This window comes from Cupressus sempervirens, chromosome 3 (genome assembly GCF_028749045.1).
Source record: "Cupressus sempervirens isolate cs-2001-9-10 chromosome 3, ASM2874904v1, whole genome shotgun sequence".
In the NCBI taxonomy this organism is placed as follows: Eukaryota; Viridiplantae; Streptophyta; class Pinopsida; order Cupressales; family Cupressaceae; genus Cupressus; species Cupressus sempervirens.
Window position 1 is genome coordinate 655,753,897 of NC_143120.1, and position 72,089 is coordinate 655,825,985.

The 72,089-nt window shown below is 33.3% G+C and overlaps 2 pseudogenes across 1 annotated transcript; both read left to right on the forward strand.

The window, feature by feature from the left end:
* The first annotated feature begins 34,398 nt into the window (after positions 1 to 34,398).
* On the forward strand, positions 34,399 to 35,184 carry LOC149568403 (inactive LRR receptor-like serine/threonine-protein kinase BIR2 pseudogene; annotated as a pseudogene).
* A 72-nt stretch (positions 35,185 to 35,256) lies between these two features.
* On the forward strand, positions 35,257 to 36,764 carry LOC149568404 (putative inactive receptor kinase At1g27190 pseudogene; annotated as a pseudogene). The gene has a single exon (XR_016362556.1). The product of XR_016362556.1 is annotated as a putative inactive receptor kinase At1g27190 pseudogene (transcript).
* The last annotated feature ends 35,325 nt before the right edge of the window (positions 36,765 to 72,089 follow it).

The following is a 72,089-nucleotide window of genomic DNA, read 5'->3' on the forward strand; positions in this document are numbered from 1 at the left end:
TAAAAGAAAAGTGATTTAAGTGTGCATGAAAGGAATAATAAAATAATATTTTAATTTAAAAACAAATTAATTGTGCATGCAAGAAATAATTAAATAAAGTAATTATAATTTTAGAGTTGTGGAGACAAAAACCCTAAAAAGTACTTAGAGCTCTATATTAGAGGGTTTTTGGGTCATTATTGCACATGCAAGTTTTGGAGAGCAACTCAGGGGGTCTTGAAAAGAAGGGAATTTTTCATGGCTTGAAGGATTTTGCTTTCAGTAGGAATTTTCATCTAGCTATCAGAGTTTAGCATCAGTACGAGGTAGGGTTTTGAAATTTCAAGAATGTATTTTCAGTTGGAAAAGATCTGTTTGCTCTGTGTTTGATTAAGTGCTTAAATCTTGTTTGACATTCTATTTATTTTCTCAAATATGTGAGAACAAAATTCGATTCTTATTTATATTTACAGAAGAAAATTGTAGAGAAAATTAATTAGATCGGTTAGGGTTTTATATATATATACATAAATTTAATTTACAATTTGGATGCATCATTTCTTTAAGCTCTCTCTCTCTCTCTATATAATTACATTCACATATGCATTGTACATCTTTGTTAAAAAAAAAAAAAAAAAGGTTGCTAGAAAATTTCTATACTAGACCTGTACTGCACAGAAAACAAAAAAATAAATAAATATTTTATTTAGAAAGTCCTTTATAAATAAAAAAAATTTTAAAAATAATTTATTAAAGCAAACAATAAATAATAAACAAATTAAATCTCATTATCATCGAAACATAAAGGGCGATAATTTAAGGGAGACGAGCATATTCCTTTGTTTATTTTTTAATAAAAAAGTTATGTACTTCCTCTCCTCACGTGGGTAAGTGGGAATGAGAGGTGGGGCCTCCATATTCATTATTATTAAAATAAAAAAATACAAGAGAGGACACACATAATTTTAAAAAGGGAAACAGTATTAGTTATTTTTTAAAATAATTTTAGTATAGTTTAGTATTTGTTTAAGTAATTTAAGATTTAATTTAGTTTTGAATTAGTTTTTTTTATGGTATAAAGTGTTTTTTTTTTATTATCGGTAAATGGCCATGGCCTTGGGTCATTTTATTAAAAGTAAATTAAAGATACATAGCGTTACTCCATTCAAATGGGCATTGGTAGGAAAGAACGAAGAAGAAAACCTCCAGTCTTGCCTGGGACTTACATCCTATATTATTACATTTTCATAAGGAAATACCCCAGATCTTGTAAATTACAAAAAATTACACATGGGCATTCCCATGGAAAATTTGTCTAGCTAAAGACTCCTTCCATCTTATAAACAATAAGGTCAAATGCCTGATTTCATCAATATACCTATCTAAAAAACATCTATCTCCAAAATAACATGAATCATTAGTTGGGTTAGTTAATCCAATTCACAAAATTAAACAAGGAAAACCATTAATAAAATATACTTACATTACCTTATCTTGTAAGGGGGCAATATTAAATATTAAACTCCTAGTTAACCAATGACATATTAGTTAATCCTATTATCCTAATACTACGACTAGATTGAAATTTAAAGTTACTTAACTCAAAGAGTTATCTAAAACTGCCAAACTATCTTAGGAATGAAACCACTAATCCCTAAATAGATTGATGCTCAGGCATCAATTCCTTCTTTACAGAACTTCAAAATAGCAATTTCCATTTTTTACATACAGAGCTTTATGTAAGAAATAGAGGATATACCAATCCCTCAAATCTAAAAAAGATACTACTGTAATCAAATTCCAATCACTTTGTATGCTTACAATCCATACTCACGAGATTTATAAACTTAAATAATAAAGAAACATCCAGTGTTTAAATAAAGAAATTCCTACTGAGATATCCCCTGTTCCAAGTTATAAATTAAAAATTATAGTTGAGGAGCCCTATATGGAGCCCTAAATCATACTGATCAGAGATCCGATCATAAAAACTATATACCATAGGGAAGTAGCCAGATACTTACAATAATTGCTAACTACAAACCAAAATTATGCATCCAACCAGCCATGTGGATTAACATGCTTCAAAGTTAAAAACCCTAAGATCAATTATGTAAAACTCTTCATACCCTATTTAGACTTCATAAACTCCTCCCAATTATTTGAGAATTAACCACTACATGCTCATGAAATTTTTTGTAGAATGTTATTAAAACCCACCAATCTTGAAACAAGGAGAACCTACTACAAAATCTAATTTCATGGACTAAACTAAAGAAATGAATTGAGGTTCTCTGTATCCAACCCTCAATCATACTAATCTAGGAACATTTCAAGTTTTGGTATGTAGTCTATTTTAACAAACATAAGTTAACTATTAAGCACCCACCTATTAATAACAAAAATGAATCTCATGCTATCATTAGCCCATATAGATTTAAAACTCCATTGATAGATAATCTCAAATTCTTAAGAAAAAAACTTTATCCATATGCTTCATTTCCTAAGAATCAAAATTAATCGAGTTATTATGCTAAATACATACAGGGCTTGAAGAATCTGGTCCCTTAAAAGCACCCAGTAGAATTTGAAATATATTTAATATATTAACATTATAAAAGTCAAGTCTATACTATCAAAAATTTCACCACACCATTATACTATACTATATAACAGGCCATAGACACACCTAGTAACCTACTACATACTAACCTATGCATTTAGATACATATCAGCTATTTCTTATTACTAGATACAAAAAAGTAATTGAAGTCCTAAACTATTTTTTCAAAGTGACCATTATTACCTCTGGGACATTATCTGTATCATCCATGGTAATGTTTGGAGGAAATTCAAAATAAACTTTGGCTCTGCTGGTCTTTTTCGAGTTGAGGATGCTGAAATCCAAAGCATTGAGGTCGTTGAAATCTACACACGGCTGCACATATGCCTTGAACATGGTAAGATAATTGACAACCCATTCCATATTATCATCCACCCTAATCCTTCGCTAGCATAGGAGGAAGTTAGTGCTGGCTTCCATGCGTGATCATTCCTTATAAAAGGCCAGATTGTCCCTAACAATGAGGGACTAATAACGGGGAGCAGTTTGTAATTCTATCGCACCCAAAGGAAGGCCCATATATTTCTCTGGGAATGCGATTCTAAATTTTTCATCAATGCTAAAGACTTCTTTTTCTAACCCATACCCCCACATAGGGTTGAAGATATCCAAACAAAGCCTGACTATGTCTTCCCTTTCAATTTTTGCCCTAACCATGACACCTATGAAAGAGCCAATTATGGAGCTGTCGATTCTCCATGTTGCCTTATATTCAAATACATCTTCCCCTATCAACCTACTGATAGCAAAATGAGTCATATCATCTACAAATCTAAGGAGGCGACTCCACCTTTCAGGTTTAGCTTTCCCTAGAAAGGCCATAGTCCTGTTCTCCGTTGCATGATAAACATAAACATTTGACTCTATTGGTGCTAAAGGAAAATAACACTGTGAAAGAAAATCTTAAACCTTGTAGCCCAAGAAAACCTCCAAATACTTCACTACCAGTCACTAGTTGTATCCCATCATAGTCTGACCAAGGCTTGTGTGGCCCGTAAATTATAATGAATGCTTCAAATCAACAGTGATCTTAGACACTCATGTCAACTATTGATGACAACTCACATGCTTCAGACCCTTAACTCATTGTACTAAGACAGCATATGATAAATCCCTCAATACCTGACCTAGCTATGATAACTTTCCAAAATCCTAATGTTGGTTAATGGAGTGAATTTACATGATCTGAGCTGGAAGACAACAGGAAATCTCAGTCCAACTAGACCAATGATAGGAAGGACTTAAGACTTTGTGTATATACCAAAATTGAAGGTGATATAATATGCAAATTGATATTAGATATAGCCTTATTCATTTATAAATGTATAATTACCCGACTTATATACCATAACACAAACTGGTGGTAAGAGATTCGTGTAAAGGAATATCTAGATTTATTAATTTATATGTTTATTTATTTTGTTTTTTATAATTTTTTAATCCTTATTATTATAAATGTTATTTTGAGATTATTTCTATTTATTTATTTATTTTTAATTTTTAATTTTTTTAATTTATTTTTAAATATTTTTATGTCTTATTATCTATCTTAACAAATTATGCATCATGCCTTGTCCTAATAACAATATTACTGCAAAGGAGACGTAGCACTTATAAATACTATATAAACTTTATTTAATTTTTATTGATTAATTATAATTCTTATTTTTAATATTTTTATTTTTATTTTTAGAATTATTTTATTTGTTTATTTATTTTTATTTTTATTTATTATTATTTATTTTTAAATATTTTATGTCTATTTATCTATCTGAACAAATTATACATTATGGCTTGTCTTAATAACAATATTGCTACATAGATGAAAGTTAAGCTAAATTATACACCAAGAGTGATTCCCCATCCGCACCCCTTTTAGCAAGCCCATCAGCTAGCAAGTTGCCTTCTCAAAAAAATGTGAATAATTTGGATTTCCTCAAAATTTTCCAATAGTATTAGAACTTCTTGGAGCTTTGAGTTCAAGACCCAATTAGGGGTCTTTTTCTGTCTAATAGTGTTCAGGACTATCTAAGAGTCGCCTTCAATGAAAACTTTGGACAGGCCTAGTTTATAGTAGAGTTGTAAACCTCTCTCAAGAGCTTTTTAATTGTGCCACATTATTAGATGAGGGAGGAAGGGAGGAAGCTAGCTTTGCTATCCAGTGGTCACCCTCATCATTAATGATGCATCCTACACCAACTATTCTCGGGTTACCTCTTGTGGCACCATCAAAGTTTAATTTATGTCGTCCTGGAGAAGGAGGGGCCCATTTACAATTAGCCCTTGCCTCCTTATTACTTGTTGAGTATACCAGAGGTAGATTGATGAGGTTAGACCAATTCTTCTTCATGAGTCCATCCCAAAAGGAGAATGAACCTTCTACATTTAAAGTCTTCCTAAGTTTAGCATTTAGAACTTCCACTATTGATGCTTCAAGTAGAAGTAGAAATCTATCTATATTCAGCTCTTTGTCTTTAAAAATGTGACAATTTCTTTCCTTCCATAGTTCCCATACCACTATAGATGGGCAAATATTCCAGAGCTTGTTATAGACCCCACGGGCCAAATTCATAGGCTATGAGCAAAGAAGCCCTTTGAGGGAATTCTGAAAAGGGGTTGACCATTCAAGTCAAGTGTTGAGCCATTCCCAACAATATAGTACAAAAGGACAATTGAGGAAAAGATGATCTACATCTTCACTGCTTTGTTTACACAGGACACACCAATGAGGGCCGATAATGCCAAATCTCGATAATCTATCTGCAATCAGAACTCTATTTTGAAGGGCAAGCCATAAAAAGAAGCCAGCCTTAGGAAGACATGCCGCATCCCAACACAATTTTATAGGAATCTCTACCGAGTTCCATTGCTGAGAGTGGATGATGGCCTTATACCCTTGTTCCACACTATATATTCCATCCTTTCATCCAGCCCAGATAAGACTATCCGACCTTTTAGATTGTTTGATGTTTCTATTGGAGATAATCTTTTCAAAGGCTACAACTGAATCTGGATCAAAATCTAACCTATCCAAAGAGCGCCACCTCCATCGCAAAACCCCATCTGATACGTCCTTAATCTTATAATCCTCTACCTTACTTCCCCACAAAGATGTAGCCTAAGTTTAAGTTTATCAATGTTGGGGGAAGATTGAATTAGGGGAAGCCCATCCCAAGAGTCTTCACAAAACAGGGCTTTATCACCTACTGCCACATCCCAAGTTAGAAATTTACTAATAATTTTTTGGCATTTAGACATAAAATTCCAACACTCTAACCCTTTAGGCAATCTTTTCATCCTGAACAGTGACTTCAGATCTATCAGATTCAGATATTTATAATATAAGATCTTAGCCCATTTGTGATTATATTCTTGATATAACCTCCAAACAAGTTTAGCTCCCAAAGCCTCATTTTTCCACTGTGGCTTCTTAATCCCTAAACCCCCACACTCTTTTGGTTTACATAAATTGTCCCATTTAATAAGGGAAAGTTTCTTATCGTCTTCTTTATCTTTCCATAGAAAGTTCCTAAGTTTGGACACAAGTCTCTTGGACATCCAATTAGAGAGAGGTAGACAAGCCATAGGGAAAATTGGAATGGCCGAGAGGACCGATCTGATCTTAGTAATCTTACCAGCCTTAGAGAGCCATTTGTTTTTCTAGCTTCTAAACTGTTTATCCACCCTTCCAATCATATCTTGCCAAACTTTGCTATGTCTTGAGTTCTTTTCCAAGGAAATCCCCAAATACTTGCATGGGAACAATCCCTTTTTATATCCCATAATCCTACATATCTGATTCTACATCTTTAGGGAGGAATTCAAGAAGAATATCTTAGACTTTTCCTTCTTCACCTTCTATCCTGAAGCATCCATGTAAGATTGTAAAATGCTTTTAAAACCCAAAGCCTCTTGAACAGAGCTCTTGCCAGGTAAAATGCTATCATCTGCGTACTATTGATGGGTAATGTTAGGAAGATTTCTGGTTACAATTTTTTTGGAGATCTTCCATTTCAAATATGCATTAGAGACTGCTCTGCCAAAAGTTTCAGCCATTAGAATGAAAAGAGAGGGAGATAAGGGATCTCCTTGTCTAATACCCCTAGAGATTTCAAAAAAGCCTTCAGGCGTCCCATTTATAAGAACATAGATCTTAGAGGTGGAGATGAATTTGAAGATAAGGTTAACCCATTGATGTGAAAAATTGAAAGCTTCCAAAGCCTTGCAGAGAAAGTGCCAATCGACCATATCATATGCCTTTTTTATGTCTAGCTTCATAAACATACATGCTTCCTTATCTATGGAAGCCGAATGAATGGCTTCCTGAATTATAAGAATGCCGTCCAAGGTAGATCTCCTTGAAACAAAACCTGTCTATTCTTCAGAGATCAGTTTTGGCATGATTACCTTGAGCCTATTAGCCAAAAATTTTGAGAAAATTTTGTAAATGGTATTACACAAGACTATAGGATGGAATTCGCCAGGGTGTTCTGGCCCATCCTTCTTAGGGATCAAGGTAAAGAAAGAGTTGTTGATTTTTGCTCGCAAGGAACCACCATTCTGAGATGCTTCAATCTCTCTCCATAGGTCTTCCCCTAATATCTCCCAACATTTTTGGAAGAAGGCTTGGAAACCATCAAGCCCTGGAGATTTTTTCGGGTTCATACTAAAGACCACAGTCCGAACCTCCTCCAAAGTTATTGGTCTATTTAGATTTTTGTTGTCTTCAAGTGTAACCAATTTTGGAATGAATTTAAGCATTCAGGACTGGGCCTCCCTATTTGAACCTTCATATTTGTTAAGTAAACTTTTATAATGTGATACTAGTGTGTCTACTATTTCTTATAGGTTCTCTGTACGCAAACCCAGCGGTGTCCTGATACCGGTAATTTTCTTTAGGGATCGGTTATGAATAGTTGAATTATGAAAAAACTTTGTGTTACGGTCTCCCTCATCCAACCATTTATCCCTGGATTTTTGTCTCCAGAAGGTCTCTTATTTTGAAAGGATATCTTCCTGTTTCATGAGAAGTTCTTTTTCTAATATATATTTCCGATAATTCATGCCATTCCTAATTCAGATTTTTAAGTTTTTCTTCAGTCTCCAACTTTTCTTTGAAAATATTGTTGAAGTGTTCTCTGTTCCATCTTAAAATGTTTTCTTTCAACAGTTTGAGCTTAGAGATAAAAATGAGAATTTTAGACCCTTCAAAGCTCGCTTGAGTCCACCATTTCCTAATGAGTTCAAGAAATTTTGGATCTTGAACCTACATCTTTCACACTTGAAAGGGTTTTTAAGAGGTTTAGATAGTTCAGATATCTCCATACATACAAGGAAATGATCTAATCTTGCATAAGGCAGGATAGAGGATTGGAAATCCTTATTATAAGTAGTGAGGTTACCTACTATAAAAAATCTATCAAGCTTCTCTGCAATATAATAATTATCCTTTCTTTTATTATTCCACGTAAATATACCATTATTTAATGGGATTTCTAGCAAACTATGTTTATAATCCATAATTTGAAATCTATAGATGAAAGTGAAAGATGTTGTGAACCTCCTATTTTTTCATCCAAACTTAAAATTGTGTTGAAATCACCTCCTAAATAATTGAGCTATCTTTATGCTCTAATAAAATCATACTTAATTCATCCCAAATAGCTTTTTTCCTTGTTATATTGTTAGGACCATACACATTAATAAGAATAAATTTTGTATCAGATTTTAAGCTCTGTACACTAACACACAGCCAATTACTGCTACTCACTAGATGTCGAGTTCCAAATAATTCCTAAACCACCCAAAGCACCTACTGCCTCTAAGAAGACTGAGTCCCAAAAACCTAAAATCTTATTTAATTTAGTGCCTTCTAGCTTGTTTAATTTTGTTTCTTGTATTAAAATTATTTATGAGTTAAAACTCTTTAGGTATTGTTTGATTAGCCTCTTTTTGCTAGAGGCGTTTAGTCCCCTAGCATTCCAAGTTGTAATCCTCATGGTGCCTTGGGAAGGAAATTCCCCTTCCCCATATATAGAAGCTCATCAAGTTTCCTCTATTCCCTGGCTAGTCCTTTGGCCTTTCGTAACTCCTTCAGTGATTTCCTGCCCCTTTTTCCTTTAGGCTTACCATAAATTGGCGAGCTCAGGCCTTCCTAATTCATCTTTAATCTGAGCTCTTGTTGATATACATCCAAGTCCTATGCTATTGGAGAGATACAATCCTCTATTCTTTCAAACTCTTCAATTTCTACTTCCCTACATATCTTATCCTTGAGGCAATCCTTCTCCAGATCGCCATGCTTTAGTTCTGTATAATTCCCCATGCTTATCCTATCCTTTTCCTAACTTATTTTTGGCTTGGTCCCAATCTATTTGTCCTATTACATTAAAATGTCCTCCATCTCAATCTTAAATATATCCCTTTGGAGATCCTCAGCCATGTAATCTTCTCCTCCCAATTTGATAATCTTTTGTAGTAGCTTCTCTTTTTGAGAGCTATCTATGTTATCAAAATCAAAGACCTGTATAAGTTCCTCTGCTAGCTGCTCTTGACTATTATCATTAACCTCTGACACTCCCACCTCTAGAGTAGAATTTAGATCCTTGTTTAGAAAGTGCTGAAATTCTTTGATAATAGATCCTTCTGGATTTCTATTCTAGAACTATGTTCCTACCTTGTCCTCCACTGGAATAAAAGGTGAGGTGGGCTGATCATTGGGTGTCTACTAGAATCTAGAGGCTCTTCTGAAGCCTTTGATTCTTGGAGTGGATTGCTCTACCTCAGGGGTTATATCAATAGCCAACTATTGAACATCTTGTTTTCCTATCCTTGACGATAATTCTTCCATCCTAGCCTTGGGTGAGGAAAATAGAAGATCATTTTCTACCTCACCTAGATCATGGAACTCTATTGATTTTGAAGCTCTGATTTGTGACTATCCTTGCTTATCAGTTCCTTTTCTCCTTGTGGACTTTTTTGGATTTACCTGTGTTGAGGAAGCCTCTTTAATATTTATTTCCAAATGATTCCTCCCTCTTTCATCACTCATTCCATTGCAACCTTCTTCATGGTCTGAATGGGAATCATATATCACTATTTCTTCCTCTGAATTTTTACTTGTGATTCTTGTAAATGATGAAGCACGCTCCTTTGGGACATTAACTGCTATGTCCTTGATTATTTGTTGCTTTTGTGAGGTTTCAAGTTTTCCAATCTTATTTTTCTTTGCCTCCTTACCATGTTTATCTGCATCCTTTTTCTTATTTCCTTTCTACCTCTTTGAGGATATTCCATCCAAGCCCATCTCAATATACTCTTTAGGATTAGAAACTATTACAGATTTAAGCCTTCTTTTTCCTCGTGAAACCATATCTATGGCTTTGGACTTCGTCCCCTCTTTCTGATCATCATAAATTTGGTATTTTTTTGGGGAGTCCTGTTCTTCCAATGCTCTAATTCTTTTGTTCTTCATTGCTCTCATCCAAGGAAAATTGCTTCTAAAATCTGAGGTAAGGGGAAGGATTTTGGGCATGATTTTATGAAGTTCATCAAATCTTAATATATCCACTATTTTCCCTTTGTATTTATGAAAATTAATATCATATGATGTTTTTCTTGTTATAATTTTTTTCTTAAATTTAGTTGGATGGTTAAAACTAACATTGATTAGCACCTTGACATTATTACAGCAATAGAAAGATGCATCAATTCCTCTAACCTCTCCTACCATAAACCCTATAGATTTAATGATATCTTCATGACAAAGCTCCAGAAGGAGGGAAGGAAAAATAAACCAGGAAGGCAGAGAGCATTCTACTTGTTCTATATTAAAATTGTGTAACCAATCTATAAATTTAACACACTGACCATTAAAAAAACATTCAGATGCTAAGAGAAACTCTTTTTTAACAGACTCATCAGAACATTGTAAAAATAGAGTATTATTTGAGAAAGAGGAGATACTTACCTGATCCTTGCAATTCTCCTCTAGCCAGTCAAATAATAGAGGGAACTCTTTCCATGGTCCATTAAATATAGCAAAGATTCCTCCCTTTAGACATTTATTCCAGGTGGCTTTGATTTCTTTGTTTGAAATTTTGACAGCCTCATCCTCCGTTTTGCAAAGGGTTGATCTTGGAGGTGGGCTAGGGTTAACTATAGGTGGTCTGTTATTACATCTATGATGTGGGGGGATGTAAGAGCCTAGAGAATTTGACCTAGAAGGAAGCCTATCCACCTAAGGTGTTGTCAGGTGTAATGGTTCCAGTGAAATAGGCGAAGATTTACAATTCTCCAAATGGGCATTTCTTGTTAAATTAAAAATGCGGATTTGATTGTCTAATTTTTCTACAGTGAAGAACTGATGCTTTGGACTTTCAATTACCTCTATATGAGAGGAAGGGATCTTCAAAACGGGGTCCTGAGCAATGTTTTCTTTGCTAGCTACAAGGCTCTTTTGCGATATGATTAAAAATTTCAAACCTATTTCCTGTGTTTACTATGAATCTTCCATCTTGTGTGGTTTGGAATCCCTTCTGGTGCCATTTCTAGGCGTTGGCTTGAAAAGATTTCTGCCAATTGTTCCCCTGGCCACTGGAGTTCCCATTCCATCTTTTTTGCAGGAATTTCCTTTGTGAATTTTTTGCGGGCTGGAGAAAGATCGGCATTTCTGAAAATAAGTAGAGTAGAGCGATAACTATATCACTTTACAATTAACCTCAAAATTTACTTTTTTTATGGTATAAAGTTAGTTTTTTTAAAAAAAATATTAGTTTACTTAATTTAAATTTCTTTATATTAAATTAAAATTTATCTAATTTAAAGATAAATTTATGATAATAGAATTTTTAAATTGATCAAGCTAATTTGGATTTTCAAATGAGACTTATTGATAATTGATTTGTAAATTATTATTTTTAAGAATAATTAATAATTTAAATATAATTTAGCAAGATTTTTAATAAACTTTAATTATAATTAAATACTAATAATTGTATATGGTCATTTATTATTATTATTTTATCTATTCTTATGGTCAAATTAGACTATTGAAATATAATTTAGTTTATTTTGTAAATGAAACTTTGTATGTTTTATGTGTTTCATTTGAAGTGTTGTAGTTTAATTTCATGATGGTTTTTCCTATGAGTGTTTAGTTGGCCAACTAGGACGTACACCAGAGGTTTTCTTTTCATGATTTCTTCTATGATGTTTATTTGCTCTACATTTATGATGAACTTGTATTTTAATTTGAAAGTTGCATTTATGAGATTTGCTATGGGGTGCATCTATGTTTGCTTGGGTTGGGAGAACCAACATATTTTCAGGTTTCCCTGTAAAGGAACCAAGTTTGATCATTATGGGTGTTGTGGTATGAGACACAACTATGTTTTATGTACTTAGGAGAGGTTGTCTAAGTACATGTCCTTGGGAGTGGCTTGTAGTAGGGGTCTGAGACCCGAAGTCATCAGTGCCAGGGTAACCTATTGTAAGTTATGTAATAAGTGATAATCTAGTAATTAATATTTTGGGGAAACACACTAAAAAGATAAGTTAGAGATATTTTCCCCGCCCATTCCTTGAGTGCTTGTATAGACTAAGGATGGGAATGGGATGATAGTATAACTAGTTTTCCTCTTCTTCTTGAGAGGGTTTTCTAGTTTCGCATGTGTCACATTGAGGGTTCGAGGTTCAGAGTAACCAGTCTAGGGTAACTCAACGGTTAAGGGTCTAGGGTCTATTGAGAGCTCAGTCCAGGGTAACTCAAGTAGTTTGACCATGTGATGCCACTACCTAGTATGTAGCCTTAGTCTCCTCTATAGATTTTTTTTGTACCTCTGGTGGTGTACTTATTATTGATGTATTTAATGTGGTTATTCACTTTCATTGATGGATTGGTGATTTATGGTACAGACATAATTTTGACATGGGGCTTTTGTCTTGAGGTGGATATCTTTAATTGACTTTATCTTATGATCTTGGTATTTGATTTATACTTGGTTCATGTATGATGTTTTGTTATGTGGTGTTGGTATTGGATTGAGTCTTCTTTCTTTTTGGATTATCTTATCTTCTTGAGTAGTATGTGTTACCTTTGAGGTAGTTTTAGCTTTTAGGAATTCCTTGCCTAGGAATGTTTTATGATTGGTTAATTGTATGTGGATCATTCATTATCTTCCTTGCATGGTGGGAGTGGAAGCTTGATTAGGTAACCACACAGTCAGGAGGTAGTGTTGTCTTACCATTTGGGTCCCAGTCACATTGCCACTTGTTGGTTGTTCATTGTAGGAGATGTACCTTTATCATTCTTATTTCTTATCTGAGAGACTTCTTTTTAGTTGATGTATATATGTTATCATGTATTCTGATGTATTGTATCTATTCTCACATACCCTGAGACATGTGCAGTGGATGTTATTTATTGGAGGTACTTTCATTGTATTAATTATACTCATGCATTTTCTTATGTGATTATGTATCTTTTATTTCATTATGATCATGAGACATTGTACTTGAGACTTAAACTAATTAATATAACTTATTAACATGACTCAATGCAAAGGAACCCTTGAGGAATTGAAACTGTATCTGTAATTGCTTATGTGTATTTGATGTGTATGGTCATATTGCTTTCGCATTAATGTTATCTTGATGTTGTCAAACTTTTGAAAAAAAATTTCATTAAACATTGTAACACAATAGGTTTATTTATCTTGGGTTCCTAAGCAAGGCATTGCATCTGGTATTAGAGTCGAGTTTCAACACTAGGAACTCTGGGCATAATGTGTGCCATCACTTGAGAAATTAGTAAACTTGCAACTTACTTAAATGAAAAACTTATATTGACATCTAACTTGAAACCAATCTATTGAACAACAAAGTTTGAAGTGATACAAATTCTGAACATGGAACTAGAAAACTTATAACACTTTCTAGATTCTTGCTTTATGTTGGTATGTTATGGCCTTATCATTTATGATGAATTCTGAGATGTCGTTCTTGTGTTTCGGTGTTGTAGGAGAGATGACTTTTGGTTCTAGATCCATTGCTAGGGGTCATAGCTTAGGACATGGTAGAAGTCATGGGAGAGCTAGTCATTGTAGCCCCTCCTTGGTCCATTTAGGGGACCCTATTCAGGAAGATGCTAGAGGGGACGATAGTGTTAAGCAACATGTTGAGACAAAAGAACTGATCACTAGAGACTTGGTCAAGGAGATCCTAGCATGCCTACCCTTGCAAGATAGAGATCGTCATTTAGAGCATGGAGATAGAGATAGGTCCAAGAGTCCTAGAGGGAGGAACCTTGAGAGCAAAAGGCAATCTAGCTAGTCAATCCAAATGAAGGACCTACTATAGGTAAAGTCAAACCTTTCAATAGAGAAGGTACTAGATATGGTGTTGAGAATTGGTCGATCGCACTAGATAGATGTTTTTCCATGTAGGACTTTGACTCCAACATCAAACCAAGATATGCCATCACCCACTTAGAGCTCTTCTCAATAGTTTGGTGGAATATAGAAGAGAAGAATCTTGGGATAAATATGCAGGCTGTCATGTGGGAGTTGTTCCTCAAACACCTTCGTGAACTATTTCTATCAAAACAATGGCAACAATAGAGGGAAAATGAGTTTCATAACTTGAGACAGGGTACCAAGACTGTGGTCGGGTATGAGCATAAGTTCTTTGAGCTTATGTCTTATGTAGGAATCAGTGATAGCTCACCATTGATGGTCCAACATTTCTACCAGGTGTTCAGGCTAGAGCGTCACCTTATTCAAGAGCATTTAGAGATAACTAGTCTTAGGGAGCTAGAAGTTCTAAGAATTCTTCTAACTTCTCCAAGGGTAACGAGGAGCAGCTGGGAAGAACATTCTTCCATGGTAATAGTGGTGGTTCACAGTCAAGGAACTATCATAATTAGAAGTGTAGTATGTGCAATAGGCTGGATTGAGCTACTCAGGGTCATAGTCAGGATGCTAGTGTTGGTAATTTTCATCAATTGCATACACCTAGAGCTCATGAAGGCTTTAGTGGAGATTTCTACTCTTGTGGACAACATGGTCATAGAGCAACCAATTGCCTTCAGTGTGCACCTCAATTTTTGAGTCACAGGCCTAGAGCCTTAGAGCATACTATAAGGAACTGTTCAAGAGGACCCGCACATTGAATTTTGATTTATTTTTTTAGTTTGATTCATGTGTCTTTGTAGTGGGCTTCCAAGAGTAAGCCTAATTTTTTAGGGGGGGTGGATGTAATGCTCACCCATAGTTGGCTTTTATGTTCTAATTGCCAAACTCTTTTAGGCCTATTACCATGCTTTTGTTAGTTTTTGAGATATTTGATTTCAGCTATATGACATCATTTTATAACTTGGATTACAAATATATCGGTTATAATTGCTTAGTTGATTTCATTTCATGTGTATTTAATGATGTTTTGATGATTCCTAGTTAGTAAATGTGGTTTCTTTCATAACAATGTTAATGTGATGTCTTTAATGATGATTGTGTTTGCATTGATATAGATGCATTGTTATATCTACGTATTTGATAAGTTGGCTCGTGATTTATTAGGGTACTTACTCCATACTTGCATGTGTATGGTGTGCATGTCTATTTTATCTTCTGTCTGATGTGTTTGATGTGGTTAAGGGAGGGAGTTGTAGTCACCTACTAGTCGAGATCTACACGATGTACCACTCCTTTCCATTTCTTATTTAGTTAAGATATATTTATATACATGTACATGCTCATCTTTTATGCAGGATGCAAGTATCGGACATCGACTTCCCTGAATTGCCAAGATGAGCATGCCCTATTACAAATACTCAAATGGTGAGAATGGGAAGATAATGATCAGATCCAATCCCAGCCATAGCCTAAAATACTTTTCCTTCAGGGAGGACTCGTAACAAACTATCTACCCTTTTTTAAAACCCATAAGTCTTTTGTGCATATGTGGTTTGATTCTTGCTTTGGTTGATTTTCCTTATGCATTTCTTGAGGTTTGACTTGGTGATTTGCCTGATAGACTAGTTATTTATTATTCTTGGATTGACAGTTGATATTGATTTATCAAATGTTAATTAATTTAAAGGTGAAAAAAAAATGTTAAAATAGGATAATCTTGCATTTTTTGGAATTAAATGGATTTTTAGTTAAATTAAAAGATTTAATTTAAAAGTCCCAATTTTAGAAAACCACGTTAAAAAGATTTGAAAATTAAATATTATATATATTAAGCTTTGATTTTGGTGTAGCATTATTATTTAATTAACAAAGGTTTAAAATTAGTGACATTTAAATAATGCACTTAAGTTATCTTTATTAATTAAATAATAAATAAATATTGTTTTATGAAATTACTTTAAATAATAAAGTTGATGAATAAATAAATTATAATAAAAGAAAAGTGATTTAAGTGTGCATTAAAGGAATAATAAAATAATATTTTAATTAAAAAACAAATTAATTGTGCATGCAAGAAATAATTAGATAAAGTAATTATAATTTTAGACTTGTGGAGACAAAAACCCTAAAAGATAATTAGAGCTCTATATTAGAGGGTTTTCAGGTCATTATTCCACACACGGGTTTTGGAGAGCAACTCAGGGGGTTTGGAAAAGAATGGAACTTTTCATGGCTTGAAATATTTTTCTTGTAGTAGGAAATTTCATCTAGCTATCAAAGTTTAGCATCAATATGAGGCAGGGTTTTGAAATTCCAAGAATGTATTTTCAGTTGGAAAATATATTTTTGCTTCGTGTTTGATTGGGTGCTTAAACCTTGTTTGACATTCTATTTATTTTCTCAGATATGTGAGAAAAAAATTCTATTCTTATTTATATTTACAAAAGAAAATTGTAGAGAAAATTAATTAGATCGATTAGGGTTTGATAAAAAATATGTATACATAAATTTAATTTACAATTTGTATGCATCATTTTTCTCTCTCTCTCTCTCTCTCTCTCTCTCTCTCTCTCTCTCTCTCTCTCTCTCTCTCTCTCTCTCTCTCTCTCTCTCTCTCTCTCTCTCTCTCTCTCTCTCTCTCTCTCTCTCTCTCTCTCTCTCTCTCTCTATCTATCTATCTATCTATCTATCTATCTATCTATCTATATATATATATATATATATAATTATAATTAGATTCACATATGCATTGTACATCTTTGTAAAAAAATTTTAAAAATAGGTTGCTGAAAAAAATTTGTACCAAACCTGTACTGCACAGAAAATGAAAAAATAAATAAATATTTTATTTAGAAAGTCCTTTATAAATTTTTAAAAAAAATTAAAATTTTACTAAAACAAACTCACAATAAATAATAAACAAATTAAATCTCATTATCTTTTTTTTTTTTACTCGATAAATGGCTGAGGCCATAATAATTGATTAAAATTTAAATTTAAATACAATAGCATTCCACCATTCAAACGAGCACTGGTAGGAAAAAACGGGGAAAGAAAACCTCCAGTCTAGCCCAAGACCATGGTCCTTAATTATTACAAAATAAAAGGGGCATACCCCAGTCAAAATATCCTTATTACAAACATTACAATATAAGATCTAATGAGCAAAAATAATTAAGAACACAACTCCTTGAAGCTTCTAGTGACCTATTGGCGAGGATACAATACTTCTCTTTCTTTCACAAACAAAAGCCAAATGTGTTTGTCCCTGTCTATCTACTTCCAATTAAACTGGTTAATGATATAACATAATTTAAAGCTACATGCCTATTAATTTCTAATTAACATTGGTAGAATCCTTATGCATAGAATGTCTATTGGAGAATCCAAGAAATGAGTTAACATTCACCTAAATAAAACAAAGACATAATTTGGCCTAACACATAAAAAGGGGGAAAATGAAAACCTACCCGAATAGCCTCAAATTGAAATTCAGAATAAAGCTAGCACGACAATCTAAACTAAACCTTAATACCTAAATATCACTAATTAACAAAATCTATCACTCAAAGAACATGATAAACCTCCCAAACAGAAGGAGCACCAAAAAATTAAATGGGGATGCTCATAGCCATCACCCATCTATAGCTTTCCATACTCAGACCATCACATTGAATTAAATACAAACTCTTAAGCTAACCAACACATAAAGAAGCAAACCATAATATGCAATTATACAGCATTATCAGCTATTTGTAATTTAGGATTTATAAGTAAGGTAGAATAGAAAATAGCCAAATGATCATTTAAAGCTCAAGCCATATCACAAAGTCCAATGCTAATCTATTGACTACAATTAATAAAAGCGAAAGTACTGTCAATACCCTCAAAATCATTGTTCATATTACAGAATACCATAGATTGAGTGAGTGTGGTTTGCCATATCCTCTCTGTATATCTACCAGAACAATGACCACCTGTAAAATAATATCATTCAAAAATGGAATACCCCCCTCTAAACAAAGCAAATAAACTAACTATGAATTGGCTCAGAATTTTCAATTAAAATTCTGAAGCAAAGCACCATGAATCAAGCAAAACCACAAATAGCCATAATTTTGACTAAACAAGTGAATTACCAAATTCTATTCATTCAAGTAGAGCCCCATTAATACCAAGTACCCAAATCATATGAGAGCAAACCACAAACCAGAAGCTACTTATACAATAAATCAAAACAAGCTCCATGATTTGAACAATACATCTCAACCGAGATAAGTCAAACATACATAACATGCACCATGAAAATCTTCTAAATCAAAGACATTTAATAGAAAGTTATTTTAGATATTATTACCATTATAATTCATCTATATCATATACAAATTAAAGTAGTTATCAAAATACTCCATGCAGCAATGTAACAGTATTACATACAAACCAGAGTTTGATATTACTCCTATAGATAACAAAAATAATAAATTCTATAGTACAATATGCAAACCCATTACATGATTTCAAAATTACCAAACTGGAAAACAAAAACCATTACATAACAGCCAACCGATTACTAGAAACAGTACATACTATCCAGCTAAGCACCTAAAATCACTTATTTCCAATATACCATAATGACTTCAAAGACTTCATTTGGATTTTCGACATGAAAATTTGGAGGAAATTCAAAATCAAACTTAGCCATACTTGTCTTCTCCACATTGGCATACATAATTTTAGGGCATCCAAATTATCAAAGGTTACCCTAGGTTGAATGTATGCATTAAAATCGTTGAGGTAATTGGTTAACCATTATTTATTCTCCTCCTCCACAATACCCTTCCATCGGAGCAAGAAGTGGATACTAGCCTCCATCTTTGGCCATTCCCTGTAGAAAGCATAGTTTTCGTGAAAGATCAGAGAGGGGCGGCGATAAGAAACCTCCAAATCTAGAGACCCCAGTGGAAGCTCCATATATTTCTCTGGCAGTGAAATGCGTAACTTATCATCGATGCTCCTAACTGCCTACTTGAGCCCCTTCCTCTAGGTAGTATTAAAAATGTTGCAACAGAGTTTGATGATCGCACCCAGTTCCACCCTTGCTCTTGCCATGCATCCAATGAAAGAACTGATTATATCACTATTCGTCCTCCATGTAAAGCTATAATCAAAGACTCATTCTCCAATAACTCTGCTCATAGCAATCCTGGTCATGTCATCCACCAGGTTTAGTATTCTGCTCCACCGCTCTAGTTTGACATTGCCATAGAATGCCATAGTGTGAGACTCCATTGTGTGGAAGACATAGACATTGGAATCCATTGCAAAAAAATCAAAACAAATCAAGGTCATGGAAAATGGCATAGAAGAATAAAACAATACAAATTGAAGGGTTTAGAAGCCTACTCTGGCATGACCTCATGTTATGGTGATGCCAACAGGCCGAAACACAGGTAAAATGCAAAGAGGCACAATGAGTAAGCCAAAACCAAAAAATATAATAACAAAGCCAAGTCAACAAAAAAGAAAAATGTCTCCACCTTTCACAATGATATGCAGAAGTGGAGGGTTATCAATGAAAACCCTATACGAAAATCTATAATCATACTACTAACAACTACTAACATATAAAAGACAACTCCACGAGAGTAGAACGATCCACAAGACTATAACCTAAGAGGATAGAAAACCTAAAAAATAAAATTAAATAGAATAAACAAAAAAGGGGTGGAGAATTTAAGATGAAAACCTAGGGATATGATAAAATCTAAAAATGTATAAACTATGAACCATTAAGGACTTGGAAATTAACACCATCAGCTCCTTTGTTTGCTAAATAATCTGCCTTCTAGTTACCTTCTTAGAATATATGGCATATTCGACAATCAATGAACCGGTCGAGGAGATTAAGGACTTCGCTAAGTTTCGAATTTAGGACCCAATTAGGGGTAGCACATTTCATTATTGCGTTTAGGATTATTTGAGAGTCACGTTCTATGATAACTCTTGTCAACCCTACCTTGAGACATAGAAGTAGACTTTTTTCCAAAGCTTCTAATTCTGCCAAATTGTTGGACATAGGCCGAATCGACATGGCTTTTTTAGTATCCATTTTCCTGTATCATCATTAATGATGCAACCAATCCCTACCATACCTAGATTGCCTCTAGCTGCTCTATCAAAATTGAGTTTATACCATCCATTCGGGGGGGGTGGCATTTATAGCTTTCTCCAACCTCCTTATTTTTCTTGAAGTATACTAGAGGCAAATTAATCAGGTTGATCCAATTCTTCTTCATGAGACCATCCCAAGTAGAGAAAGATCCTTCTTTCCTAGACTTCCTAAGATGTGAATTACTCACTTTCACAATGCTAGCCTCTATTTTTAATAATAACTCTTCTAGTTTTAACTCAATGTCTCAAAAAAAATGTTTGTTTCTCTCCTTCTAGATTTCCCATGACACAATAGACAGGCGTATGTTCCAGAGTTTTTTGTAAATACCCTTAACCATGTTTGTGGGCCATCCTTTGAGGAGATCAAAAAAGGATATCGGCAAAGGGGTTTACCACCCTAACTTGAGTCTAAGCCATTCATGGTAGGCTTGGGAAAATAGACAGCTATATAATAAGTGGTCCAAATCCTCACTATTGTGTTTACATAACACCAACCCGGATGGGCCTTGAAAGCCAAATTTGTGTAACCTGTCTACTATCAAAATTCTATTATGAAAAGCCAGCCATAAAAGGAAACCTGCCTTGGGTAGACAAGTAGCATCCAAATAGAGATTGAGTAGAATTTCTACATTATCCCATCTTTGTGAGTGTAATAGGATGTTGTATCCATTTCTAACGTTGTATTTCCTGTCATTCAAAGCTGCCCAAATAAGATCATCTTTCCTCTAGGTTTAATTAACTTTCCTATCTAACAAATTATTTTCATAGGCCTCTCTTGCCAGAGGATCTACCCCCATCCCATCCAAAGATTTCCAAACCCATTTGGATGTTCCCTTCAAATAGATTTTTATCTTGTAGTTACTAATTTTGACTCCTCAAAGAGAAACTAATTTATCTTTGAGGTCCTTAGGGAAGGGCCTAGAGACAATTGGAGGGAATCTATCCCAAGAGTCCTCCCAGAATAAGGCCTCATCACCCCTGTTGACATCCTAGGTTAGAAATTTGTAAATCAAATGATGACACTTTATCAAGAAATTCCAACTTTCAGATCCTCTGGGAAGGTTCTTCATTCTAAAAATCGACAAAGCATCATCTGCATTAAGATCTTTATTGTATAATATGTTAGCCCACTTATGGTCTCTTTCTTTAAATAGACACCAAATTAGTTTTGCACCTAAGGCTTTGTTTTGCCATTGTAAATTTTTAATCCCAAGACCACCCATATCCTTCAGTTTGCATATATTTTCCCATTTAATAAGCGCCAATTTTTTTTCTTCACAATCCTTCCAAAGAAAATTCCTAAGCATAGCTTCAAATTTAATCAAAGAACTCTTAGAGAGAGGGAGACAGGAAAGAGGAAAGGTAGGAATGGCTGATAAAATAGATCTAATTTTTGTACTTTTTCTAGCCTTTGAGAGCCATTTATCTTTCCAACTTCCAATCTCAGCGTGCAATTTTTCAAAGGTATTATGCCAGACCTTGTTGGATTTTGAACCCTTCTCTAGAGAAATTCCCACATATTTACAAGGAAACTGACCTTTTTTGTAACCCATTACCTTACAAATCTGATTTTCTACATCTTTTTTAGTATTTAAGAAATAGATCTCAGATTTGAACTTGTTTACTTTTTGACCTAATGCAACCATATATGATTTAATGATGGTTTTTAGACTCAATGCTTCTGTGATCGTGTTTTTGCCAGGAAAAATAGTATCAGATCAACATATTGTTGATGCATGATATTGGGCATATTTTTAGCTACAGTAATACCAGAGATTTTATGCTTATTGTAGGCATCTACCACGGCTCTCCTAAAGGCCTCTCCATAATGATGAAGAGGGAAGGGGATAAAAGATCTCCTTGTCTGATGCCCCTTGATATTTCAAGAAAACCTTCAGGTATCCCATTAATAAGAACTGAAATTTTGGGAGTAGATATAAATTTGAAAATAAGGTTAATCCATTGATGCGAGAATCCAAAAGTTTCAAGTACCTTACAAAGGAACCTCCAATCAACCATGTCATAGGCTTTTTGAATATCTAGTTTCATGAACATGCTTGGCTCTTTTCTCTTGCAAGAAGAATGAAATTTTCTTGAATAGTAAGGATACCATCGAGAATGGATCTTCCTGGGATAAAACCTGTTTGTTCCTTAGAGATTATTTTCGAGAGGAAAACCTTAAGTCTATTTGCTAAAATATTAGAAAAAATCTTATAAATCGTGTTGCATAGATCAATAGGTCAGAAATCCCCAGTGGTTTCAAGTGCAGACTTTTTGGGGATCAAGGTAAGAAAGGAGTAGTTAATTTTTGATAACAGAGCTCCACATTCCTTGAGGCTTCAACGGCTTTCCAAAGGTCTTCTCTAATTATATCCTAGCATTTCTAAAAAAAGAAGGCCTGAAAACCATTTGGACCAGGGGATTTATCAAGATTCATATTAAAAACTACCTTTCTAACTTCTTCCAAAGTAATAGGCTTATTTGAGATCTTGTTATCCTCGAGTGTAATTAATTTTGGGATAAATTTGAGTAATTTAGCTCGCCCCTCTCTATTAGACCCTTCGTAATTATTTAAAATATATTGAAAGTATGTTACAAAGGTATCTGCAATTTTGCTTGAATTTTCAGTCAGTATACCCAAATTATTTTTAATACTGGTTATTTTGCTCTTCGACCTATTGTATAGGGTGGAATTGTGAAAGAATTTTGTATTCTGATCCCCTTCATCTAACCACTTCTCTCTTGATTTCTATCTCCAAAAAATTTCCTCTTTGGATAATATATCCTCCTGTTTAGTGAGTAGTTCTTTTCTAACAAATAGTGTTCATTATTCATGCCTTTCTTAATTACTTCTATATTTAAATCATTTAATTTCTCTTCTATGTCTATTTTTTCATTAAATATTTTTTTGAAGTGTTCTTTATTCTATTTGAGAATCTATTATTTCAGCATCTTCGTTTTAGAAACGAAAATGAACATTTTGGAGCCTTCAAAATTATCTTGTTCCCACCATTCTTTTATATTTTTGATAAAATTAAGGTCTAGGAACCATATTTTCTCACATCTAAATGGATTCCTAGCAGGTTCCAATGGCTCTACAAATTCTAATCGAACCGGGTAATGATTTGACCCAACAATTGGCAAAATGGAGGAATGAAGATTAAAATTATTCATATCCAAATCACTTTTAAAGAAAAACCTATCTAATTTTTCAGCAATGTACGTAAAATCTTTCCTCCTATTATTTCATGTGTAATTCCCATTATTGATTGGAATATCAATCAAGTTATGATTATCACACCATGCTTTAAAATCCAAAGAGGGTTGCAAGAGGTGTCGAATGCCACCTACTTTTTCAAATGGGTCTAAAATGGGATTAAAATCAACACCTACTAAGAATGGACTATCCTTAAAATTATACATAAAAGAACTAATTTTGTCCCAAACAATTTTTTTTCCCAAGTAAGTAATCAGACCATATACATTAATTAACAAGAACTAAAGATTTGATTTCAGACTCTAAACCCTAACACTGATCCAATTATTACTGCAATTAAGATAGTCTGAGCAGACTTTCCTAGGGTTCCAAAAGATTCCTAGGCCCCTGAAAGCACCTACTGACTCTTGAAATGTGGAGCTCTAGAAACCAAGCATCTTATCTAATTTCCTTCTGCCTTATTCAACTTTTTCCCCTATATTAAAATGATATCTGATTCAAATAATTTAAGGTCTTGTTTTAGTAACCTTTTTTTGCTAGGGGCATTTAAGCCCCTAGCATTCCAAGTAGTGATCTTCATGGCTCCTTGGGAAGGCTCTTCCCCTTCCCATTGTTAAGTAAATGATCCATCTTTTTTTGTTCTCTTCTAAGACCATCTGCTTCCCTTAGTTCCTTCAAAGATCTTCTACCTCTTTTGCCTTTCACTTTGCCATATTTGGGTGAGCTTGGACCTTCTTGATTCATCTAAATCTCTAGATGCTCCATGTTATTTTGAACACTAATGACCTTATTGCAGTCCTTTCTTTCTATTTCATTAGTTTCGAGCTCTCTAATGATTTGGTTTATTATGCTTGGTTGTTCTCTTTCTTCTAAGTATAAATCTTCTATGTTATCCTTACCAATCCCTTTGTCTTCTTGCTTTGAAACCATTGCATATTCATTTGACTGAATCTTACCCTTGTTATTATCCTTAGCTTCAATATTCTATAGATCTCGTCTTAAATCTTCACATGTGTAGTTTTTACCACCTAATTTAAGAATTCTCTGAATCAAATCTTCCTTTTGAGTTTTTGTGCTACTATTAATGTTCTCAGAGCAGAAAACTTGGACTAGTTCCTCGAATAACTAATCAAGAAACTCATCTTCTGATTTTTGAAGTTCCAATTCTGAATCTATAACAGTATCCTTATTTAGAAAATTTTGTAGCTATTTTGATAGGGAACTTTTTGCTATCTTTGCATTATAGTCCACAACTTTTTGGTTGTCAACTGGAGTAAATGGTGAACTAAAAAGCTATTCGAGTCTACCAAAACTTGGATGATCTATTAAAGACCTCTTTGCAAGCAGTTATATTTCTATCCTTTAGGACCTGTAACTAACATTGCTCCATTTTAATCACTTTCTCTGAAGTTCTGTAATTTTCTCCATTATCTAAACTTGGTTCAAATAATAAGGAGTTCTCTATGTCTTCTATATTCTCTTTACCAGTAATCCATGCTACCTGGATTTGCTGAGATGTTGAAATCTTTGAGTCTAGGGCTTCCTCGCCTGTACAATTTAGATTTTTATCCATATATACTCTGCACAGAGGAGTATCAAGATCCTGTTGCTTATTATCAATAGAATTTAATAAATTTTCTCCCCTTTCATAGGATTCCAACTAATTTGGAATACATTTTAAATTGATCTTGCAAGCTTCTATGCCTTTACTTTCTTTTGGTGAATTATTCTTCCCTGAAATGCTCTTTATGACTTCTTTCTTTCTTTTCAATCTTTCTTTTACTTTTTACTTATTCCCTTGTGTCATTTCTGAATTCTTCTTACGATCAGCCACTATGATTGATTTGAACCTTACTTTCACTTCTGAAATATTCTTAATATTCTCAATGGAATTCCTTTCAATATGCAAAAGATTTGTTTGTCTCTCATTATGTTGATAAATCTATGTAGAGGTATTCTAATCTAAGGATCTTTGTCTCAATTTCTTTTTCTGAATTCTTATCCAAGGGAACTTGCTATGAAAGTCTAAAGTGAGCGGCAAGGTTTTGAATTTGATTTTTCTGATATCATCAAACTTAATGATTTCTGATATTTTCCCTTCAAATGTTTGGACATCTATGTCATAGGATGCTATGTTTGTTATCACCTTCCTATGCATTTGAAATAGTTGATTAAGCTTGGTTCTGATGAGCAATTTCACACTGTTGTAGTATTGAAAGGAGGAATCAATACCTATGAGTTCTCCCAATGTAGACCCTAATGACCTAAGAATCTCTATTTGGATCAACTCTAGTAGTAAAGACTAAATGCTATACCACATTGGACACATAATATCTAACCCTTCCAATCTAAAATTCGGACTCCATTCTACAAAATTAATAGCATGACCATTGAAAAAACATTTAGACACATAAATGAACTCTTTCTTAAAGGATTCATCCATACATCGCAAATAAAGGATTATGTCCGAAAAGTGAGAAATACTTACCTGTTCTTTACAATTGTCTTCTAACCAATTTGAAAGGAGAGATAAATCTTTCTTCGTGCCATTCCATATCGCAAGGATTCTAACTTTTTGGCAGTCATACCATAATTCTTCAATTTCCTCATTAGAGATGTGGATGGGGTTATCCTCAATTTTTGGGGAGACCTGAGAATCTTGAGGACCTCTAGGGTTTGGTGAAACTATAGAAACCTTAGCCATAGTCCATCGGTGCAGAGGAATATATGAGCATGGATATGACTTAACAAGGGGTGCATTAGGTCTTATCTTATTAGAATGCAAAGGAACAGAAGGCGCTAACAAATTAGACCCTACTACAGATGGGGGGGGGGGGCTTGCATCTACTGGGCTAAGCATACTTAGTTAAGTTAAAGACCCTAAACTGATTATCCAAACTATCAATGGTAAAGATTGGCTAAGGTTACATATTACCTATCATTCCTAAGAAATTGCAAATGGATTTTCCCTGGGCAACCTTTGGTACTTCTAAGCTCCCATTTGACGCTTTTTGATGATAAATTGCCACAAGCTGATTATGCCAATTTTGCCTTTCATTCTCCTCTAAATTCTCCAGAATAGAGAATCTATTCTCCCTCTGGACTGCATAGTCTAATTTCCTCAATTACTTGGCCGAAGGCAATGATCTAAAATGATTCTTCGAATTAATCCTTGGTTTTTTGCCTACGCCCTGTAATGACCTAGGGTTTTTGTTTATTCAAACAAATGCTTGCTCTGCTTTTTTTGCATTAACACCGAAATATACCATTTTTTTAATTAAATCTCATTATCATCAAAACGTAAAGGATGATAATTTAAGGGAGACGAGCATATTCCTTTGTTTATTTTTTTATTAAAAAAATTATGTACTTCCTCTCCTCACATGGGTAAGTGGGAATGAGAGGTGGGGCCTCCATATTCATTATTATTATTAAAATAAAAAAAGACAAGAGAGGACACACGTAATTTTAAAAAGGGAAAGGGTGTTAGTTCTTTTTTATATAATTTTAGTATAGTTTAGTATTTGTTTAAGTAATTTAAGATTTAATTTAGTTTTGAATTAGTTTTTTTATGGTATAAAGTTAGTTTGCTAAAAAAAATATTAGTTTAATTAATTTGAATTTCTTTATATTAAATTAAAATTTATCTAATTTAAAGATAAATTTATGATAATAGAATTTTTAAATTGATCAAGCTAATTTGGATTTTCAAATGAGACTTATTTATAATTGATTTGTAAATTATTATTTTTAAGAATAATTAATAATTTAAATATAATTTAGCAAGATTTTTAATAAACTTTAATTATAATTAAATACTAATAATTGTATATGGTCTTTTATTATTATTTTATCTATTCTTATGGTCAAATTAGACTATTGAAATAAAATTGAGTTTATTTTGTAAATGAAACTTTGTATGTTTTATGTGTTTCATTTGAAGTGTTGTAGTTTAAGTTCATGATGGTTTTTCCTGTGAGTGTTTAGTTGGCCAACTAGGATGTACACTAGAGGTTTTCTTTTCATGATTTCTTCTATGAAGTTTATTTGCTCCAGATTTATGATGAACTTGTATTTTGATTTGAAAGTTGCATTTATGAGATTTGCTATGTGGTGCATCTATGTTTGCTTGGGTTGAGAGAGCCAACTTATTTTTAGGTTTCCCTGTAAAGGAACATAGTTTGATCATTATAGGTGTTGTGGTATGAGACACAACTATGTTTTATGTACTTAGGAGAGGTTGTCCAGGTACGTGTCCTTGGGAGTGGCTTACAGTAGGGGTCTGAGACTCGAAGTGGTCAGTGCCATGGTAACCTATTATAAGTTATGTAATAAGTGATAATCTAGTAATTAATATTTTGGGGAAACACACTAAAAAGATAAGTTAGAGATATTTTCCCCTCCCATGCCTTGAGTGTTTGTATACACTAAGGATGGGAATGGGATGATAGTATAACTCATTTGCCTCATCTTCTTGAGAGGGTTTTCTAGTTCCGCATGTGTCACATTAAGGGTTTGGGGTCCAGAGTAACCAGTCTAGGGTAACTCAATGCTTGAGGGTCTGAGGTCTATTGAGAGATCAGTCTAGGGTAACTCAAGTAGTTTGACCATGTGATGACACTCCATATTATGTAGCCTTAGTCTCCTCTATAGATTTTGTTTGTACCTCTAGTGGTATACTTATTGTTGATGTATTTAATGTGATTATTCACTTTCATTGCTGGATTGGTGATTTATGGTAGACGTAACTTTGACATGTGGCTTTTGTCTTGACGTGGATATCTTTCATTGACTTTATCTTATGATCTTGGTATTTGATTTATACTTGGTTCATGTATGATATTTGGTTATGTAGTGTTGGTATTGGATTGAGTGTTCTTTCTTTTTAGATTTTCTTAATCTTCTTGAGTAGTATGTGTTACCTTTGAGGTAGTTTTGGCTATCAAGAATTCCTTGCATACGAATATTTTATGATTGGTTAGCCATATGTGGATCGTTCATTATTTTCCCTGCATGGTAGGAGTGGAAGCCTAATTAGGTAACCACGCAGTCGGGAGGTAGTTTCTTCTTACCATTTGAGTCCCACTCACATTTCCAGTTGTTGGTTGTTCATTGTAGGAGATGTACCTTTATCATTCTTATTTCTTATCTCAGAGACTTCTTTTCAGTTGATGCATATATGTTATCAAGTTTTTTGATGTATTGTATCTATTCTCACATACCCTGCAACATGTGCAATGGATGTTATTTATTGGATGTACTTTCATTGTATTTATTATACTTATGCATTTGCTTATGCAATTATGTATCTGTTATTTCTTTATGATCATGAGACATTGTACTTTAGACTTAAACTAATTAATATAACTTATTAACATGACTCAACGTGAAGGAACCCTTGAGGAATTGAAACTGTATCTATAATTGCTTATGTGTATTTGATGTGTATGGTCATATTGCTTTTGTATTAATGTTATCTTGATGTTGTCAAACTTTTTTTTTTAAAGTTCATTAAACATTGTAGCACAATAGGTTTATTTCTCTTGGGTTCCAGAGCGGGGCGTTACAGTGTGGAATCAAAAACCATGATGAGAAACAAAGCTAACATTCCACTGGTTGGAACATCAAAAAGAATATTACCGCCTCATATTCCTTTGTTTTCTGATTTGGGGGACACTCAAATGAAAAATGATGTTATTTCACAACACACTATCACCCCTTTCAAATTTGAGAGGAGTGATGGATACATGCTTTGGTCAAGATGGTTACCAGAGAGCTCTTCGAATGTAGCATTAGAGATTGCAAGGTTTGATTACACCATCTATATCTGCAATAGAATTATCAACACATTTTTTGAAACTTGAATTTTACTTGTAAAGATATTAAAAGCCAAAGTGTGAAGATATCAATCATCTACTTGACATTCTTGAAATGAAATTATCTCATTTTTGATAAATTTATATGATGGTCTACTTGGACATCTTCGCAATAGTCCATGTGCTTAGAGAAGTATGAATTCTTATCTATTTTAACATCGAGGTCAAATTCAACATTTCCTAATGCCCTTTGATGACTTGACTATCATTCAAGCGAAGAATATGAATGATGGTACAGTTTACCAAGTGATGAAGGTTCAACATGAGCAATGTTCAGTTTGGCTTCCAAATGTGCAACATACAAAATAGAAAATAATAGATTTTGTTTAGTCTTTTCTATCATAAATGGTTTACAAACAATATCTGGTCTTCTAGTCTTAATCTTACAAGAGGATTAAGGTAATTCCTAGGGTTAAACTTATAGGATCTCATGGTTCTTCTAGTTCTAGTCTTCTAGTTCTTCGTTCTATGAAGGTGGATGACAAGAGAAAAATCGGTCCATTGGCAAAAGTGCCCATTTCACCAATCAATCAGTACCATTAGCCATCTCCATAAAAATGTGTATCAAATAGATAACATCAGGGAAAGTTTAGATGTTGGAATGGATTACTCTTCTACTCAACAAAGAGAGAACCTAATGCTCTTAAACACGGAGGGAGGGATTAGCCTGCCAAAAAAAAATCCTAGTTTGAGATCTTATGAATAACATTACATCTAAATATGATGAACCATCTCCGACTAGAACAATTTAGGAGTATTGCTTACATAAAAATTGGGTGTACTAAAAATGCAGATTTTCTCACCTCTATTTTGTGTAGATGAAAAGAAAGGGCAAATAGTTTTTAAAAGAACTGTTGCATGTTACAAATATCTAGATGGATGTTTGCCATGCCTTGTTCTATGCAACCAAAAACCATGGCAAACCCACATGCAAATAACACGTTTATTTGTGGGGAGAACGCTAGATGGAAATGGAAAATGCCACTTGGAAATTGCCCAAAACATGCATGTACACTCTTAACTTCTTTTAAATTTGCTGAGGAAATAATGAAAAGACTACGGGCAAAAAAGAAGATAGCCAATGGGAAAATCAGAATTAAACTAAACAAATTTCTTTTAATACAAAATATTACCATAACCATAGTATAAAAGGAACTTATTTGCATTTGCACGCATACCTAGATAGCAACTAATAGGAAAGAGCATATCGAAAACATTAATCCATGCTTTAAAAAGGCAAGGACTAAAAATGTTAATAATTAGATCAATTGTGCAACTTTATAGATACCAATAACTCATCATTATTAAAACCTTTGTACATAAGTATTTAAATTAATTTTACAATTTTTTATTTTTAAAACGAACAAATAATAGAAAAATACTAAATCAATTTCATAGTTCGCTTTAAACTAACCCGTGTTTTTTAATTTTTGTGCATATAATGATTTTCCTATATATCTCTTTACTACCAATAAATTAAACAATATAGCAAAACATTTGTCAAAATCTGAAAATTAACTATAATACCTAACCATTTGTAGTAGGACACGCGTTTGAGAACATGTTGCATCCAAAGATGAAAATTCTTGTCAAACTTCACAAGATGAAGACAAATTTGAAAAGTAACGCCGTGTCCAATGGGCGAAGGATCCAATTGCAACGCCGTGTTGACTGGGAATGGAAGTCAAGATGGGGCCGGTGAGCCCAAATTTTACGTTTCCTTGCTCCTTCCAAGTCTTTGCAGAGTCATTTGCAGGAATATATCCATTGGAAATGAAACACAACTATTGCATTGAAAACTTGGTGTTTATGCCACATGAGCTGCGCTGCAGGGTCCATGAAAAAGTTTGTATATTTTATCCTCCTCTTCTTCCTCTTCTTTGAGTTGCCTCTCCGCAACAGTGCGCTCATAAAAAACCCAGAGGTAGAAGAAGACGACATAAGGTGCCTGAACGAGAGTAAAGCTCAATTGACTGATCCAAATCAGTCTCTCTTCACGTGGCGGTTTCGAAACAACAGCCAAGGCTTTATTTGTAACTTTGTGGGAGTTGGGTGCTGGCATAACGATGACGGCAAAGTGATGAGCGTTAAGCTCCCTTCGATGGAGCTCTCGGGACTATTCCCCAGCGGCCTGAAGTACTGCGGGACTATGACTTTTTTGGATCTCTCAGGCAATAGTCTTTCTGGCCCAATCCCAAAAGATCTCTGCAAATGGCTTCCCTTTCTTGTGCAAATTGATCTTTCATTAAACCAGTTTACCGGATCGATCCCCCCCGAGCTCGCTAATTGTACATATCTGAATGTTCTCCACCTCAATGACAACCAGCTTAGCAGCTCGATACCGTGGGAATTCACGCGCCTGGAGAGGCTCAATGACTTCAATTTTGCAAATAATATGCTTACAGGCACTATACCCTCTAAGTGGGTCTCTAATAGCTATAGATACTATAGATCTCTATGCTATCTAGTTTTGAATTTAGACTATTTTAAGCATTTGAACTATAATTACTTTTTAATGTATGTCCATTTTTTGTCTAAAATAAACATTTAGTCCCTGGGGATTAGATTTTGGCTCATTCATTAAATTTTGTAACAAGTTAGTTGTTTGGAAATTAGACTTCATTCTACACTATAATAAAATAATAATTTGATTTTTTATTACATTTCAACTACTTTAGTAGGGAGCACACAAAGATTGTACATTTTCAGGATGTGTCCACTTACAACATTTGTGCAAAATTAGTAGAAAAATCTAGGATAAACTATGTGGTGTTAGGTAACTTCTAACTAGAGTGATTGAAGAATATATATATTTTTTAAAAGTTAGAATTTTAGAGCGAGCACACTTGAAATAATGTTATGTTTTTATTGAAAAAATAGTACCAAATTGCATGCCCCCTCATTTTGAAGGCCTTAAGCTCCACCATTTAGCAAAAAAGTTAGTAGTTTAGAAAATAGATTTGAAGGACTACAATATTTTTTTTTTGTTGTATCTTAAAATTTTGAGTCTAACCATCTTCAATTTCTTGTCGAAGTTTAGATATTATTGATTTCAGGCAAAAAAAAAAAAGTGACATCTTTAACCCTGCTTTTGGTTTCACATCTTTGTGCACTTACCCAACAACATATACATATTATTTTTTAAAAATTAATATAATATTATGGAAACAACCTTTTACCAATCAAGAATAAAAATGAAATTATTTAAGATGAATAAATTTATTTTAGGGAAATTTCATGAAGCCATGATATTATTATCACAATTTAATTAAAACTATCACATCTTGTCTTACACTACTTTCTAGCAATTGGAAACTAAATTTGATTCCCAAACAATTATGTGAAAGCAATGTATCTCTAAATGTCTGAGGCTCATAGAAAATCATGCAACAACTTCTTTAGCTCATTGTTTGATGATTTGCATAGTGCCCAGTAGGAGGAATAATGAACATGTTTTCGCAAGTGCCTTTGAACATATTAGAAACTTTCCTGCTAGAGAAAGCGGCTTGGCCAACTATTATTGCAATTTGGTCTCAATCTTGGAATCAACTACACTCCAAAACTTGGGTGTAGAACCATGAAAAGAAAATGGGATCCCAAGAAAGAAAAAACCTAGTCACGATGAATCCACTTCCAGACATACTGAAGAATCTAAAATGGATCTGGAAGAAATGATTGAAAATCGTCCAGTTGAGGTTCCTCTCCCAAGCATTTAGAAACACTATGTTCACAATTTTCTTGACATTTCTCACCTAAGTGTGTAGGGTTTCACCTTGTAGGTTATTTGATTCCCCACTTCTTTGTGGGTCCCCATCTGGATGGGCTCTTGCTGGTAACACTCCTTCAACACCTTTAGGTTGGTTCGATTGTGGTGGAAGGATGATCCACAAAAATTAGAACGCACTGAAGGTTGGGGAAAGAAGGATGATCCATAACCTCCTTCTCCTTCTACTATTATGTCTGCATAGGGTGATTTATCTTTGGGTTGCACTCATGTTTTTATTTGGTCTTTTGTGTTTCTTTGTGGCGCCTATGTGTTTCTCTATTCTTTGGATTGTAGGCAAACTCATATGACTATCGATGAGTGAGCTTAATTCCTCACTCATATTTTTATATTTTTAAAAAACTTGTGTTTATAATTTAGTATAAATGATTATGGCATTTAATAATAATTTTTTTTTTAAAAAACTCTTTCAAATTCATCTCTGCTCATTCGTATTCTTAAATAATTAAGAAATTAAATATTATATTATGGATTAAAGAAATGAGATCTACTTTACCTTATTTAAATATTGAAAATAAATTGATTTCAATCTAAAAATGTCTATCTTCAATATTTTGTGAATTGAAATTGAAGGCAAAGAGATTTAATGTGATAGTGGATTTATTGAAAGACTAAAATAAATATTATATTTTAAAGAGAAAAACTTATTAATGATAAAAATAAATTAAAAAATTTTTAGATAAAGAGGAAGAGTTATAACCCATGTTCCAATTTAGTAGACAATGTACATATTGTTAAGAAAAGGCTTATTAATTCAACATCTTGTGAGTCTATAGGTGCTCAATTCTTAGAAAAAAATATTAATAATTAGATCAATTGTGCAACTTTATAGATACAAATAACTCATCATTATTAAGACTTTTGTACATAAGTATTTAAACTAATTTAAATTCTTTTATTTTTAAAATGAACAAATAATAGAAAAATACCGAATCAATTTCATAGTTAGCTTTAGACTAACCCTTTATTTTTAATCTTTGTGCATATTATGATTTTCCTATATATCTCTTTACTACAAATAAATTAAACAATATAGCAAAACATTTGTTAAATCAGAAAATTAACTATCATACCTACCCATTTGTAGTAAGACACGCGTTTGTGAATATGATGCATGCAAAAGATGAAAATTTCGTGGAACTTCACAAGATGGAAACAAATTTGAAAAGTAGTGCCGTGTTCAATGGGCGAAAAATCGAAATGCAACGCCGTGTTGACTGAGAATGGAAGTCAAGATGCTGCCCAAATTTTCCAAACTTCTACAAAGTCATTTGCAGGAATAAATCCATTGGAAATGAAACACAACTATGCCATTGAAAACTTGGTGTTTATGCTACATGAGCTGCGCTGTGGAGGCCATGACAAAGTTTGTATATTTTATCCTCCTCTTCTTTGAGTTGCCTCTCCGCAACAGTGCGCTCATAAATATCCCAGAGTTTCAAGAAGACGACATAAGGTGTCTGAACGAGAGTAAAGCTCAGTTGACTGATCCAAATCAGTCTCTCTTGACGTGGCGATTCGGAAACAGCAGCCAAGGATTTCTCTGCAACTTTGTGGGAATCCAGTGCTGGCATAACGATGATGGCAAACTGTTAAGCGTTAAGCTCCCTTCAATGTATCTCTCAGGGCATTTCCCGAGCGGCCTGAAGTACTGCGGGAGTATGACAAACTTGGACCTCTCAGGCAATACTCTTTCTGGCCCAATCCCTAAAGATCTCTGCAAATGGCTTCCCTTTCTTGTACAAATTGATCTTTCATCAAACCAGTTTACCGGATCGATTCCCCCCGAGCTCGCTAATTGTACATATCTGAATGTTCTCCACCTCAATGACAACCAACTTAGCGGTTTGATACCATGGGAATTGATGCGTCTGGAGCGCCTCAACGACTTTAATTTTGCAAACAATGAGCTTACTGGCGCAATACCCGCTAAGTGGGCCTCTAGTAGCTCCGACCTCTTCGCGGGTAACCCTGGATTATGTTCGAAACCCTTGAGCAGGGGATGCGGAGGAGCAACTCCAGCGAATCCGATGGTTGTCACTGCGTTTGTGCTTTACGGCATCGTGGTTCTTACGTGGAGCGTTCTCTGCATTCGCTGGTGGATTTCAAGGCAAGCATCTTGAGGACCGTCTCTTCCGTCATTTAGGCAGCAGCCCCTCGATAATGTCAAAATTCGGAGGTCCAAAAAAGTTTGTATGTTCGAGAAGCCCATAAAGAAGATGCGAGTGGGTGACCTTACGGATGCCACTAACAACTTCGGCGAAGGCAACATCATATGGAGTGACAACACGGGTGTCTTTTACAAGGCTGAGCTGCCCGACGGCTCTCTGCTGACGGTGAAGAGGCTGAGGACATGCGGGCAGAGTGAAAAGGAGTTCAAGTGGGAGATGCAAACCCTGGGGCATCTCAGGCACCGCAATTTGCTCCCGCTTCTCGGTTACTGCATTGCCGAGGACCAGGAGAGACTGCTGGTCTACAAATACATGGCCAGAGGAACTCTCCTCAATTGTTTCCATGGCCTCCACAGAGACCAGAATGAGGTGGACTGGCCCACCAAGCTTAGGATTTGCATCGGCGTTTCAAGGGGACTGGCGTGGCTTCATCACATCTGCAATCCTCATATAATAAACCGGAATATATGCTCCGCAGTTATTTATATGGACAATGATTATGAGCCCTGCATCAGCGGGTTCGGATTAGCGAGATTCAGCGGCGATGAAGGCGAGATTTGCATTAGCGTATCTTCTGAGCAGAGTCTGGAGAACGAATTCCAGTATGCTGCGCCGGAACAGTTGAGGAGTATTCCGTCTTCTTTGGCCACGTTGAAAGGTGATGTGTACAGCTTTGGAGTCGTTGTGCTCGAAGTTTTGACGGGACTGACGCCCGAGGATGTGCTGATGGAAAAGGAAAGCGGGAAGGAGTTGACGCTGATCGAGTGGTTACGATGGAACAGCGAGGAGGCAGAGAGGGCGGTAGGGAAATATGTGGAAGAGAGCTATTTGTTGTCGGAGGAAGAGAAATCGATTGTTGCGGAGGTAATGGAGTTGGGTTTAAGGTGTGTGAGATGCAATCCGGAGGAAAGGCCTTCGATGTACCACGCATACGAATCTTTGACTAAGATCGGTGACAAATATGGAGTGCGGGATCAGCGGACGACTTAAACATCACACACTAAGTTTAATTCTTAGACTAAAAGTGTTAAATAACGAGGAGGAAATGTCGGTTGAGTGGGAGCTGAGTTGAAGTACAATTGATTGAACACGAGAGGAAAAAAAGTGTTAAATAGAGGACTTCAAAAAATGGTGCATTGCCAATGGACCCTTGGTCTACTGGTGAAGTTGAATGCCTCACAAAGAGCCCACCAGGGATCAAGTCTTGTTGAGTGCAAGACTCGAAGACATCATAAGGGATGAGGTCGGGATCGTGCCCCAGGAGAATTTGACAACATGGATGCTCCTTAGTCTTTAGCTCTTAGCCGAAGAGGTTTCAGGGATGCGTGGGCCCGTAGCAAGATTTAAAACTTGTTTGTGGATGACCTCCATCAAAAAATAATAATAATAATGGTGCATTAAATTGTACCCATTTATGTGAGATTCTTTCCAACATATTTGTACTATTTTCTACCCAACACTTTATGTAATGGCTTCCCCTAACCCCCTTTTGAAGGGTATATTTGTTGTGAAATTGATGATATTCAAAGTGATCTAGAGGCAACATTTTCTTTTCTATTATCTACATTTTATTTTTGAAATCTATAAGCTATTAATATGTTTTTCTTATTCTAATAGTATAATATTTTATAATCAATATTTTAACTTAGGTGAAACGAGTTGGTTGTCATTCATATCCCAATGACTACCACGTTCTAGCGCTACATATCTTCCCAATTATTGCTCATAAAAAATTCCAAAAATGATAGTACATGCACTAATAGTTGATCACTTTTTAGCTTTCTTGGTTTTTGATTGGTCCATTTGTACAGAAAGTACTATAAATTTTTGGTGAGCAGCTCTTGGGGGTGAATATAATAGGTTCCGGGCGAACGTTTTAAAATGGCACTTTTAGACCACCTAGCACTCTACGGGTTCTATAGAGAGGTCTGTAAATGTGAGAAAGTCAAAAGGTTAGCTTTAAGCTCTTCACTCACCTACGAAGGTTTACCAAAAAAATCAGCAACGACAAATTTTGACATACAGATTAGGAAATGTAGGTGCATGAAATTAGCCTAGCCAACTACTGACTCCTCTACTCTACTTATAGTTAATCTTTTTCAAATGATGAATCACTTTGAATAAAACCTTATTATACAATTAAGCTGAGAAAATTTTTTATCTACGATCTATAAATTTTTCTTCTAAAAAAATATAGTGTAAAATTATTAATAAAAAATATACTTGTTTAAATTATTTTTTATGTATTATCATATAATAATATCAAGTTAAAAGGTACGAGTAGAGATGATCTATATTATATTATTGGAGGGCAACTTTGTATCGTATTTGTTGCTAAACAATCAACTTTAGTGAAAGTCTAAAGTCTTAGTTTTTAGTCGAATATTTTATTAATTTTTTAAAAGTATATGATAATCTTGTCTATTTTTTATGCATCAAATATATATTCATTAAGGAATTATTATTTTTTAACCTTCTTTTTCAACATCATTTACACATAAACATAAAAGCAATCACAAAATGAAACATAACTCTCCAAACACTTGATTATCACCTTAGACTCTATTATCATGATAACATTAATAAAAAAGTAACACAAATATTTGAATGAAGAGAAGCTAATACTGAGGCAACAAAATAGACACCATGACCACCCCTCCACCCCCCTATCTTACTCACACACACAAATTTCAATTAACACCTTAGATTAGGGATGCTCCACTATATTATTATGCTCATATATATATATATATATATATATATATATATATATATATATATGTATGTATGTATGTATGTATGTATGTATGTATGTATGTATGTATGTATGTATGTATGTATGTATGTATGTATGTATGAGCTACTTGTACATGGAAGTTGAACTCAATGGTGGATGTCATACACCTCACACACAATGACATCACTTTCTAGCCAAAAGTATAATAAGACATATTATGTTCTCATTTTTCAATCACTTTAGGAGTTACAATATAAGAGAAATATTTCTAATATATACTATATTTAATTATTTTGTATAAATTACAGTTTTTGTTATACCAAAAGACTGACACATGAATGTTCAATATAACTACAAGACTTTTAGAATCCACAAGATGCAGTTAGTCCCTTGTTACAAATCTCGAGGAGAGAGTTAACCATTTTTCTGATAATCTTACCCTTAAAACTATTCAAGGGGATGCAAACTTGTGATCAAGTTCTAATACCACTTGTTACAAGTGTGGTTGTCATTGTACCAAAAGATTGACCTGTCAATGCTTGATACAACCACTAGACTTATAGAATCCACATGAGGTAGTTAGTCCCTTGTTATGAAGCTTGATGGGAACACTGGCAATTTTTCTAACAAGTAACACTTCAATTTTGTGTGCATATAAAAATTTATAAATAGATTAATCTATTTTAAAACATAATTTATCAAGCTATTAATATCTAATTATATATTGCGAATGTATAATTAAGTAGCCCAAGGACATTATCTTAGTAAATTAAATTTTGTGTTTGATTGATAGTTATAATTAATCTAATATGATTTCCAAGATAGACAAATAAATTGGTCTTTAAACTATTTGTAGAGTTCATTATTAAATACATGAATTTAATTAATTTTTTATAGTAGACATATCTTGAGTACTTAACTAATGGAATAATAGATCATATCAAGTGTATTCATAAATTGGAGGATTTTAAAATGGGCACAAAAATAGGGCATATATCCTACATATGGTTATTTTTTCCCTTGGGGGTGAAGGATATGGGTGGGTATTGGAGGGGGTTGACAAAAAAGGGGTTTAGGACAATATTTTTTGAGAACAGGGGTATTCATTAGTATGTCACAACCACATACATGTTGTGACCCAAATTCACTAAGTGAAGCCCCTATGAGAAACATTTTAATAATTAAATAATTTAATTTAAATATAAAATATTTTTACTATAGTTAGAAAGTCACAAAAATTATGTATTAGATAAACCAAAAGGTGTTGAGAGTATTCATCCATCATCAATTTCTATACATGAGTAATCTCTACTATGTAGTTTAAAATTATATTTGTATTTAGAATTCACTTGAAGTATAATTGTGTAATTTTAACCATTCTTCAATTTTATGTGTATGCTCATATATATAGCATGATAGAACTATTAGGATGACCAATGCTTTTACCATTGATAAGTGTAGACAATTTGTGAATATGTTTCATGCAAAGATGAAAACAAATTTGAAAAGTAATGCCATGTCTAGTGGGTGAAGAATCTTCAACCATGTATACTGGGAATGGAATTCAAGATGTTGCCAATAAGCTCAAATTTTACTTTTCCTTGCTCCTTCCAAGTTTTTGCACAATTATTTACAGGAATATATCCATTGGAAATTAGACACAATTATGCCATTGAAAACTTGGTGTTTATGCTACATAACTTGTGATGTGGATGCCATGACAATGTTTGGATATTTTATCGTGTTCTAGTGTCAAAACCCCTCTTAATGGTGCCTCCCTCTTAGTATGGATAGCATGACATATGAATTTCATATGCTAAAATTCTAAGTTAGCTAATTTCCAAGTTGTCTAACACTCAAAAGATTATGTTTTAAACCATCCATAAAGTAAACATCTTTAGTGTTACTCTTTCTATCAAGTGTAATAGATCCTTTTCCTTTTATGTGACACGATGCATTATTTCCATCTCTAGCTACTCCACCATCATAACTATTGAATTCAAATAATTTATTCATATCTCTAGTCATATAAAGGAAAAAACCACTATCGTCATCTTGTTTAAATTGACTCTCTACGACAGAGCCCTTGTAAAAAGCCTAGAGTTTTGAGAAGACAACATATAGTTCTTGAACGAGACTAAAGTAGAATTGACTAATCCAAAACAATCTCTCTTCATGTGGCATTTAGAAAACAACAGTCAAGGTTACATGATTGAAGCCTAATGGAAAAGGAAAGTGGGATGTAGTTGATATTTATCGAGGCTAGTGGCTATGGGGCAACTTATATGCACCAACTAGCAATGTTGATAGTCTAAGTCCCTTTTATTACCCCTATATTTTCATTGTTATTTGGTTGCAATCTAAGTTGCATGTAATGCCTCACTCGGGAACCTAAGAGAAATAAACCTAACATGTTACACTGTTTACTAAACTATTTTTTTTTTAAGTTTAAACAACACACGATAGCAATAATGTGGAAGCAATATGCAACACCCCACCAAGGGATCCAAAAGAATTAACCTAAAGTTTTACTAAGTTTACCAAACATTTTTATTTGAACAAGAAAGATAGAACATACACATCAAACACATATTAGCAAAAGCAATAACATACAATCAACTAAAAGCATACATACAGGTTACATTCCTTAAGGATCCGAAGACATTGAGTCACATTTAAAATTAAATAATTCTAAGTCTAATAACTACCACATCTACATGAAAGAATAATTAGAAAGTCTAATGTCCTTTTTAATAATATACATTTGTTTTGAATGCCTCTTGGCAAATGAAATTCAGAATGTTCACTCATCCACTGCACATGTCATAGGGTATGAAAGGCTAAAATAATATAAATATGTAGAAATAAAGATACATCATCCTCCTCGAATCCATGATACAAAGTACAATAAAATAAATGAAAGCATCCACCATGAAAGATATAAAAACCCATTATAAGATATAACCATCCTTCAAATGATACAAGATAGAATGAAAGGATATGCAGATAAGAAAGCTCCAACCATGGTGACTACGGACGAATCTCAATGGTAAGAGTAAAAAGCACTACCACCCGACCGTGTGGAACCTAAATGGCCCACTCCCACCGCACTGAGGAGATAGTCTCAAGTCCCAAAAAGGATATCAAATCACATAACACAAATACTCTCTAAGTCCAAGAAATCCTAAAAGTATACTAACTCAAAGGTTCTAAAATAGATCGACATCTAGACCCAGAGGCACACAAGACATGTAGGAAACCTACTATGTAAGTGAGCAAGTGTCATCACATGAATCATGTTAGAGTTACCCTAGCAGTCCCTTAGGACCCCAAGGTCCCTAGTGATCCCTATGCGGCCACTAGTATCCTCTCATTCTAACAAGGCATACTATAAAATGCAAGGTCACAACCAAGCATTCTCTCTACTCTCATCCTAGTCTATACTAGCACTCGAGGCATGGGTGAGAACATACAACGACTCTTATTAGGTTCATTTTACTCTCATTTAGTGTAATGTTTTCACTTATTAAACAACTCATAATGAGTTGCCTTGGGAACCACTTAGGGCCCTAGCCTCCATTGCAAGCCACTTCCCAACAACACATATAGATTACCTACCCTAACCTCATGAAATCACAAATCAAAGAATCATAGTAAAATCACCTCAGTCCTATACAAGTGACTAGAAAGCATCATAAAGATAATCATATTAATCACATTAGTTCTTTGCGAGCAACTGGAAAGCATCAAAGATAAATCACAATATCCATCGGTTCTCAATGAGCAACCGAAAAGTATCCCAATAATACTTATCAATGACTCAAAATGGTTAAGTCAAACATGTCACAACATGACATCATCAAGAACATAGCAAACACTTCAATCCTATCAAAGGGACTGGAAAGCAGTTCAATTATAATTGATGAAGGACTCAAAAATGGTTAAGTCAGGTATCTCATATACATACACCTCACCTTCACACAAGAAGACTGGAAAGCAATAATGAACAATTAAATGAAAATTCACCATAGAGCATATCATCACATTACCATGGTTGGGTTTAAAGAATTAAGATGAAAACATCATAACATCAAAATCACATAACCCCCGAGCCTTTGGTAACAGCCTAAGACTGGTCAAGGCTAGGTCAAACCCTAAAACCCCAAATCATAGACAATACATAGAAACAGAATAGTCTCACAAATTGATTTGATTTAGAAAACACGTCGTTGAATTAAAAGTAAGGTTTTTAGTTTCAAGTTTAATATACGTTTTTAAGTATATAAAAATTCTCAGTTTATCTTATGAATATTTACTCAATCATTTGTTTAAATAAAACATAGAATTACCCCTCCATTATTTTTAAAACAATTTTCTAGAATAATTAGAAGATAATTATTTATTTATTTAAATTATCAAACTAATTCCCATTGATTTTTAACAAAATCATTTGCATTATTTTATTGAAATCAATGTTACTAATAATTAAATAATTCTCCCTTTTCTAAGAAGTAACTTCCATTATTCAATAAATTTATTAAATTAAATATAATTTAATTAACTATTGTGAATACATATAAAATAATTAAATTTTAATTAATAATTTAATATTAATAAACATTTAATAAATTTTATTTTAAATAATATATAAAATAAAAATTAATAATTAGTATTAATTAAAACTTAATTTTAATTAAATTAAAATTAAATAATAATAATAAAAACTTTTAGAAATAGCGTTTAAGGCCTGTTGGCCGTATGTTTTACGGCTGTTGTCGTGCGGCAGGATGACTGCTTCCTATGTGCAGTAGTACGCCTGCACACACAGGCCGCATGAGTTGGAAGGTAAGGGGATGGGGTGGGGTAAAACCCCCCCTCCCAAATATATATATATATATATATATATATATATATATATATATATATATATATATATAATAATAATAATAAATTTTTAAAATCATTTTTATTATATTTTATTTCATTTTAAGTTTTGACAAAACAATAACCCCCTTCCCCCCATAATAATATTTATTAAAAAAAAAATTTACTAACATTTACAATATTAGTTTGATAGGAAAAATAAGTTTAACCATTCAAAATTCCAATTTAAAAATTTTCTCTTTATTTCAAACTCTTCCCGAATAAAAATACTAAATTTTTCAATCTACAAAATGGGGTTTTTTGATTACTTTTCTAATCCCCACGTATACAGAAGATATTGACAGGCATCTAGTAATTTACAACATTGAAATGTTCAAGGGTTTATCACAAAGAATTTTAGATTTTACAATCTATAGGCATAAAGAAGATAGGAAAGGAAATTGTGTAATCAAATTGTGTGAATAATCACAAGCATCTACCTGGACACTGATGCTAATAATTATGCCCAATAAAATTGCAAAAAAATCCCTCCTCACAGAACCTTCCCTTTTCCAAAAATTCCTTCCTCTTCCAAAATTCGCGGTCAAAATTTGTATCCCCCAAAAATGAACCCTCCAATTGTGATAAAGAGTTCTCTCCTTAAATCGGGGCACTAATTGTGCATTCACCCAGAAGAACTCTGTGCTCACCAGACTTCAACTCCTATTAACTTTTCTTAATATTTTCTTTATCTTTTCCATGCATATTAAAAGAATTATTTAATTACTTTATTTAATTTTCACTTGACTCCTCTTTTAATTAATTTATTAATTTTCAATCTCATCTGCACTTTATGCAATTAAAATATCTTTATTAAATTCACTTGTTTTATTAATTTCTTATATTTTAATGTCATGCATGCGTCATGCGAACTTAAATTTTTTAATAAATTACTTTCTTTTCACTTTTTAATTTATTTTCGAAACTTAATTGATAAAATATTTATTAACTTAAATAATAATATTATTTAACATTTATTTAAAAATGAACTCTAAATTATATATTATTATTAAATTAAATTAATATTATCATATTCTAAAAATTATCCTTATAACTTTTATCTTCAAATTTAATTCTTTTTATTTAATTAATTTTTCAATTAATTAAATATAATTAAATATTAAAATATCATAATAATTCTCCATTAAATTAAATCATTAATTTAACCTTTTAATTAGACTTAATTAATAGAAAATTTACCAAAGACTCATAAAACAAAATATGAAGACCCATCATAGAAAAACACATACAAGGTCAAACTAAAGGTTTATAATCACAAATTAATGTCATTTGATGCATTCAAAGGGTACTCAACTCAGATACTTGTCCTAATTTTCAATTAGGACAAATCACTTAAAGGTTTGAGATTTGGACTTAAGAATTTATCTCCCCTCTCTTACCATTGAGATAATGCGATAGGATACGCTCATCCTGGCAATTTAGAAAAGTCAATACCCGGTACCTGCAACTATATAAAATTTACGCATGTACAAACACAATATTCTAAGCTAAGTAGGCAATGGCAGGAATTGGTGCATCGTGTAGATCCCGACTAGCATGTGACTATGACTCCATTCCTTAACCACATTATAAATTCCATACATAAGAAAAACAAATATGCACACCATACAGATGCAGTATGGGGTAAGTATCCATAAGAAAACACATAGGATTATAAACCATCTAACTAATCATCATCAATAACTAAAAGCACTGTAATAATCATCATGCATACATGAAATATAGAGTACCAAGTAATCTCATCATATATTCAACTAAATGTGAAAAAATATCTAATAATCTCAAAATAATACTAATAGTAATCAAGCATAAAACTGGGCTAAAAGAGTTCAGCAATGATAGCAAAAATGTAAACTAGGGGTAGGCATTACACAACATATACATACACATTAAGTACACATAAATAATTAAAAATATAGTTTACATTCCTCAAGGGTTCCTTCACGTTGAGTCACATTAAAAAATTTGTATTAATCAGTTTAAGTCTCAAGTACAATGTCTCCTGGTCATAAAGAAATAACCGATAAATCATCTCATAAGAAAATGCATGAATAAAACTAATACAATGAGAACACATCAAATGAATAACATCCACTACACATGATGTAGGGTATGCAAGAATAGATACAAGTACATTAATATACAATACAATATACCATAGGATCTCAAAATACATGATAAATAGATACATCAAATGAATAGAAGTCTCCAAGATAAGAATAAGAATGATAAAGGGTACAACTGCACCAATGAGCATCCAACATTTGTCAATTTGAGAGGGACCCAAATGGTAAGAATACACTACTTTCTAACCGCGTGGTCACCTAATCAGGCTCCCACTCCCACCATGTAGGAGAGATAATGTATAATCCACACAAAGATAATCAAAACATAAAACAATCGTAGGTAACGAATCCTGATAGATAAAACTACTTCAAGCATAACACACACTACTCAAGAAGAAGAGATAATCAAAATTGAAAGGACACTCATTCCAATATGAGAATCTCATAACTGTTGACTAATTGAAACACTCATATTAAATCGTTGCTTCTATTAAATGATAATATTGCAAGCACCTTATTTAATGCATCTGGATTGAATTTTTCCTGTTTAACTAATGTACCTTTTTTTTACTTTCCCACAATTGCAGCCAAGTTACTATTTCTTTGTGAGTAAGGTTAATTAATTATGAAAAAAGAATTCAACCCACATATTATAATGTAATCAATCATTCTCTAGAAGCATAATTATAGAGGTTTATAGTATCCTATTCTATATCTTAAATTAATAAAATTGCGATTAGAAAGGAGATAAATAGTGATAGTATAATCATCTACAAATTACAATATGATTTTCCTTTACAAGAAATTAGGAAAATGATTTTTTTTGTTTTATTGTTTTAAAAATATATATATAGTTTCAACATTTAAATCAATTTAACTTGCCTTATGGGATGATTAAATTAATAAACATACAAATATAAAGAAAGCTTCCTTTAGTTTAGTTATAGTTAGTTTGAAAAACTAAAATACTTAACATAAGAAAGTCATTATTCCCTTCCTATTTTTTCTCCAATATAAAGATGGAGGTGGAAGTTTATATATATAATTTTTATTTTTATTTTTTCTAATATAGAAGTGGACATATGTTTATTTTAACATTTAATGTATTGAAATGTACAAAACAATATTTATTTTAAGATTTTAAAAATAGAAATTTTCACCCTTCAATTATGTAATTTAAATTTAAGGAGAATTATGGGTATGTGCAGGATCATAGTCAACCAAACTATGACCTTAAATGACAGTGAAAAATTAGCAAATCAGGGTTATGTCAACTTGATGTATACATTTCAATTTATTATGCACTTTCTATCAAAAATTTGAGAGAAAAGAATTTCTAGGAAATTGAATTTAATTTTTAAACTACTAGGCCTTATCTGAAAAAATTAAAAATAGATTGGTTAAATTTTTTAATTTGAATGCAATAGTACAAAACTTTCAGGAGAAAAATAAGAAATAGAAATTATGTCTTACCACCTTAATCAAAATCAAATGACAATATTTTAAGTAATACTCTAGAAATAAGAAGTAGACTCATGCCCAGATGTGATGCATATTTTTGGGTATATTTATTCTAAATAATTAATTAATTATGAACTTTCTAGTATAATATTTTTATAATTAAAAAACTCTCGTGTTTGACCACCTTAACTAATTCAAAACAAGTTACAAATTTTTGTTTTCTTTTTTTCCCCTTTATAGTAGAAGAAGCATAGAATGTGATGCATCTTTTAGATTTAAAAAATGTTGTACCATTTGAAAGTTTTAGTTGTTTTTCAATCAGTGTGTCAATCAACACTTCATACGTAACTGCATTAGAAAGTAAGCACTAACTACTTACTAAACTTGTAGTTTGACAAACATTACTTTTATGAAAATCCAAGAACATTCTTAAGAAAGCATTTTCATTTCATCAAATTTAGGTTAAGAGAACACAGAACCAATGCTACATGATTGGGACTTGTCAATGACTCACACAAACAAAAACCTCACACCAAATGAACAGATTGAGTTTGACCAAGCAAGACATTTGTTTGCTACAAATGAAAAAGTATCACTCCACAACAAAAAAGTTCAAAGAACTAAATGCGCCAATTGTACTTTGTACTGTGATAAATTCACATCGTAGGCTCGAGGAATCTGTTGATGATGACCAACTACCAGAAAGTTTTTATTACGTAAACTTCAATGTGTTACACTTACGAAAAGCCTCTGTATCATAGCTAGTCTTGTTAATGGATCTATTGGAGAGGGAAAAGATATAGTGTATCCAATAGGCCCTAAACCTCCTTTGTTGTCTTCATGTGTTACAATAGAGTTCAATAGCTACATTGGTCCGCCTTGGGATCCTAGAAACTCCAAAACCATTCCAATCCAACCCATATCCCAAGGTAATCGCACACAACTACCCTTCACCATAGCCTAGGATATCACTATATACAAATCACAATGCCTTTCCCTAGATAGAGCTACAATTGATATAGGTAGAACTGAAAGATAATGCCTCACCTTCACAGCAATCTCTAGAGTCAAATCCATCCAAGGACTTCATATAGAGCCTTCCTTTTGTTTTGAACACTTTTGCAAGATGCATGTCTCCACTTGATCTCACATACCAACCACATCTATGAAATTACTTCTACAAAAAATGGTAATGTTTGACATTCTAATACTATTCGTACTTCATTTATTAGTTTCTTTTTTTGCTTGACATTTATTGAATTCAAAAAATTGTACAATTCAAACCACCTCTTAAATGGAATGTGGTACACTGAATAAAATATTAAAGTTGTACAAATTCTGAACCTCCAAAGAAGGTATTAGTGTGTCTATGACTCAATTCTATATAACAACTAAATTGTATGTTATCAATTTTAAATCCTTCCTTTAATTTTACATCTCTTTTATTCTAATTTTATGGGAAAAAACCTATCGGCGTACCCCTTGCACCTCTTTTTGGTGCAAGTGCTAGTCTTTAAAAGTGTTTCAGAAATTTAATTGTTTGTGTACAATATACATTTTTATAAGCTTAACCATTGCACTTCATTGTAAATACTAGTTCTAAGTTACAATTACAATAATATGTCATAGAAGGAAGTCATCATCTAACTCATGGTCAAGAATATATTACCAGTAGGTAAGACTCGTGATCAAGAATATTCTATTAATTGTTTCCTGGAACTTCCTTGACACAAATAATATTCTAGAATATATTACCAGTAGGTAAGACTCCTGGTAAAGAATATGCTATTAATTGTTTCCTGGAACTTTCCTAGACGACACAGATAATATTCATATTCAAATTCCTGTCAGACTAAACATAGGAAAAATATCTTCTCCATTAAATTTTAGATGAACCAAACAAGTTCAATTATTTTCCTAAAAGTCAAATTCTCAAATTATAAATTCAGAAATTCAGAAATTGGCAAATTCTGACTATAACACCAATACTAGTATTGCAAATTGCTTCAGTCAAATAGGCCCTAAAAAAATCGATCTCTCTTTCATTTGAATTCAAAAACAATTTTTTGTGTGTTTGTGATGAAGATGATTCACTGAATTTGGTCCATCATATTTATTCGCGGAACTTGACAAGGTAAAGACAATAATCAATGGTCACAAGGTAAAGACAATAATGAATAGTCACGCCGTGTGTAGCGGGAATGGAAACTTCACAGCAAAACTTACGTCATGTCGTTCTACTACAAACCAATGCCGTGTGTTGACTGGTAATGGAAGTCGAACTGCTGCCTATTATTTTCATCGCTTCTACCAACTTCCTTTGGGAGGAAAATGTGGTCACTCGCAGGGAATTATATCCTTTTGAAATCAAGCACAATCATCTATTCTGCGTTATTGTAAACGTTGTGGATTATTCCGTCTTATATTCCAAAACTATAAAGCAATCACTCTCCTTCATTTAAATTTTCAGAATCATGTTCCAAAACCGCAGAGCAAGAACTCGTCAAATGTTAATGATTGTGTTTCACAATAATACAGACTGACTCTTACCTGTGAAAATCATTCCCCCAAATTTGGGCCAAAAGATGCCATTTCCAAAACTTCAAAGCAATCACTCTCCTTCATTTAAATCAAAGGATCAACTGTTTCCCCGTAGTTGGTGCATCCATTATTTCGCAGAACTTCACAAGATAAAGACAATTTTGAATAGTCACGCTGTGTCGAGTGGGAATGGAATCTTCCACCGCAAAACTTACTTCATGTCGTGTTGACTGGGAATGGAAGTTGAAATGGTGCTCGTAATTTTGTTTGCTAGGATCCTTCGAAGGAAAATGTATATCCTTTTGAGATCGAGCACCATCTGAAAATATATTCAAAACATATAAGACACAGCAGACCGGGGGGAAAGGGTATATTTGATGGCGTGGATTCATTCCAATCTTTTCCAAAAACAATTTCGGCTTTCAGCTTTTGTCTAGGATTTTTTGGCCAAGAATTAAGGACTGATTTTATCAGTAAAGTTTGCAGTAGTAATTTAATTTTTTTTAAAGTATTTATATTAATGAGGTGCAAGGATTAGATAAATATTTATGTAAGATTGCATATAAGTTAAACTAGCAATCACGCTTTAGTAAGGTGCAATAGTTACGTCAAAGCTATATTCAAAGTCAACAATTCAAATAATTGCATTCTAAGTACTGAATGACACTTAGGCTGGGAAAAAAATCTAGAATTGAGTGATTATGCCTAATTGCAGGACAAGATGATAGGCTGGACAAGGGAAATGACTTTAGATGAAAATTGCACCCAAAATCATAATATGTAAGATCCAAAAAAAAATTTCTATAAGCTTTTGAGGGAATCTGTTAATGTTTAGTCCACACCAAATCAAACTCTACATTGGATACAAGGACAACCAATCTATATCAATTATAGACCAAAGCATTAACACTACTTCAACACAAAAAAAATTAGGACTCTCTCCTTATACAAGAGAGAACAAGAGTCAAATTGATTATAAGATGAATAAATACCATGTAACTGACACCGCCAAGATTAAAATTATTTCTAAAGCAACACATGCAGAGTGAAAACTCCCATAAATATTGCATAATATAATAACATTTGACACTGCCAAACTTACAAATATACCATGACTATAGATAATCCTTGCTACAGTAAAGAGTTATATTATACAACCTAGTAAAGGAGTCTAGAACCATCTACACATTTCTCATTCTCTACATCATTTACATCATTCTTTACAAAGTCTTGTATCATACTCTTTGCAATCTCACATGTTAATCTCCGTGCATCTACCTTCCATCCATAAACCAAACTCCAAGTACCCTCTTTATTTGAGGCTCCATCTTTCCAATTTTCTCAAGTCATTTTGCCCCTTTGTCTATACAACTCCTCCTTTTTGCATACATGACTTTTCTCTAGAAACTTCCTAATGGAGAAAAGAATCAGATTCCCCCCACAACTACTAATTATCACCAGTTTATTTAGTTTCGTGTGCAGTTTGCAACCCAACTTCTCAACACCTAAATCCTATCTAATCAATGTGCTTGCCTCTCCTCTCCTCCCATCACCAAATGCTAGAAATGTGGCCACTTATCCCAACTTTATCTAAATTCCACACAATCCTTTGTCAAAATTGATGAAATAGCTCAAATTTTTCTAAATACAACTTCCCTTCCAAAGCTTCCACAACCTAATCTATACAAAATAGTAAAAGTTTCTTGAACAAGGATTCATCTCATCATGGGTAAGGAAAATAAAAACATTCGATCTTATCACTTCTCTTTTCTTTGAATTCCATCACCAATTAATCTCGTTAAGAAAAAGATAGAAATAAAAGGTCCAAATATTCTATTGTCAAAGGAAAAAACTTTGTTCATCTTAACTAGTTTTACTATACTGCTATAAGCTCACATGGCTTCTAGCTCTACTTTTGTACAAAACAACTTGCTCTACCTCAATTTTCTCTCATTTGCAAAAAATCTCTCAAATTAAAATCAAACCTAAAATCCTCTACTAAAGTCCCAAAAATAACAAAGGAAATGAGAAATGTAACACCTCACCATGTGACCCAAAAGAAAACAACCTAAAGTTTCACTAAGTTTGCCAAACATTTTTTTTATAAAGAGAATACCAACAACATATATAATATACCAGAAGCATTAACATTCACATAAACACATATCATAAAACATATTACAATTCTTAAGGGTCTAATGACGTTGAATCACATTTAAGTTTTAATTAATACTAAAACCAATATATCAAACATCCATATTAAAGAATAACAGAATGCACAATCATCCACTGTACAGGTCACAGGGTATGAAAGGCTGAAATAATATACATCATGAAATAGATTACATCATCTCGTAAGATCTATGAAATCAAATACATTACACTTAGAGTATAATCATCCATCATAGAAATACAAGTTCAGATAAAAAAGAACATCTGCACAAACACATCCAACAACGACATCTGACGGTCGGATCTCGATGGTACAAGAAAATGCACTACCACCTGACCTCATAGAACCTAAATGGCCCACTCCCACCACACTAAGGAGACAGACTCGAGTCTCAAATAGATAATAAACTCAAAAGTCAAAACCAACATCTAGGTTCAAGGAATCATAGGTCTAAAAGAAAACTATCTCAAAGGGTACTAAGACACAAGTATCAACTAAACCCAGAGGCAACAAAGACACATAGGAAATCTTCTATGCAAGTGGACAAGTGTCATCGCATGATGATCTAAATTGATGAAGTTGGCTGCACACATGATATCTGGTGAATTGTTGCCTACAATACCAATGTTCAAATTTTGGAAAATCTTGCAAGAACTTGAAAGAGTTGTATGCAAACCAAAACCCATCTTGAAATTGAGATTGAAAGAATATATACAATGATGGAATATCTACAACCACCATAACCATGAATTTGAAATGTTTATGTGGCTAAAATTAAAAAAATAACAAATTAAACTAAACTATTCAAAACTAGGTGTCTAATTACCCCAACTTGTCGAGGTCATAACTTTTGACCTGTAGCTCAAAATTTGAAACCGCTTACACCGTTGGAAAGAAGAACTAAAAATTTAGTTTAGTCCCTAAAATAGGGAGCCTTTGGGTGTCCAATTTTAGGGACTGATTATAGTTTCGGCTTGAAATTTTGAGTAGAAGACCTTTGAAAAGGCCAAACAAAAAGATATAGAAAAACTATTAAAAAATATGAAAAATGCTTTCAAAAAGATTAGATCTTCTATATAATATGAATCACATGAGCCAACTCTAAAGTTACCCTAGCAACCACTATGGACTCCAAACCCCCTAGTGTCTCTATGTGGCATCAATATCCTTTCGTTCATACAAAGCATACTAACAAGTCAACTCTAAGGTTACCCTGACAGTCTTTTAGTACTCCAGACCCCCTAAAAACTTTCTGTGGAACCAATATCTTATTAATTCATTTTAAAACCTATTTAATGAAATATTATCACTTATTAAAATAACCTACAATGGGTTACCCGCCAGCCTCTTTAACGCCTCGGCCTCCATTGCAAGCCACTTCCCAACATGACATACAAATAACCTACCCTAAGCTAAGAAAAAGAAAAAGATCCCAAATGACTATAAACCACACATCAATTCTTAAACAAGAAACTAGAGAAGCAATCCAAAGATAACTGATCAAAGACTCAAAGGTTATATCAGGAAAGACACATCATCCACCTCAATTCTACACAAAAACTGGAAAGCACATCAAAATATCTGATCAAACTCATCATAGCACACACACAACACATCACTGTGGTCATGTATAAAAGTTTGTAATCAAAATATCATCATGACATCACAGAACAAAACTCCCAAGCCCCTGGTAAACATTTTAACTGGTCAAAGCTAAGTTGATCCCAAAACCCATAATACTAAACCACACATCATAAAGAGTACATACAAAAGTCATTATTATAATTCATTAGGTTTTGAAAACACACAGTTAATTTTTTTTTACTAAAGGTTTTCAAGTTTTGATTCTCATTTTTTAAGTATTATAGGTTGACAAGATTTTTCAATTACAATCTAAGGTTCATGTTTCTGTTTTAAGTCTTAGACTTATCAAGGTTGACAAATTTCCCTTAACATATAAATGATTATTTAATGAAATCACTAATAATTTTAAAAATAAATAATCCAACTATACCCAATTGATAACAAAATAAACTAAAATCCATTATAAGTCACTTAAATATAAAAACCTCAAATTTAATATATAAAAAATGAATTACCATTAAACAACTTCAAACTTTATTAAAATCTTTCCATTTCAATTAAATTTTAATAATAAGTATATATATAACCAAAACTTTAGATAAACTATTATTAAATAATAATAATAACATTATTATAATAATAGCTATTAAACTATAAATTTTTTTATATTAATTAATCTATTAATAATAATAATTACTAAAAATTACAATATAGTAAAAATTAATAATAATAATAATATTAAACAATATTTAATAACTAATAACTAATAAAATTTAATACTTTTTAAATAACATAAATTAATAATTAATAATTAAAATTTAATTTTTAAAAATAAAAAAGAACTTACCCCTATTTTATTATACAACTCGTAGGTTGTTCTGCTACCACGATAGCTCTACTAGCGTGACAACAGAGTACTGCCTATGGTAGTACCTACTACCGCAGCAACAGAGTCTATCATGTAACAGGCCATAAAGGCTGCCAACAACACTCTCGTCACCATGCAGTGAAGAGATAATGGGTAATGGTGGGTGGGGAGGTGGTGGCCCAACCCACCAACATAAATTATATCAATTTTTTAAATTTTATTTTATAAAAATTATAACAACAAACAGCCACCGCCGTAAAAATAAATACAGTGCTCCTAATTCATCCTTTAATATATAGTAATGTAATTACATAGTAATGTAATTACATAGTAATGTAATTACATAGTAATTACAAATTAATGTGTAATTACACACACACACATATATAAACAAATTTGCAAAATAAACCTAGTATACAAACCTTGATCAAATAGTCAAAATCAATAAAACCAACTTGTTTTCATTTCAAAAGCCACATTTCAATTTTTAATCAATCAAACAAAGGTTTTCAAATTAAATCCATCCACAAATATTCTCAAGAAACAAAGAACAATAATTTCAATACGAGGATCTCTAATTTTCAATTCATATACAAATAATCTCAAAACAAAGAACAAGTGAAATTTACAAAAAGGGTTTCAACCAAATCTAAACATTTCAAAAACAGATATATCCAGACATGAAGAAGACAAGAATTCAAAGAACGAAAAAACCATTGTACAAATAAACCACAAGATCCTACTTGGATCTGATGCTAAATGACAATCACACGAAGCAAACAAATAATCCATTTTTTTCTTTCTAAAAACCATCCTCTCAGAAATTGCTCCTCCAAAACCCCTGTTATTGCAAATTGAGCTCTAGATCTCTAATAAAGAGTTCTCCCCTAAATTTGCGGCTTCGATTGTGTAATCATGCAAGAAGACTTGTTGATCTTTAACTATTATTATATTTTAATTTCATGCACAACCTTTTTGCAATTAATTAAAATATCTTTATTAAATTAATTCCTTTCTCTATTTAATTAATTTGCGAGACATTTTTAATAATATATTTATTAATTTTAACTAATAATATTATTTAGAGTTTATTATTAAAGTGAAACTCCTAAATAATAATTATTAAATTAAATAAATATAATTATACCAAGATTAGAACTTTAATAAAATCTTTTAAATTTAATTCTTTTATTTAATTAATTTCTAAATTAATTAAATATAATTAAATATTAATTTTTCCTTATAAAAATTCTATTAAATTCAATCATTAAATTATCTTTTGATTTGATTTAATTATAACAAGAATCGTCATAGACCCATAAGAGTAAATATGAAAACCCCAACATAAAGTATAGAATACCAAAACAAGCTCCAAGGTCAAAATCATGAATTTACATCACTTGACGAATTCGAAAGGGTAAACAACTCAGGTACTTGTCCTACTTTCTAGGATAATTGGCTTAGGTTAGGATTTGAACTCGAGAGTTATCTCTCCACTTATACCATTGAAATATTGCAATAGGGTACACTCATCCTAGCAATTCAAGGAAGTCAATACTCGGTACCTACAATTTGCATAAATCCATGCATGTAAAAACACATATATTCTAAACTAAACATGCAATGGTAGGAAGTGGTACATTGTGTAGATCCCGACTAGTAGGTGACTACGACTCCCTTCTTCAACCACATTAGAAACATCGTACGTAGAGTAAAACAGACAAGTACACCATACACATGAAAGTATGGGGTAAGTAATCATAGAAACTACATATAAATAATACATCTACTGACCATCATGAAATAACTAAAAGTCATTAAATGAACATATATATCATCATTGAAATTATCCTGAAATAACTTAGTAACTCATCACATATATAAACTGAGTATGAAATACATTTAATCTGATCTGGTAACCAAGTATCGATAATCATAAAACATAATTAAAAAAGTGACCTAAAAGAATCTGACAATACAACATAAAAGTCAAGTAGGGGTAGGCATTACATCCACTCCCCCTAGACAGAGGCTTACTCCTTGAAGCCTACAAGAAAGATAAAACTAAACTAGGGATAGGCATTACAAGAAACATAGCTTGTCTTACCTCAATTCTCCCTTAGCTTATACAACCAATCCCTAAAAATAAATCCCAAATTCATCCTCTTAAAATGCAAGACTAATAAAAACCAATGGGAACAAGAAAGTCAATGTCAGAAGAAAAAATGCAAACAAGTTCTATAGAAGGATAGGGCACTACGGGGGGTGCCCATAGCCCATAAAATTTTAGGTAGGGGACTATAATTTGTCAATCATTAGTCCAATAGGGATGAGTATTGATTGAGCTAATTATCTCATTTTAAATGGCCAACCACACATAGCTAAGAAAATTTCAACACTTTAAAAACATGCAAGTGGAGATGAAGATGAAGAAGAGTAGAAGAAGAGTAGGCAACAACAAAATCAATCATCCACTACTTAATCTGCTAAAGTTTCCACATAATCCAGAATAAAAATTTAAAAAGCCTGAATCAGAATGTTCTGATCATCTTCCAACCTCAAGATATAGTGTGGACCTCGATGCAAGAAGTGAATCGCTTCACTTCAGTATAGTTATGCATAAAAGCAATTAATTTTACATGAGGGCTCACCAAGACATTACGACAGCAAAACACAAACAACTGTGTAGCTCCGATGAGGCACTTGAAAGAGGCTCACTAAACTTGTTGATGATCTCAAAGATTATATTGACCAAGTCAACCTACATGTTTGTTTGAGTTTACACGAGGAGCCATCTGCAAAGGCCACAAAAAGTGTTCATAGATTATGGTAAATTCATTGACTATTTGGTTGATGGAATAGGAATAGAAAAAATTGGAATATGATTTTTATATTCTCATTTTGCCTCTAAAATGAGCTTAGGCCCCGTTTGGTTACGGGAAGAACAGGTGCGGAATAGGTTTTTCAGAGCCAAAACTAGGTCATGGAGGAAAAGAGGGACGTTTGGTTCAGCAAACGTAGAACCCGATTTTGGTTTTCGTCTGCCAATTTTGCCCAAAAATTGGAAGAAACATCTTCTAGGAAATAGGTAGAAGTTGAAATCAAAACCCAAAGTTGGGTTTTTATGAATGCGTTTGAATAAATTGTTGGGTCCGTAGAATCTGCCTTAGATTTTTGGAAGAACAAATTGGGTTTTTTGGAAGATGACGGATTGTGCTATTTTCATGCTCTGTTGTGTGAAGGCGAGGCTTTCTAGTTTGTTGGGTTTCTTGGGCTATGGCCATGGTGTTTGTTGGGTTGTGGCCATGGCGTTTGCTAGGTTTCTTGGGTTTCCCGTGGCTGTGGTATTTTTTAGGTTGTGGCCATGGCATTTTCTATGATTTCTCTGCAACCGTGGCTAGGGTTTCTCCACTTTGAACGTGGCGGTAGCTTTGAAGGGTTCTCTTCTCCCACCCACCTTTGCATACTGAATTTTTTTGGGTTTTTTTTGTTCATTCAAACAGGTCTGCTTCGAAAAATAGTTAAAATATATGCTCAGGAATGAGTTCCAGTATGTGCTCATGCCATTTAGCTCTGATTACTTGTATATATCATAGTTAAAGTTTTAATTTTTTGTACTCATAGCAATGAAATTTACAAGTATATCAATAGCTTTTATCTATACATAGCTGACCTATACATAGTTTATCATGGTTTTATTTCTATTTGCTATTTGCTTAGCAATTTAGTCAATATATGTGGTAACTATTTGTTTCAAATCTATTTTTAAAATAGTCAATATGTGCTCACTAATAAATTTGAGTATAGTGCTATGAGAGATAAATTTTAGTGAAATAAACAATTAAACTTTGTAACAGTTTCTGACTATTTGTTTCAAATTTGTTTAGCAAAATAGTCAATATGTGCTCACTAATAAATTCCAGTATAGTGTTGTGAGAGATCAATACCAGTGAAATGAACAACTAAACTTTGTAATAGTTTCTTGCTAGTAATGAGTTCTAGTATACTGCTATGAGAGATGAATGCAATACCATTAAATAGAGCCAAGTCATAAACTTGTGCTCACTAATAAATTCTAGTATAGTGCTATGAGAGATCAATACCAGTGAAATGAACAACTAAACTTTCTAATCATTTCTTGCCAGTAATGAGTTCTAGTATACTGCTATGAGAGATGAATGCAATACCATTAAATAGAGCCAAGTCATAAACTATGTATGGATCAACTATGTATAGATCAATGGCAATCACGGCTTTTATCTATACATAATCAATATGTGCTCAATATGTGCTTAATAATGAATTCTAGTATGTGTTCATGTGATTACCTGTATATATCATAGTGCCAATCAAGCAAAACATGGCAATCATGGCTTTTATCTATACATAGTATCATGGTTCAAATCTGTTTAGCAAAACAGTCCAATATATGCTATAACAGTTAGTTTAGAATTTGTTTAACAAAATAGTCAATATATGCTCACAAATGAGTGCCAGTATAGTGTTGTGAGAGATCAATACCAGTGAAATGAACAACTAAACTTTGTAACAGTTTCTTGCTAGTAATGAGTTCTAGTATACTGCTGTGAGAGATGAATGCAATACCATTAAATAGAGCCAAGTCATAAACTATGTATGGATCAACTATGTATAAATCAATGGCAATCGTGGCTTTTATCTATAAATAATCAATATGTGCTCAATAATGAATTCCAGTATGTGATCATGTGATTACCTGTATATATTATAGTGCCAATCATAATAGCAAAACATGGCAATCATGCTTTTATCTATACATAGTTGACCTATACATAGTTTATCATGGTTCAAATCTGTTTAGCAAAACAGTCCAATGAGTTCCAGTATAGTGTTGTGAGAGATCAATGCAATACCATTAATCAAAGTGAATCATGCCAATAAAATGAACAACTAAACTATGGATATATCAAGTATGTATTGATCCATGCAAAATCATTCAACAACTTATGAGGTCATAAACTATGTATAGATAAAAGCCATGATTTCAAACTATGTATAGATCAATGCAGAAAGAAGCTCTATTCCCACTGCCAACATTGCTACTTTTCATCTTCTAAAATATGAGCCTCAGTTTTAGCGGACTCGACGATTTATTAAAACACATTCATAAAAACCCAAATTCAGGTTACAGTTTGTACATGTGTATGTGTACATACATACATGTGTTTGTACATTTATACATGTGTGTACATGCACACATACACACATACATACATGTGTGTGTGTACGTACATACATGCATACATGTGTGTGTATGTACGTACATGCATACATACATGTGTGTGTGTGTGTATATACATACATGCATACATGTGTGTGTGTACGTACATGCATACATACATGTGTGTGCACATAAATATACACGTACATGTGTGTATACATATAGACAAATGGAATTAGTTTTATGCTTTCATTGGTATAGATAGATTACATGGAGTAGAATGACACATTATTGTAATTTGTTCATTATCGGCTTATGATCCTTAGTAGTTGGTACTCCTTGCTGTATTTGAATAAATAATTGACTTCTTAATGCAATGAGGCTAGCAAATAATCATGTTGTATCTCGATAGGTGATAGTTGATAACTCATAACTAATAGTGTTTAAATTGTCCACGTTTCAGGTCACTGATGGATCCTATGGAGAGTATAGATGTCCAAGGAAGCATAGTTAGGAAGACCACATACACCCGCATTCTCACAATTCTTTTTGCTTTTATTGGCATAGCCAAAGTACTGGTAGCCCGAGAAGGTAGTCAAATGGGTAAACGAATAAGAAAAGGAAATTCCTTTTGTAGAGACATTATTCATTTGAATGAGGTGGATTGTCATGATCAGATTTCGATGAGTAGGGCAGCCTTCTTTTTTCTAGCTCGTATTATGACGCTAAAAGGAAGCTTGAGAGATACGATCCACTTGAAGTTAGAGGAACAACTAGTGATGCTCCTCCACACCCTTGGGCACAATCTAAGGAACCGCAAGATTGCCCATAACTTTGGGCACTCAGGAGAGAGAGTCAGTTGGTAATTCCACAAGGTTTTGATGGCTATCTTAGCCCTTCATAGAGATTACTTCATACCACCTGGTCCAGGCACTCCTCCCAAAATTAGTGGGAAGGATTATTTTGAACCATTCTTCAAGGTAAATCACACATTGTTACAAGTTTATTGTCTAGAATGTTGTCCTTATCTTATTATTACTTGAGTATACATTTGATTAGTGTATCATATCCCACAGGATTGCATTGGAGCCATCAACGGAACCCATATTCCAGTGCAAGTCGATGTCGACATACAGGGTAAAATATCGTGATAGAAAAGGGAACCTATCAAAAAATGTTATGGGTGTCTGCTCCTTTGATTGTAAGTTTCAATACTGCCTTGCTAGTTGGAAAGGCTCTGCTACAGATAGCTGTGTTCTAGCCTCAGCTCTATCCAAATCAGATCCACTTGTAGTTCCCCCTGGTAAGCCAAATCACATTTTAATATACTCAAGGTTATGCTAAATGGTTCAAGTATTGACAATATACTTTCTTTATGTAGGAAAATATTATCTCGTGGATGTTGGATATCCAAATGCACTTGGATTTCTTGCTCCTTATCGGTGTACATGCTACCACTTGAAAGAGTGGTCAAGAGAGAACCCAATAAACTTTGCACATGAGTTGTTCAACCATCGACACTCCTCTCTTAGAAATGCAATAGAATTTATATTTGGTATTCTGAAGCAACATTTTCCAATCTTAAGACATGCAACGTCTTATGATATCATGACAAAATCCTATATTGTTTTAGCATGTTGTGCATACTTCACAATTTCATTATGATAGAGGATGGCTTTCCATTGGAAGAAGCTATTGAAGAGGAAGATGATCGTAATGGGATAGAGGTACCACTACTTGAGACATATGGGTTGTCTCAAGAGGATAGAGATGAGTGGGCCCAATTTTGAGAAGATATAGCAAGTAGGATGTGGGAAGATTATAGATCTCGAGAATAAATGATTTATTAGAAGGAAATGTGTTTTATATGATTAAATTGATGTATGCATATACAATGATGGTGTGTGATTTTGTTATTCTGATATCAATCCTTGCTACATTCTAATTAAATAAAAAGAACATTAACTTTCAATTTCACACCTACATTATGTACAAAAACTATTGATCATATCTGCAATACACAATCCAACTTGAAATATAGATTACATTGCTTTAAATGCAAGAAAGCACAATTATTATACATCTTTGCATTGAGAAAGTGAAATAACATGCTTCATAATGGGGCTCACAACTATTTACTTGCCATTGATATCACCATTTTGTCTTGCTGGTGGTTTTTTTGATGCTGATGTGTTATCATCAATTATTGCTTAAAATGTGTATCATCTGATAGGAGTAGCTCAAATGTCTCCCAACTATTCCTCCTATCTGCTGCCTCAAACCCACTCAAATTGTCACATGCTGTAGTTGAATAATGTTTATCATCTTCAATTAAATGCTTTCAAGTTTATTAAATTGTAGCCTCATTGCATTAGGATGCATTAAAAAATGATATTTAAAGTCTATCGTCTTCAATTTTAAATGAAATACAACAAGGAGTACCAAATGATGAAGATCATAAGCCCACTAGTAAGAAGAGAACATCGAATTCACTGAAAATCCTACTTTTCTGATGTTACTGCTTGCTGCATTCCATTTAAATTTAAAGAGCAATAACTTTCAATTTCAGTCAGATGATTACTTTAAATCATAATATGTTTACCTATTCAATATGTTAGCCTTGTTCCATTATGATGTATTACAAATTGATAGTGAAAGTTTTTCACCTTCAAATTTAAATGAAATATAGGAAGGAGTACACAATGGCATATACCGAGCTCATGATGAGCATGGATGAATCTGATCATGTGAACCAGACATGTGTTCTCCCATTACTTTGAGTGATATAGATGGATCCCTTACTGTGAGCAACAAATCTTTTTCTTCAAAGAAGAAAATGTGGACAAAACTGATGAAACACAAGTTTCTAGACTTGCTCCTCGAACAAGTTCATCTCCGACGGAAAGGCGAAGGTGGGTTTAAAAAAGAGGCATGGACTGCAATAGAGAGGACATTCGGTGCAATGATGAACTTGAATCTATCATGAGATCATTTTAAGAATAAGCTGAAAACATGGAAAGTAGGATATAAAGTAATGAAGGACTTGAAAAATACAAGTGGGTTAGCTTGGAATGAAGAAACTCAAACTGTGGATGCTGAGGATTCAGTGTGGGATCACCTTTTGAAGGTAGGATGATCTTTGTACTCTTTTCATTGAAGAAATTTTCCCTTCTTAGTTTAATAATGAAAAACTTACAACCTAATCCATCTATTAATGCTTACATGTAGAGGAGAGAATTAAAAAATGCAAAAATGTATAAGAGGTCACCTTTCCTATATTTCAATGAGTTGGCTATAATTGTCGGCAATGACATTACTTAAGGGTTCGCATCTACAACACCCCTTGATGCTGAAGAAGGGCACCCTATGAACGATGCATTTAACCTGCTTGATGAGGATGATACCAATTGTGGTACACCTCTTGACAGCCAAGCAGATATTGATGAAGAGTTATATCATTCCAATTAGTCGAGTGCAAGTGCTAGAGGGACTCCTCCACCATCATCATCAAGGAGGGGAAAGAGGAAGAAGACATCTTTCACTACATCATTGGATGTGATATGCGAAACTATGAAAGAATTGAAAGATGGCCTCGATAAGCCTCAGATTATAAAAGTGGATAAATCCGAAGACGATAATAGTTTGAGTGCTACATATACTGCTCTCAAAGTTGTCCTTGAACTAAGTCAAGCAATTTTTGTGAAAGCACATGATACCTTTGTGCTTCAATGTGAAAGAGCCAAAGGGTTCTTGATGATGGATGAGGCAGAGAGAGTGGAGTGGATTGCAATGACATTTGGTATGATTTAGCTATTTTAGCTACTGACTGGATTGCAATGACTTATGCTGCATGATTACTCTATTCAATGGTTTTGCATTAATCTCTAATAACACTAAACTGAAACTATATTGATCTCACATCACTATATTGGAACTCATTATTGAGCACATTTTGACTATTCACTTGATATATGCATAGTTTAGTTCATTTCATTGGCATGATTCACTTTGATTAATGGTATCACACCGATCTCTCACAACACTATACTAGAACTCATTAGTGAGCATATATTTACTATTTTGTTAAATAGATTCTAAACAAACTATTACACCATGTATTGGACTGTTTTGCTAAACAGATTTGAACCATGATAAACTATGTATAGGTCAACTATGTATAGATAAAAGCCATGATTGTCATTGATCTTCCATGTATCCATACATAGTTTATGAGTTGGCTGTGTTTAATGGTATTGCATTGATATGTACATAGTTTATGACCTCATAAGTATGTTGAATGATTTTGCATGGATCTATACATACTTGATATATCCATAGTTCAGTTGTTCATTTCGTTGGCATGATTCACTTTAATTAATGGTATTGCATTGATCTCTCACAGCACTATACTGAAACTCATTAGTGAGCATATATTTACTATTTTGTTAAACAGATTCTAAACAAACTGTTACAACATGTATTGGACACATATTTCATTATTGAGCACGTATTGATTATGTCTAGATAAAAGCCATGATTGCCATTGATCTATACATAGTTTATGGCTTGGCTCTATTTATATGGTATTGCATTCATCTCTCACAACACTATACTAGAACTCATTACTGGCAAGAAACTGTTACAAAGTTTAGTTGTCCATTTCACTGGTATTGATCTATCACAACACTATACTGGAATTCATTAGTGAGCACATATTGACTATTTTGCTAAATAGATTTGAAACAAACAATATGTATGTACACACATGTATGTACGTATGTACATATGTATGTATGTATGTGTGTATGTGTGTATGTATGTACATATGTATGTACGTATGTATACATACTTGATATATGCATAGTTTAGTCATCCATTTCATTGACATGATTGGCATTGGTCAATATATAGTTTAGTTGTTCATTTCATTGGCATTCACATGATTGGCATGTGAAATAATTTCAGATAGTTAGTTGGCTTTGTTTAATGGTATTGCATTGATCTCTCACAACACGTAGTTTATGATCTCGTAAATATTTGGTATAGTTGTTCATTGCATTGTTAATTAGAGTTATATTTGAACCATACATACATGGAATACACAAGGAGTGGCAAATGATGAATGCTCAATTGTAGAACTTGAAAGCATATAGAAATGTGATTTTCTAGATGATTGTCAACAGTATTGATAAAGTGTCTTTCTTTTGTATTTTTTTATTGCTCTTGATATGCTGATATTGCAAGACCACACATGCTGATAAAAAATGAGCTATCTAATGATTGTTTACTATGTTTATAAATGGTCAATATTTTTGATGCCACTCCTTGGTGTATGCCATTGAAAAAATAATCAGGTTTTAATTTTTCAAGCATGTTTAGTTCATATATGTAGGATTGACCATCTAACAATATAGACAGTAATGGAAAGATTGAGCAGCATGAGAGGATTACCGTCGAATGTGGGGCATAAGGGCATACATCGTAGATTTCTTAGTGTTTTCATATTTAACGGTGTGTTTTCACACCACCATTCAAATCATGAATATTGTTTTATTGAGTTAGCAAGTTTTCATATTGTTCATAGATATGTGATCTAGTTAGCAAGTTTTCATATTGTAGTAATTATGTGAAATTCATTATCAGAATTTCATGATGTTAAAATATGATTTATATGATTAATGATTTTCATGATATTTTTTTTTAAATTGCATGTAAAATCTATGTAGCCAAAATTCCACATTTTTTAAGAGCAATTATTGACAAAGCATCATTTTTCTTGTTAAAGTTATCATCAAATGTTTAATGTATGTGAATTTAAAATGGTATATTTTTTCCTATATAATATTTCACGTAAAATTTGAGTTGCATATTTTGTTGAATAATTAGCTAACTTAATAAATTTATTAAAAGGGAGAGATACATAGAGGGGCAGAGAGTGCAGGATAGGAAGGGGGGAGGGAGGGAGGGAGGGAGCGAGAGAGCGAGAGAGAGAGAGGAGCTTGTGTGTTCCTGCATCTGTAGAAAGGTGTCTGTTGATGTGTGTTTTATGACTCACCAAACAATAGAACAAAATACCAAAATATCTTATCCTCTCTTGAATATATATTTGTCTATGACCTCATCAAGATTTTCAAATGTCTCCTCCCCAATTGAAAGCATTTTCCAAGTTGAAGATAGCTAGCAAAATCCTTTTGGTCTTTTCCTCCCTCCACAATATCCTTGTATGCATAAACTCCATTGAATATTTTTAGTGTTAGAATCAAGTGAGTAGGCCCTTTCAAGCTTGGATAGATAATACTCTCCCCTGGCTCTCTATCTGCTGGGAACTTAATGGTTTCATTCTCTTGTTCACTTCATGGAATGGAATCCTCTTCCGCAAAATATGGATCCTTAACCTCCTTATCCTTATCCTATTCACCCTGATAGTTATCATTCTTCAGTGAACTGTCTTTGCAAGTTAACTCACTAGGTACTTCGCTTTTGTCATAGTTTTCACCCAACAGGTAAGGATGCTTCCTTCTGCAATTTTTTCTACAGGATCTATATCTAGATCATCAGAAAGATCCTCTTTCAATATTATTCCTGTCAAGCCTGATTCCAAATCACAAATTATACAATGATTTTGGACTCTGCGGGCTGTTGCTTGGACATTTTTTCCCACTGATAAGGTCTCTTCATTTTCTCCAGTCAGCAGAAAAAATTCCTCATCCTGGGATGGCTCTTTTATATGGCGATCTCAAATCCTTAAATCCATGTAACAATTCACTCTTTATGCCAGCAAGGGTTTCTCGCTTTTTATTGGATGTCCGTTGCTTCACACTTCTAGCATATTCATCAATATTAAGGGCATTTAACAAATCAGGATTTTTTTGACATGCTCAACAGCCATTTCTTGTGTTTCCTCATCCATATCATCTATATCATGTCCAGCTTATTCACAATATATGTCCTTAGTCATTTTCTTGGAAAGTTTATATGACTCTAGATGAATTCTAGTATCATCCAATGGATCTATAACATGGTTTGCGGAAGTTGCTTGTCTAGTCCCTCTAACCCTTAAAAAAATTAGTAGCATTTATAAAGACAAGTCACTTCATAGCCTCTATAGTTTATTGCTATAACCATTACCTACTCAATAGCTTCATACTTCTCATCTGTAGTAAAGAAATGTTCCAGTGAATGAAGCTTCAATGATAATATTTCTTTGCCAGGACTACATAATGTTGCAACTATGGCCAATGGATTCTGAAGATACCGACCAAGAACCACAACATGCCTCACAATCCCTCTCTATGTTAGCAACTGGTCCTAAGAGATGCGAGAATTCTCATATAGTGTAGGCAATAATTCATCTGCATAAACAACATTTATTGTGTCCAATCCTTTTGCCAAATCACATGGATGAACACAAACACAGGGATGGACAGAGGGAGGACACAAACACACACATATTTAGCGGCTAAGTCACAAGGTTTGAGTTTGAGTTCGAGTTCGACAATTATGAAGTTCAGATGAACTTGACAATAAATTCAATTTGACGATAAATTTGTTTTATATAATTTTTCAAAAATATATAATATATATGATCACAATTTCCAACAATGGGACAAAAAATAACTTTGTACAAATGATTGCAAGTATGATTATTTTTTACTTTTCTTTGCTAATAAATAGAATAAAAATAAAAAATAATAATCATTTTATTTATTCTTGACTAACAAAATAAAACTGTGAATATTCAAGAATAAAAAATAATAATAATTTAGTCTAATTATAAATAAATTAAATCATAAATATTAATACTTTACTCATCATGATCCTTGTGTTTCACTAATAAAATAAGATTAAAAAAATTAACATCAAATTCCAATTCCAATTCAAAAATGAACAACCAAACGCAAAAAAAAGATATTCCCAGTCATGTTCCGTTCCAATTCCAATTTCTAAATTGGCAACCAAACGCAACATATGAATTTGTATATTCATCTTCCGTGTCAACCAAATAGTCCAACTATCTTCCTAAAATGCATAACCAGGTTTTCGAAAACCTAGTTATGAGATAACCTGATTATGAGAGAAATTCATCTTCCCCAACCAAACGGGGCCTTATACCCATTCCAAAAAATAGCTGTTATTGGAATAGCCATTCCTATTCCTATTCCCAATTACATGCCTATTCTCCATTCCTATGCCCATGGCCAAACGGGCTCTCATGAATTAAGGGTCTGTTTGGTTCGTGGAATTTAAAAAATCTGGATTTCTACAAACCTTGGTTTAGCCAAATCAAGGTTTTGTATATCTTCATTCCGATTTTTGAGATTTTACTAAAATCATTTGTTTCACTCGAAAGATGCGTGCGAAGACACATTTTTATGCATAAGCTTGGAGTTGAAGGCAAATTTCAAAAAGAAGTCCAATCTATTGTTTTTACACTCCTTAAAAAACAAAACTAGGTTTTGATTTTCAATTTCTACTTTTTTTAAGAAGTTGGAAAACCTGGTTTTGAGGCAAAATTGGAAGTCCCGTATGTTAATTCCATTTTGCAAATTTTGAAACAAATGCACAAATTTTCAAATCCGGGTTTTGAAAAAGCCAATTCCTGTCATCTTCGAGGAACCAAACGGACCCTAAAGCTCAGAAATTGAGCTACAGGCAGGACAGAGATGGAAATATGTTGCTCCATTATACAACCAAACCAGAAAATGAAGAAATTTCTTGAATGATCGTAGCATCATATGTGGATTGGTACGAGAACGAAAGAGATAGATGCAGGGAAATAAGCTTTCTCCAATGGGTGACACTCACTGGACAAGCTGACTTTTCCAATGTTTGTATTGAAGTTAAAAGTACACGCTACGATTAGCAACAAAAGAAATTAAGGTCATTTAGTTGGGGATATTTTATTCAAATCATCCTCATAGGACTTGATGTGTGCAACCGATGATGGGAAAGAGCACCACCCTTACACTTCGCATCCGAGACCTAGGAAATGCAAAAATGATTGAGAAATTAATGGGTAGTCCACTTCAACAAACTAAAGGTCTCGATGATACTGCAACAAACATTTCTCTAGCAAAAACAATACTTGAGCAAACTAACGGCTCTGACTGCAAATGCTAGTTTATGGAAATCTATGTCAATATGCTATGAGGCACATTTTTTGGAAATGTGCACCATACGATACAACCCAATGGTCACTCTTACACCTTTGGGATTAATTGCCCAGTACTCAAAGAAAATTTGAGACGCAAAAAAAATGAAGTCAGCAGAAGATGTCCACTGAGACTTCATTCTTTTAACAATCGAGTACTAAAAAATTAATTGGAAACGAAAAAATTTAAGTTAGAAGAATTAGAAATATGGTGTTTGTTATTGCATCATTGTAAGATAGAGACATTACAGTGGTAATGATTCTATTCAAGAATGATCATACCTCTAGCAAGGAGATTGATAATAATGCCAAGATCAGATGGTACTCAGGTCAATGAAGACATGCCTGGTCTTGCTGAGGCTAAAGGTAAAGAGATTCACTCCTAACCCCATTTCTTCCACAGATCCCAAATTTTCTTCAGTATGGCTTTCTTCTTCTTCAATTTTGGTGATCTCTCCGTTACTTCACCATTCAGGACCCCATTTTGGAAAGCACCCAAAACATTTGCAGCTGCATCAGCTGCCTTCTTTCATTGCTCATTTCGAATCATTCCTTTTGTCTAGCATTGCCACATGTAGCTGATGTCAAGCCTCTGCCAATATTTCATTTGTAGGATCACCTCCTGCTGATAATTTGATGAAATAAGGACTTTGCATACTAGTTTTTGTTATTAGCTAGAATTTATTAGAGCGATAAATATATGGTTTTCATACTTGTATATAATGTTTTTATAATTTATTGATATCTGTCACTACTAGAACCAGCTCAGTTCATTTTTCTGTTATCAGTCACTTTTGTTCATCAATCCAGTTAACTCATGGGTCATCTATACTACAAATGATTCTAAAAACTAAAATATGATGTTCTATACTTCATTTACCCAATTTGTGCTCTCAAATGTCTACAAATAGCCCTAGACCATATTGTAATTCTATAAATTTAAAATTATAACAGAATAATCACCGAGATCCTACATTAGTGATGACATTGTCTATTATGCTTGGTATGAGTCGTATGCTTACATTCTATCAATGAAACCACATAGACAATCGATAAAACATGATATATTACTTTGAAAAACTATTATTTCATCACTTTGTGTAATCCTAAAATATACTTCTCGTGGCCAAAAATAAGAAAATGAAGGAACAGAGTGGGAAGTTCTATGCCAACAAAAGTAAGAAGTGAATAAAATTTGGAGATTGGGGATAATCGTCCTCATTGATTTATGTTTCATCATACCAAAATTGTGTATGTGAACTGTCTTCCCCTCAAAGACGAAGGAAACTTTAGCATATTTAGTGCAGAGCATTACAAATTAAAGCACCAATTTTCAACTCCACTTTCCAACCCAGGTAAAACGAGGAGGAGATTTCAATCCTTATATAAGCAATCTATTAGATAATTTCTACCTATGAGTGTTGCTGATGTTTCATAGCAGTATAGCTGAATGTTGGAAGTATTAACGTTTCCCTCCACTTCAAACAGTCTGTTACAACTGAACTGCAACTTCTTCCCACATGGCACAAAATTTGAAATTCACCGATTTCTTCAATCTGCACAATTCCTAATTACTTGGTTGACCATATCTTTACGTCTCATGCAACTGTCCACATGTGTTGAAGTCTAGAGCCTTCTTCTACTCGTATAATAGTTGGAAGTATAATAGTTGGAAGTCTTCTATTTATAGAACTTGTGTGCAACCATATTTATATTTATCTTTATATTTATCTCTTTGTGATTTGTTGTCACCACTTTTTGAACTTGATTCTATTTTTTAATATGGTATCAAAGCTTTAAGATTTTTTAGACTACGAATGCATTTTTTTTGCATGAATATTTTTACTTGCAAGCCATGATCTGAGAGTGAACAGTAATTTTTTTATGGGCAAACAAAGACTATTGTAGCACATAAAAGATTAGAGATCCAAATAAAAAATTTTTGTTGTGTTTATCTTTGTATTTTTTTTTGATGTATTTATCAATTGTCCAAGACTGCTACAGCCCAAGGTTTATCAGTTGCCTGAGAAGCAAGAATTTTTTTTAGCGTGGTTCTTGATATTCACTATAAAGAAGGTTGTTAACAATACTGTGGAAAATGATCATATTTTCTAAAGCAATCCAATGTTATTTGTAGCTAAAGTCTCTGAAGCAAAAGTTGCAGTTGTGTTTGAACTTTTTAAACTTTGCCCATGCATTAAGAAGCTGCCATACATACGAAGTGTGTTGAAGTTGTCATTGAAGAGGTGTCTCATTTAAAGTTTTTGGTAAGAAATATAGTATTTTTCGGTCCATGCATATGTGAACACACTACATATAATTGATGCTAATGTTTAATAAAAGGTGAGATGGTGTGGTAAGAATGTTGTCACAATGTGAGTGTTTGTGAGAAAATGTTTACTTAATTGGGAAGGCTATGTTGGTATCAAAAGTAGTCATGCAATAGAATATTGAGATCAATTTAGAACGTATTGCATTTAATCTTTTTTCAAGGAACGCACTATCGATAGTATCAAACATCCTAAAATTGAACTATGCATCCAAAAAATATTCTTAGAGAACTGGTGAGCACAATAGCTGGGTACCAGCATGTTTCGATAAATGGATTGTTTTTCATATGGACTCAATAATCATTATGTAAGTAAAAGTTCAGAGTTGGCTTCTCCATCAATGGAACAATGTTCCTACAAAGTCTATTATAGGGTTTGTTGTAAGCCAAAACCACTTGTTTAGGTGAAAAACCCAAAGTCTATTGAAGGGTTTGTGGTAAGCCAAAACCACTTGCTTGGGTGCAAAACCTAAGGGAAAATCAATTGTGTTAGTTGGGGGGAATCCTAAATGGTTATGGGTCAACCTATTAAAAACTCACATCATAATAACACAAGGAACAAATTGATAGTGGTAAGGGGAACAAAAAAATTTTGTTGTAAATGGGTACCTAACAAGGCTCAATGATGAGAACTATTCTATTTGAATTCTTTATTGTAATTTCTCCCACAAAAAAGAGCCTTTAATGGTAGAAATTAAGGGAGGGTGTTGGAATTCTTAACGTTTCCTTCCATGTCAAACAATCTATTACAACTAAACTGCAGCTCCTTTCCACATGGCATAAAATTTGCAATTAACTGATTTCTTCAATCTGCACATTTCCTAATTATTTGATTGACCATATCTTTACCTCTCATGCAACTGCCCACATGTGTGAAGTCTAGAGCCTTCTTCTACTTGTATCGTTGGAAGTCCTCTATTTATAAAGGCTATCTAATATGTATTTGTGTGCAGGCATATCTATATGAATTTTTGAATTTATCTCTTTGTGATCTGATGTCACCATGTTTTTCTTAGTTCTATTTTTCAATACCAAATTATATATTCCATTGGAAGGTCTATTTGAAATGTCAAAAATATATTTTTTCTATAGTTTGGCCAGTTATGGTTCAACATGCAAATTCTTCTAACAATTTTTTTATTCAATTTGCAAGAAAATGGTTGATTTTGACAACTCTCAATCTTCAACTTGAAAATGAAAAATGCAATACATTAGCATATCGTACTATATAGAAATTAAGGAGGCTGAAAATTTAATAGACTCTCCAGTATTGCCTAGTGAGTTATCTGGACATGAATTTGTGAGAGCTCTTAGATTTTAGCACTAGATTTTGTAGGGTAGTTATTAAAACAATTGAAACATGCCATAGATTTTGGCAACATGGCATGCACATTTCACAAGCAAAACACCACAAAAATATACACAGAAATTTCATCCAATCTTAGTTTATTCTACACATGAAAATAAGAAATCCCACTTAGCTATATCAAACGATCTATGCCTAATGCTTGCCCAAGACAAGGCTTGAACCTAATCTTGTAAGAGGGAGATGAAAGCAAAGCCACTAAGGAAATGAGAAATTAGAGTTTGATAAGTAGGAACAAAGAGCATCATGTAGATCATGTTGGCTACACCTAATCTCTATACCCTTGATGGTATCCTCATCAAAAATAAAAACATTATAAACTATATTAAGGGAGGATCATATTCAAAGAAAACTTGTCTGAAGAATCTAAGAGTATACAAAACAAAAAGAGCTAGATATAACACCATGTCCCCATGCTACTGCTTAAATCAATTTTC